We start from the raw sequence: 71941 nt of genomic DNA, 5'->3' as shown, positions 1-71941 counted from the left end.
CCTTAACTATTGGCACATGTTTTCTTCGGAGCTTTTTTCACCTGTCGGTCTTCAATCGACAAAGGCCTCTCCACAAACTTCAAGCTCTCATCTATATGCACATCTGTGTGTGGGATCACTAATGATTCATCAGCGAAGCACTTCTTTAGATTGCAGATGTGGAACACATTATGAATTCCATTGAGCTCTTCCGGCAAGTTCAACTTATAGGCAACTGACCCGACATGTTCGATAACCTCAAAAGGTCCTATGTATCGCGGGCTCAGTTTACCCTTCTTACCGAAGCGCATCACCCCCTTCCAGGGTGATACCTTTAGTAACACTTTTTCACCTACCTCAAAGTGAAAATCCTTACGCTTTGGATCAGCGTAACTTTTCTTCCTATCACGGGCAGCTTTGAGACGTTCCCGGATCTGGACAATCTTGTCCGTTGTCTCGAAAACTATCTCTGGTCCTGATAATTGGACCTCTCCCACTTCCGCCCAACAAACAGGCGATCTACATTTCCTACCGTATAATGCCTCGAAAGGCGCAGCCTTTATGCTGGTATGGTAGCTATTGTTGTAGGAGAATTCGATTAGGGGTAGGTTCTTATCCCAACTACCACCTAAATCGATAGCACATGCTCGCAGCATGTCCTCTAACATTTGAATAGTACGCTCACTCTGACCGTCTGTCTGAGGATGGTAAGCCATACTGAAATTCAAACGCGTGCCCAAAGATTGTTGGAAACTCTTCCAGAAATGTGACGTGTACCTAGTATCCCTATCAGAGATGATAGATACTGGTATGCCATGTAAGGCCACAATCTTATCAACATACAGCTGGGCTAAAGTGTCGGAGCTATAAGTCTCCTTGATGGGTAAGAAATGAGCTGACTTAGTCAGTCGATCGACTATAACCCATATTGTGTCGTTTCCTTTGCTCGTTTTTGGTAACTTGGTGATAAAATCCATAGTTACACACTCCCATTTCCATTCAGGAAGTTTAGGCTGTTGTAGCAAGCCAGATGGCTTTTGATGCTCAGCATTGACTTGCGCACAAGTTAAGCATTTGGCTACATAAGCGGCTACAGACTTTTTTAAGCCTATCCACCAATAATTTGCCTTTAGATCCTGATACATTTTATCTGCTCCAGGATGGACAGAATATTTGGAACTATGGGCTTCCTGGAGGATAACATCTCGTAGTCCTCCATAAATAGGAACCCATATCCGCCCATTCAATCTCAAAAGTCCATCTTTGTGAAGAGTTAACTGCTCCTCAGTTACTCCTAATTTTTCCTTAGGATAATTAGCTTCTAACACAGCCTCTCGTTGTGCAGCTAATATCCTTTCAATCAAGTTATTCTTGACTTCAATGCTCTTGGCATTGATGCGGATGGGTTTCATCCTTTCCTTCCGGCTCAGGGCATTAGCGACTACATTCGCCTTGCCGGGATGGTACTTGATCTCACAATCATAATCGTTCAAGGTCTCCATCCAACGGCGTTGCCTCATGTTTAGCTCCTTCTGATTGAACAAATGTTGAAGGCTTTTGTGATCTGAATAGATCACAAACTTGATTCCGTAAAGATAATGCCTCCACAGTTTTAGTACGAATACAACGGCACCCAGCTCCAAGTCATGGGTGGTGTAATTCTTTTCGTGCACCTTTAACTGTCTTGAAGCATAGGCAATCACTTTGCCTTTCTGCATGAGCACACACCCCATGCCAGTGTGTGACGCGTCGCAGTAAACTACGAACTCTTCAGTACCTTCCGGTAGCGTCAACACAGGAGCGTTACTCAGCCTTTGTTTCAAAATATCAAAGGATTCTTGCTTCTTAGGGCCCCAAATAAACTTTTCCTTCTTCTTGGTTAGAGAAGTTAAGGGCGCAGCAATCCTTGAGAAATTCTCAATGAATCTTCTGTAGTATCCTGCCAACCCCAGGAAACTACGGATCTCTGTGGGCGTCTTTGGCTCTTGCCAATTCATGACCGCCTCTACCTTAGCGGGATCCACCTGGATCCCACGCTCGCTTACGACATGTCCAAGAAATTGGACTTCTCGTAGCCAGAATTCACATTTAGAGAATTTGGCATAGAGTTTCTCACGATGCAGCAATTTAAGAATACATCGTAGGTGTTTCTCATGGTCAGCTTTGTTCTTTGAATAGATAAGAATGTCTTCGATGAATACGATGACAAATTTGTCTAAGTACGGCTTGTAGACATGATTCATGAGATCCATGAACGCAGCCGGTGCATTTGTGAGCCCAAAAGGCATCACTAGGAACTCGTAGTGACCGTAGCGAGTCCTAAATGCTGTTTTACGCACGTCTTCATCTCGGACCTTCAGCTGATGGTAGCCCAACCTTAAGTCGATCTTCGAGAAATAGCTAGCCCCTTGCAATTGATCAAACAAATCGTCGATCCTTGGCAATGGGTATCTATTCTTTATCGTGACTTTATTAAGTTCACGATAATCGATGCACAGACGCATCGATCCGTCCTTCTTTTTAACAAACAGGACAGGTGCTCCCCAAGGAGATGAACTAGGTTTGATGAATCCTTTTGCTAACAGTTCATCTAGCTGGGTCCACAGTTCCTTCATTTCAGTCGGTGCTAGCCGGTAGGGTGCTCTAGCAATAGGAGCTGCTCCAGGGATGATATCTATTCTGAATTCCACTTGCCTATCTGGTGGCAACCCAGGTAGATCTTCGGGGAAAACTTCTGGATACTCCGAAATGACAGGAATGTCCTCTATCCTTGGTTTGGGCTCTTCGATAATCACTTGTGCCATGTAGATGACACAGCCTCTTTTTAAGCATCTTGAAGCTTTGAGCATAGTTACGTTCTCGGGCAATCCATACTGTGTATCCCCTCGAATGGTGAGCGATTCACCAGTCGGGGTCTTTAGCACAATTTGTTTTCTATTGCAAACGATCTGGGCCTGGTTGTGGGACAACCAGTCCATACCCAAAATGATGTCAAAACCAGCCAGATTAAAGGGAAGTAGAGATAGAGGAAAAGAATGGTTCTTAATGGATATCATACATCCCTCTAATATAGTGGAGACGGTTTCTACAGTGCCGTCTGCTAGCTCTACTTCGTATCTCACATTTAGGGTTTTGATAGGCATGTTCAGCAATTTGCAAAATTTTTGGTCTACAAAGGATTTATCAGCGCCTGAATCGAAAAGTACTCTTGCAAAGATATTATTCACGAGAAAAGTACCTGTGATTACGTTGTCGTCCTGCAAGGCTTCCTTCACATCCATTTTGAAGACTCTAGCATTGTTCTTTTTGGTTTCCTCAGTCTTCTTGGCGATCTTGGGGCAGTTGCTCTTGATGTGCCCCTTCTCACTACAGTTGTAGCAGGTCGCGTCTTTAATCTTCTTACAGTCTACAGTCTTGTGGTCTTTGGACTTGCACAGTCCATAAGTATGCGTCTTTGACTGGGACTGTGAGTTCGGCCCAAACCTGCATTTTCCAAAGTGGAATTTTTGGCAGTTTTTGCACTTGGGCTTCTCTCTGGTTTGTTGCCCATCTTTTCTCGACTCTGTTCCTCTCTTGCCATCACCGTTCCCACGGTGCTTCTTTCCCGACCTTCGCGAGGTATCATCCTCACGCTTCCTCTTTTCGGCCTCTTTGTTCCTCTGCGATCTCAGCCGGACCACGTCCATCGTGAGGGACAAAGAGAGGTCAGTCACAGACCTGAAGGTCGTTGGCCGAGAGGCCTTCACGCTAGCCTTTATCGCGGGTTCTAACCCCCCGATAAAACGAGCAATCCTCCTTGGTTCCGGGGTGACTAGATATGGAACCAATCGAGACATCGTGTTGAAGCTCGTTAAGTAGGCCTGGCAGTCCATATTTGTCATCACCAATGACACAAAATCGGACTCTATTTTCTCCACCTCATGCTGAGGGCAGTAATTTTCTTTGACGAGAGAAACGAATTCCTCCCACGTCATGCTGTAAAGCACAGCTTTTCCCGAGGCCTGAACCAGCGCCCTCCACCAAGCTAGGGCCTCGCCCTTAAACGACTGCGACACAAACTTCACTACATCCCTTTCCGCGCAGCCACTGATGTCCACCACTGTGTCCATCTCATCCAACCATGTCATACATTTGACGGCACCCTTCTCCCCCGTAAAGTCTCGGGGTTTACAAGACACAAAGTACTTGTATGTGCAGCCCCTGGCACGGGAAGCATCAGTATACTCCCTTTCACGACGAACACTATTTACGTTTGACGAGTGATTGTCGTCGTCCTTCTTGGGCTTGGACGAGTGGTTATCGTCGTCCTTCTTGGGTTTGGATGGTGGTTTGCTGAGGGATTTTGAGTGTGTCTTCGGCTTTGATGGTGGTTTGGAAACAGTTCTGCTTCGAGATTCTGTATATTGTCGATCTAGAGCTGCTTGCACAGCATTGTCGACAAGAGCCTTGAGTTGTGCGCCCGTTAGATTTATTTGGGCATTATCATAATCATCTTCATTTGTATGACTATTTCCTCCATTAGGATTCGCCATAGTAGCTTGTATCTGCTGCAGAAGATAATGAAAATTCTATTTAGGAGTTTATTATTGAATTGTCTTTAATGGCAATTCATTAACCATGGTAACGAAGACCATATCCGGTTAATCTGTTACTCACTTTTTATTTAGGATTTGAACATACTTATCCTAATCACAATTAATATTGCTTGTGGCATAAAAGCCTAGTCACGAGGACGTTATTATAATATTAGCCGAGATTTCGGAGAATCAAGGTATGAAGGTTTGAACCGTAGTCCTTTTACTCCTTCTGACAGGGAGTCCTAAACCACCACTGTCTTTTTCCTTATTATGACAATATGTATGGCCCGTAGGCATTACATCACTAACGGATGTTTGATAGTTCGGCCCGTAGGCGCTACATCGCTAATGGATGTTTAAACGAGTGATCATCTTCATTGATGATTTAACCCATGATTTACTATATCATTAATTTGGGCTTTGGAATCCTTTTAGAGGACTCTTGCATAAGAATGGCGTGTGTAATTTTAACGAATCACATCTGCCATGATTGTTAACATGCTTACAGAGGTTAACAGGGGATCTGAATCTTTTAATTAGGTCTTACCATCTTGGCCGGATCTTAAAAGACACCTGGCTAGGTTTCACTCTGAAGATTCTTTATTTAGGCAGATCAAATTAAAAGGAGTGATTTTGATTTATTTCATATATAGTAATAACAAAATGAAATTCATAATATAACATTCCATAATTTTAATACGATTACACACCGCCCTAAACGGGACTTTTAAATAGTACATACCTACATAGAGGTTTAAAATAAACGACAAGTCCACGCAGGGACTAATACAAGATAAGTGTCCACGCAGGGACTAAAGATAAGTCCACGTAGGGACTGAAATACGATAAACGTCCACGTAGGGACTTATTTAAAATAAACATTACATTAGAACATACATAAGGACTAATGGTCACGTTTCTTCTTCTTGCCCTTCAGTAGGTTTGCTAAGCCCTTGAGGAATCCTCGGTGGCTCTTACGTTCTTCCTCGAAGTCTCTTTCCACACGGCTTAAACAGTGGAGTATTTCTTCTTGTTCAGGAGGAGAGAAACGTGGTTGTGGCGCCTGTTGCGGAACTGGAGGTCTGGGAGGTGCTGGATACCCATGAGCTGAGTAGTCCGGTGCTCCCATGTTTCCAAGAGCTTCGTCGGGATAGCGAGCATTATATCTAGCCGCTACCACATATGGGTCGCGCTCATAGTTGTAGTTGTAATGTGCTTGTGATGACGGTTCGAACGGGTTGTAAGCCGACGGACCCATGTATGCAGGTATTGGGTGGTCATACCCAAATGGTGGCGAAGTTGGTGCAGCTGGTGCGGAGTTCGCCTCCTGTACAGGACTTGAAGGTCCTTCTTCTTGTAGTGGCGGGTAGTGGCTACTACTAGAGTGTCGAGGGGTGCTGAAGTGGAAATCCCCTCCTCCTCTTGTGGACATACGGGCATTTGTCCTCCTACGCCTTGGCGGATCAGGCATTACTGGCTGTACCGGTGGCGGAGGTGGTGGCGTAACTGCCACGAAACGTGGATCCTCGGAGGGATCTTGCGGATGTTGCGGCTGTTGTGATGTCTGTGGCGTGTGGTACCACTCGTATTGATTAAACAACGCCATGAAACTATCTGGTCCCTGATAGGGTGTACCATGAAAGGATGACCCATCAGATATTTCTATTGGATGCGTGGGCGTACCATGAGCAGGTTCTGTCAGATCAGTATCCTCGTCCATGTGATCTTCGGAGAAGTGATCTTGTGGTCCTAACGGAACGAAGCCTGAAGGTTCCTGGATGTAGTCAGTTGGATTAAACTGACCTCTGAAGTATGGAGTAGGGTCGTCAAAATTTCGGTGCGATACCGAACGCTGTAGAGGTATGTAGGAGGGTTGCGAGTTGTTGGGATCATTTTCGGAATTTGGCCCGAATGAGTGCCGGTATGATGGCGTCGAGCTATGCGAGGTGGAATGCCTCGCAGGTTCATAAAGGTCTCTTCGCCTTTGCGGTTCTTCACTCCTTGTGGTCGAAGGAGCTCGCGTATTTGAAGGTCCAGCTTCGTGATCGTGGTGAGTAACGATCTCTCCTCTGCCTCTTCTTCCCCTTCCTTTTCCTCGGAAAATCACTGGCGGCATATTTCCTGCTTTTTAAAACTTTAAATACCATAAAAGAAAAGACAAACTTGGAATAACAATTCGAATTTGTCCTATGTTCTTGTCTAGACTCAAGTTTGTGCAATTGTGTCACTGATATTAAACACATTAGGATAGTGTTTAGTTCACTCAATGTTGGCTCTGATACCAACCTGTCACACCCCGATTTCCACGTGTATCACCGGTGGGCCCGGTGGGGGATTACCGTGACGTAGTTAGCAACGATATAGTCAAACCACAATATATAAATGCACAGCGGAAGCATAAAGATAAATATTATCCAACCATTTATTGTAATATCGATTGTATCACATATAGTTGAATAGTATCCACAGGAGGGATCAAAATAAATAAAAATGTTGTTCAACGGATAAGACATCAAGCTTGCGAGACTTCTTAAGATGCTAAGGAGCTATTGCCAGCCGATTACGTGTAGTACCTGCACTTAATCTTTTTGGGAAAATACGTCAGTTTACACTGGTAAATACATTCAACCGACACTTTTGAAAAATGTTTATTAAAATTGATTTGAATGCACGAGGCACAAATTCTTTTATAACTTGGGAGAATTATTTAAAATTATAATCTTGTGAACGATTTACATGTTCCTTCTTTGCGTTCAGTAGCCCGGATCTATCTCGGGTTAAAGATCAATAGACACACCACATTGCGTAAAACCGAGGTGGGTAAACCATCGGCTACGTCTTTCAATAGTATAGACATAATACCGGGTGTACGCCTACACCCGGGTGTCGAGGTCGTGGCCATTTCGTAAAATGATGCCTAGGATATCCGGGACATGGTCATTAACCCCCCAAAGGCTTTTAAGTAACAAGACTGTTTAAATGAGCCGATCAAATTATTCAATTAACCACCTAAGCGATGGAAGATTTGATGCTCAATCAAGCGGTATTTTATATACCGTAACCCAAGCCCGTATAAGGGAAAATAAGTTAAAAGTATTTACCTTTGCAAGTATTGTCCTTAATCGGTTAAATCACAAATATCTTTTATTGGGGCTCCTATTCTGGAACGAAGGTTTTAAAATAACCTATTAGAATCCTAACGGGTCTTTATATTAGCCGTAGCCTAGACCGGTTAGTTTCGAGGGATAGATACGGTTTAATCGCGTGAAAGGCGAAAACCGAGAATGGAATGTGATTCTGACCCAACAAGTTCGGAGACTTGTTTTATACGGGTTTAATATTCACACTCTGAATCTTGGGGTCAAAATGATATGGTTTGACCCGTATCGGCTAATTTATGTAAACTAGTTACATAAGCCGAACCGTGCGCGCAATAGGCGCAACGGGTAACCGTAGGACTCCTACACTGTTTTCCTAAGTCAATATACTTTAAAGAGGTTGTGGTATCAGTAGGATACCTTCCATAATGCCCGTAACGAGTTTTAGTTCATTATACGCCCCGTAGGGGTTTTCCGGTCATTTTAAAGACTTTTAAAGGGATTTCTGAGTTCTACAGGAAACCTGAGTTTCCCGATCAGTTTAATAATTCTAAAATATCTTATTTATTATTTAAAATCAGTAGCAACTGGAATCGGGTCAAAAGACCTTGTAGAACTCAAGTTTTGGCCGAAAAGGGCATATTCGGTATTTACCGAACCGTAGCCATAACCGCAGGTTATGAGCAGGTTAAAATTAATTAAAAATCTTTAAAAATCCCAAAATATTATTTTACTACAGTGGGTAAAAGTTTTGGTGACGAAATCTTGGTTTAGGTAGGCGTTATGCTAATTGCGCCGTTTATTACAAAAGTTTCTTATAAATGCGCTATTTAGCATAACTCCCATTCTAGACCTCGGATTGGCGTGAAACTTTAGGGACATGCTTAGAATTTAGTAAGCAAGGTTATGGTCCCTTCACGTGTCCGAAATACTCGTTTTATTTTAAAAAGGGGCGTTACGGTCAACTTTTAAGTAATTAACGGAAATGCGTAAAAGACTCGGACAAACAACGAACCGGTCACAGAGGGTGATACCATCACGTGACCTGGTCCTAAGAGAGTCCTAAGGCATATCTATATTGTACTAAAACGGGTCAGAACTGAAGTCAAAGCAAAAGTCAAACTTTTGCGACATTCGGCTCCGAACCGGGTCAATATATCAAATGGCCGAATCAAACGAGTTTAGACAAGTTTATATACTTAATATCATGTTTTATGAGTGTTCAAACAGTTTTCATATCATCTATTTTACAAATTATGCAAAAATCGCAAAAATGACTTTCTGTTGACTTTTTAAATATACGTTTGACTCGACATTTGAACTAGTTAGAGTGGTGATCAGGGGGAACCCTTTTAGGGGTTTATTATCCACATAAATACCAACGCATAACTACTTTTGATTCGAGAATTCACTGGACCATTCGTGATTTATCGCAAAGTCAATCGTTAGTTACGACGGATTGACTTTTTGGCTAAACTAAGCAAAAACAAAGCCATAGAAGGTTTGGCATACTTACAGAGACTTGATGTAAGACTTAGAACTAGGGAAGAACACTTGGGAGCTTCAGAAATGATCAGAGAATGTGTTTTGAGGTGTGTTTTAATTGTGAATCATGTATGCCTATTTATAGTGCAAGAATTGGCTTTAAAATCCTTACAACTTAGTCTACAAGTGAGTATGGATGATGGGCAGGTGGCCTAAGGTGCTATGGGTCGAGTAGGGGACGCCCATACCTCTGGGAAACCCATTCATAAATGTTTTACCGCTTTAAACAGCCAACAGCCAACTTTCTGTCGCTGGGCATCGCTTACGGACCGTATAGCTTGGGCCTTGCGGTCCGTAAGCCTGTGGCGGAGACAAGCTTAATCATTCACCCCTTTACGGTCCGTAAGGCAGGACCCTTGCGGTCCGTAAGGGTTATTTTTAAATCTTTTTCAATCTTTTGTAATGATTAACAAAATCCTGGTATTTAGTAACGAAATCTTTGGTAATTAATAACCTGTCCTTTTGGGTTTGAAGGGGTAACTTTGCGATTTGGCCCTTGATTATTTACAAATAAGGGCCTCGTGTTATTTACCCGCATTGTTAAGTCCCTGGTTATCTTGTTAATTATTCGGAAAGCCTTAACTTTCATTGTTGACGCTTTTAACCCTTCCCGTACGAATTTGATCATAACTTTCTCGTTTTAAAACGGAACTTCGCGGAATTTATACAGTATATTCTAGTGAGCGTATTTTACTGTTACAAAGCCTCGGGTACGTCAAAGGGTCACTCAGAGGTATAATAAAAAAACATGTTGACACAGTTAACCCCCGCAACTTGTAATCTCTCACTTTCTTCCGCGTTTCGCTTCCGTACGATCCATGATTTATTCGTTTGAAGGTACGAGCATCGTTTAGTGTTACTATACAGTATACTTACCCTTGTTTGACATTTATAACCCTCGAATTTACATACTTTCAATGTTTGTCAACATTAGTCCTTTATTAAATATTAAATGCCACGTGTAAGCTCAAGACACGTGTCAATACATTATTGGACACAAAAATTTCGAGGTGTTACAGACTGTATCTCTGCTGACTCAGACTACTCAGCCGAGGGCAACATCACCTTCCAAAGAGGGGCCTTCCACATTATGCATTATTAACTTAATTAATTATCTTTCAATAATCCGACCCTTTAGGATTGTATCCTTGCTGACTCAAACTACTGGGTTGAGGGTAAGGTCTCCTTCAAAAGAGGGGGCTACTACAATAACTAAGATAATCTCTTAAAAAGTGCAAAAGTGCGGAAATAATCAAAGGTTACACTACACACGAGTCGGATCCAAGTGATTCATCTTGTCTATCTGTTTTTACTTTTATTTTATTTTTCAGCATTTTAGTTAGTTTTATTTTTCTAGTTTAAAAATCTTTTTTCTAACTTTTGATTTGATTAGACGTTGAGGATAAACCGGTACTAAAAGCTCTTGTGTCCTTGGACGACCTCGGTATCTTACCAACACTATACTACGCTCACGATGGGTGCACTTGCCTATATGGTAGTTTAGTGTTAGTAAATATAGTGTTTTATAAATTTAAAACTTGACTAAAAAGTGTAAAAGGTCTTAAAATATACATCAAATATATAGCACACTTCACGCACATCACTCATAAGCTTACTTTATGACTTCAAAACTTCTATAAGAACGATACATATCAACATATCTATATTTACGGCACATTATGTGTAAATTTTATGAGCTGACATCGATGTTTATATCACCTATTTAACTTGTTTAACTTACTTAGCGACATCCATCGCCTTAACTCGCCAAAGTTCATTACTTTGGGTTGTTTTGATCCGTTTGATTTCAATAGCGAAATCCATCTCTTTATCATAACCAAACATATATTATTCGAGTCATTTTGACCCGTTTAAACCTTTAAGTGGAATCCACCACTTTTACTTTTGTACCTTATCGAAATTTTCTAATTTTTCTTGTTCGGTTACTACATACGAAATCCTCCGTTTATTAATAACCAAACATCATAACTATGTAATTATTAATCAAACAACTAAACATCAAATAATAACAAGATTTTACAAAGCGTATAGCCGCGTACCTTTAAAGCTTTCCCTTCAACCGATTATCCGCTCCTCCTTGATTACTAGACGATCCACCCAAATTGCCTATAAAATCCAATTCGGACATATCGCTTAGAATTCATATTTCTATATTCGATATCCAACGACTATAGAAATCAATTGAGTGATTCTTTCATATAATTCAATATTTCAAGATTCACTTAGACATTTTACCAAACACCTTAAAGGCGAATTCATTACAATAACATTATCATGTTCATTATTAATGACTTTAACCGTGTTTAAGCATAGTATTTCAATTCATATGTAAAATACCATAATCATACTTAAACTTATATCTCAACTATCAAGTGTTCTTCATCCTTTTCATAAAACCCATATAATCACCCATATGATAACCATTGAAATCAATAGATTATAACATGAATCTATAAATTTCTTGTCTAAGATTTGTTCTTAGACCTATAATCTTTTTAATTTAATCATAACATCAATCAATTCTCCAATAATTTCAATTATGAGAATTCCAGAATAATCAAAACATCACCACACATCAATTTACACATACCTTGTAATCTACTAAGTATGAGAATCACGAATTCAGCCTTGAATCGAGTTCAATTCTGTTTTGTTTCTTTGATTTTTATGAGATTGAAGTGAATTTAGGTTTTTGAATGTGAGCTCTGTTTCTTTGTCTGTGTTTGATCGACCAGGGGGGACACACACACAAGGTGTGTTTTATACTTATCCAAAGTTTAACAAAACTACTTTCAAGAAGGTCAATGTTAGTCCCTCCAGTTTATAAGTTATGTAAAATGGTTAAAATCCTTTGATTCCTATCTTTTTATGACAAGATTTTAACTAGGTTAATTATTCATAGTTTTAAATCTCACTATTGTATTTTTTCAATATGTATATATATAATTATACATGTATACACGCATATATAATTTATTATTTTTAGGGGTGTTAAAAGTCTACCCCACTTAAAGAGGATTTCGTCCTCGAAATCATAATACGTACCAAATAAGGAAGGGTATAAGCATCTCATCTCTTCTTCGGACTCCCAAGTGGTGTCCGATCCCTTCCGATGTTCCCATTTGACTTTAACTTGATTGATTTCTTTATTTCTTAAGCTTTTAACCTTTCGATCAAGAATTTCGATAGGCTTTACGACATAGTTCAGTTTGTCGTCAACTACAATGTCGTCGTAACTTATGTAAGCTGTTTCATCAGCTAAACACTTTCGCAGGTGTGAAACATGGAAAGTGTTGTGTATACTGCTTAATTCTTCTGTCTGTTCAAGTCGGTACGCTACCTTAGAAATAAGACATTTCTTTGTGTTTTCAGGCCAATGCGTTTTAGAACTAAGACATTTATTTATGTTTTTGGTGCATTGCGTTTTAGAAAAAAAAATCATTTTTTTACGTTTTTTGTCCATTGCGTTTTACGCAATTGGGTTTTCGAATTTTTTTTTGAAAATATAGTAATAGTATACTCGTTTTAAAGATAAAAACGCTCGTTTTTTAATGCAATTTTTGTAAAAAAATAATATCGTATGAAAAAGTTATCAACGTTTAAAAAACTGGGGAAATTAGAGGAGAGAGAAACTATTGTGCTGAATTGACTAGAATGCCCTTACACAAACCCATGCGCCTCTTTTTTTCTCTTCAATTTCACTTATTTAATCTTAGCTGTTGATTAAATCAATTGATGGTTAAGATTACTTCATAGCCTTCATAGCCAAAAAAACTTCATATTATATCCTAATCCTTTGTTAATATAATAGAATCAACACTCGCTAGTGATTGTAAAAAAAACAATCACAAATTTTTATTTATTTTCATGTGATAAATAAATGATTTTGTATTGGACTAATTATGTTGTTGGTTAATTAAACTACATTTGTTCATGAACGTAAATCATGATATTGAATCAGTTAAAAAGAATTAAAGAATACACATTGAGTAGTATAGATGTTGAATGCCTAACTTCAAGAAATTAAAGACAATATTTTTCTCGTAATGATGGTTGTAATTTGCGAATAGGTTATGAAGTGATTAATGGCAATTCGATCATTTTATATGGCCGAATTGCCCTTTTAGTTAACAAAATTACATATAAAATGACCGAATTGCCCTTTTTGTTAACAGAAAAAAAAAGGATGAAGTTAACCAAATGTACTGAAATGGCAACAGTGAAAAATTTTGGAACCTATAGACGAAAAATAAAACCTTTGAACTAAACTGATAAAATGGACAGAACACAAAAACTAAAATGACATTTAACTCTTTATATATTTAGACACAAGGAGAGGAGAGTATAGTGCTTTCTTCGGGCATGTACTATGCCAGTTTTTTGCCGGAAGTTGAATGAAATTTGTTTTTGTTGGTTTTTCAAAATAAGCAAAGTCCACATTTAAAAGGGGAACAAAAAAGCAGATTGTCAGCATTGGCGTGCATAATCACTACAACCCCTCATCAAATGATTCACCCAACCAAAAAGATTTCAACTTGAAAGCACCCCTTCATCTTTCAAATCTTTTCACAATTGAGTAAATTACAAAATCGTCCTTTATGTATCCTACTTATTGCAAATTGTGTCCTTTGTCTTTAATAAATACAAAACCGTACTCGATGTTTGCAAAACCTTGCAAATTATGTCCTTTAGCCCTAACCCAGTTAGTTTTTATGGTTAAATATGACCAAATGGACCCCACATGAGATTGTTTTGGTCATTTTACTCTAAATACTATAGTAAATAATCAAAAAAGTTATATATAGATATATTTAAAAATACTTATACATACACTCACATAAATACCTCTCTCTCTCTCACAACACACACCAGCTCTCTCTCTCTCTCTCTCTCTCTCTCTCTCTCTCTCTCTCTCTCTCTCTCTCTCTCATCTCTCTCTCTCTCTCTCTCTCTCTAATTGCCGGACCACCACCACCAGACTGACCACCACCACCACCATACACCTCACCATACCGACCACCACCGCCATACACCTCACCTGACCACTGCCACCACCTGCACACACCCCACCACCACTATCGCCTAAGAAAACCGCTACAAAAGTTCCACTTCACAGATGTGAAAACGCTAACTACCACCATCATCAGGTCCCATCTCTTGATCTCTTTCTCTCTCTCAGATATGTAATCACAGACCCAAATCCACCACTACCTTCATGCGGTTGTTGAAATCCACCAACAACCAACAGATCCAACAACCAGCAATATTTTCCATCTCCATAGCAAATCACAAACAAATCACCCTCGACCACAACGATTCCGATATATCTCATCGCCGATTTAAGTTTCAGACCTGGAATTCAACCCATGTTTCTCACTCTACTCACTCACACATAATTGTGTGTCTGACAAAAAAAACAAATGTGAAGATGATAAACGAAGATCGAACCTGAATTTCTGGTCCGTGTCTGAATCCATCAAATTGTTCTTTTGATTCTTAAGATTTTAAGGTAGAAATTGGAGAATTGATTCTGTGTAGTTAGATTATTAGTTTATGTGCTTGTTTTGGATTATGAATTTTGGACCAGAAGACAAAACAGAATAATGGAGGTCGTGATGGTGTTGATTAGAGAGAGAGAAGAAGAAGAGGTGTTATTAATAATGTGGTGTTTGTATATATTGATAAGTATATATACATACTAGTTATTTACCCGCGCGATGCGGCGAGAGTGGCGATTTACAATAGGGTACTCGTTTACCGCTAGTTTTATAGTACTTAAGTTAGTTTCTTATTCGTGATAAGTTGGCACTGATTTTTCTGTTAGTTTATCGATTCTTTGGTGGTATACTCGGGTAAATTTTTTTAGCTGTAGCTTCGGCGTTATCTATCTACAAGAAGAGTACAAAACAAGGAAGTAGATGTAATTAAAAACAAGAAGAGTACAAAACAGGCAAGTAAACACTAAAAACAAAATACGGGGACTCTCTTGTATCCCTTCCTGTTTTACCAATACATCCGTTCGCTCAAAACTTTCTTGTATCTTCTCCTCTAATGTACCAGATTTCGACACATAAAAAAAACAATGTTAGAAGCTTATAGGTGTTTTAAGAAAGTAATTAAAAAGTAATTTCTGGAAGCAATTAAGACACAAAATCTACTAACTTACCTTCGTTTTGATACGGATGCGGTTAATTAATCACGCAACACTTCCTGGTAGACAACATTTGATGTGTAAACTCCACGTTGTTTGAAATCTTTGGCGAGATGTACCAACACCTTCGTATTTTGTCTTGAAATCCCTCTTGATAACGCCACATAAAGTTGTCTGTGTGAAAATACAGAATCCGGTAGATAAATACCAACATGCGGAATTGTTTGACCTTGAGCTTTATTAATCGTCAAGGAAAAGCTAAGTCGAATTGGAAATTGTTTTCTTTTCAGCTTGCATGGGAACATGTCATCTTCAGAAAGGGTTAAAGGGATTCTTGGCAAAAAAACTCGTTTTCCGGCATGTTGACCGACTGCAATTTCCGCATCAATAACATTCCGACATCAATTTACATATCAACCGCGTGCCATTACACAGGCCATGTGATGGATCGATATTCCGTAACAATATTATTGGGCATCCAGTTTCTAAACGAAGCTTATGAGGCGGCAAACCACTAACATTTAGCGAGTTTAAGAACTCGACCGGATAGAAGTTACGCTGATCGTCTTCAACTTCGTCAAAATTGTAATAAACTTTTTCCTCCCCTTGAAAAATTTCAATCATTTGATTATTAATCTCATCAACACTCTCATTTTTAGTGGACAATATTGCTCTAGAGATTATATAATCTGAAGAATATACAATATCTTCAATTGATGGAAAGATGGCATTGATCAATTCTTTTATAGAGTTTTCTCTATTGTTGCACTGAATTGTCATGTCATAGGGTATGCGGATATAGTTTCCTTCGATTGGTTCTTCAGTTCCATCACCGACTCTTAAAAGAAATTCAGAAAACCATGGATCTTTCAGCGCTCTCATATTTATGGTCAACCGCATCTTCTTAGTCAAAGACCAAAGAGGTGACATTCGTAGGCTGGAGTCTACAATCTTTAATAACCGGCAATACCTGTCTGAAGTCACCTCCCATAACCGTTATCTTCCAACCAAATGGGAGACTAACACCTATAATGTCTTGGAATGTACGATCGTCTGCCTCTATCGCCTGCCGTTTAGCCATCGACGCTTCATCCCATATGATTATTTTGGCATACCAAATCAGTTTAGCGACCCTACTCTGTTTTTTGATATTGCACATTGAATTATTTTCAAGATTAATAGGAATCTTGAATCTCGAGTGAGCCGTTCTACCTCCTGGCATATTATTAGCCGCAACACCTGTTGAAGCTGTTGCGAGAGCAATAAGACCACGTGACCGAACTTCAGCAAGCAAGGCATTGTACAAAAATGTTTTTCCAGTTCCACCCAGACCATCAATAAAGAAGACGCCTAGAAGATCATTATTAAGATGCATCATGATCTCATCAAACACGTTTTTTTGGTCCCGATTAAGTAAATCTTTGGCACTCAAGTGTTCAGGTTCCAAAACAATCCCATACTCCTCTTGAACTGCTCTGAATTAATATCAAAAACAAATCACCACATTTGTACCTCCAACCCAACATTCGCAAAGAGTGAAATACAGAGTACCGCCACAAAATGTGCCTGGTGACCAATAGAAATTGGGTCTAAGGTACTCTTGTCTTGTTAAGAAAGGAATATTTCTCCAAAAGTTTAATTCCCTATAGTAAACATAGCTTTCATATACACCACACCTACGCTTGATATGCAAGACCTTGTAATCATCGGCATCATCAGCATACAAACCAACGGCATCAAGATTATTTATATAGATTCCAAGAGAATCAGGTGTTGACAAACGCTTGAAAGCAGTAGTTGTTGGATTCCAAAGAAGCAACTCGTTTGTATGATTCAAGCAAACACACAACAATCCATTCAAATGTGAAAGTATTGACACATCATTATTTTGGTGGTTGAATGGTAATGTAACTATTGACCTTGGCCCATAATCATAGGATTGAAAGATGATCGGATGAACAGAGCATGTTAGGTCGTCCATTAAGAGAACTCTCTGGTTAGATGAAACTAATGAGCGAGAACAATATACCCTTATGAAATCTCGAGTTGACAGCAACACATACCATTCCTTACAAACACTCTTAGAACGTCCTACGACCTTCGCTGGCACCCTCGTTAATATCTCAAATATTGTTTCAATAGGAAGGTCAGCCATGGTGATACCTTCGTTTAAGATAAATAATAACTTTTTAGTTGTCCAACCTATCTAGATTATAGTTTGGTGAAAAATAGGTGTAACCATTACTTTTAAATCAAGTAATATAACATACTTGTTACAACATAATATAATATTAAACAAACTAAAGTATACTTCTACAAGCAGGAAAGAAACATAAAGGCAGTTAACCAAAAGAAAATCACAAAACACCATCATGGATTTTAATATTTAACAACAAAAGATATAAAAACACCCAATGTTTCTAACATGAACACGGACTTAGGTATAGATCCATAATTTAAATATCTCGTGCCTCGAGTATATCTGGGTCGTACGTAATCCTACTCAGTTCTGTAGACTTCAAAATATTAACTGAAAAAACAAATAAAGTACAACTTTTATTAAATTACATGACCCATTAAATGTAACTAATGTTTTAGAAAGTTGATGTTTAAAGCATAATGTACTACCCGGTAGGTGAACCAACTTGACACGTGATACGTATATGATAGACTTTCGTTGCACCTCTCGAGTGGTACATATAACATCGGAAGGCTTCAGGGCGGACAAAAACATTTGTATTGTATGACCACTGTACACAACAATTTTGGGTTAAAGTTCTTTTAAAATTAGTTTTTTGTTACATACGATGTAAATATTATGTCTCTAATATGTTAATAAATAATAACTTACGTCTTATCTCGAAGAGAAAGTTCGAAACAACAACGATCCCGTTTACTTTCTATTATCCTCCCAACCACATCTGCAATGAAATCAACCAAATTGTATACACCATATCTAATATCTAAATATATAAACTTTTATATTTTTAATCAAAAAATAAGGATTTTATATGTACCAACAATAAATTTTTTAGGTCTTCTGTCATGCTTCAATGTTATAATGGAAGGCACCAACGGATATATATACAAGCACCTCTTGGAATCGTAAGCTCCAGTGATAAAAGCTTCGTATATTCATTGATGACGATTTTTTTCTCCGAACAGACTAAGAGGTAATTATGGTACTTTGGGTACTCATGACAGTTGAGATTCTCAATTTGGAAATGATTCAACGAAAAAAAGCCACCCATCAATGTAGCGTCATTATATAGGTGTATCAAATGTTGTGGAACGATCGCAACAATTTTTTGTCTTTAAAAAAAGAACAAATTTAGTGGTGAAAAAACATTCACTCGTATAACATATAGCAAATTAAAATAATGTTCTTACGTTTTGATCAAGAAAAATAACCACTAATCTCTTTCCCTCGACGTCATGCCAAATAAGCTCGACCATAACAAAGGTTAGATTATACCATTCTCTATCATTTCTCAATGATGAAAATTCGTCGACACCAGACATATCCTATTAATGTTCAATGTTAGTCAAAGAAAAAATAAAAATTACATATATTTAAATTTATATCTGTTTGATTTTTAAGGTCAAGTAGATAAGAGAGGGAGCCAACTAAAATTAAAGTAATACATGATAAAATTTAAATAACCTTAAAATTAAAAAGTTATATCAATACATAATTAAAACGAAACATCTACATATATAAAATTCAAACTAATACAAAACAAAAATACATTGAAATTAAAATAACTAACACATAATAGAACATTTAGTAAATCACATTAAATATTACTCAAAAACAAAATACCGAATCATAGGAGAATCAATCATTATCATCGTCTTTTCGGTGGATGCATTCATCAATAACGTTTTTAAGGTTCCCAATTCATTTCTTCATCCAAGGGTGGTTCGTATTCCACTCCAGGATCGGTTTCGTACCCTTCAGCCCAATTCGGTACTCCTTGTGTTTGATGGGGGTTTTCCACATGAGGGGGGGTTGAAGATGGTGGATGGTTTGGCACTGTAGGAGTGTTTGCCAATGGACGATAATGCCCCTCCCCAATACGTAGTGCCCCAAATTGTAGTTAAGCAAAGGTATAATCATACGCCCAAATCAACTCTTCATCCATCCAAGTATTTGGATCATTATCTTGAGGGATTGTGACGGGAGGTGGGTTTGTAACGGAAGGTGGGGTTGTCACTGGAGAAGGGTTTGATCGTCCATGACTTGAAGGCCCTTGTGGTTCAACTGGAATTGGATAACCACCACCCATACCTCTCAATTGATATGTGTTTGGAATGAATTGTAAACTGAAAAATACAATTTTGATTGGATATAAAGATCAATTTCTAAGCAAATAAAAATTGGATATAAAGTTCAGTAGGCAAACCAGTAACCCCTAAATCAGGGCGATCTGATGCTTAACTGCTAGAAAACACCACCATCGTCTCACTCGCTACCACACACCATTTACCAAGGTAGACTTCATTAACAGCTGAAAGATGAGTGGGTAACTTTGATTATTATATTTCATTAAAAGAACATATAACTCTAATACTAAAAAGATGCCGAATAAACTGCAGAATTATGAAAAAATGCAAACTAAAACTGCAGAATTATGACAAAATTACACAACACATTTTTTCATCTTTCAAGGACTTGGTGATTGTCTTGCAGAAAAACAAAAGGAAAAGAACAAAAACTATGTTTTTAGCGATTTAAGAATTCATCTCTGTTAGAATATATTTATTTTTTAAAAGTTATCAGCCACTCATGACTATCAATTGAATTACTCAAATAACTTTTTATAATTAAACTTATAAGAAAAACTAAATACACAATATTTCTTAAAATAATTTTTTGAACATCCCGATATAAGTTTTATTAAAAATAGATTTGGTATGGTTTCATCAACTGTGGGCTTGGGTACCTTTACGGGCTGGAAACGAACTCTATAACTGCAAGGGTTCTTCGCCAGGTAATGATGGTTGTTAATGACGTGAAATTCATTTTGACATTTTCTAATCAACAATGCTTTGTTTCAGTCGAAAAATGCTTTGTTTCTCATCTATTGCATTTCAAGACTATTAAGATCAACACTAAACCCTTTAATCATTTTGTTTTCATTGCACTAATTACCACAACTTACTATTTATTTCTACTATTAGAGCATGTGAATTATGAGATAAATAATACATTAGGGCATATCATGCATACCATACACTAAGTGGTGGTTACTAGAGAGCTATCTGCACTCTCTGCCTTTATTACGGTATATCCCATACTATTGTGCACACCAAGTTTTTTCTACTACTAAAAGTGAGAGTGGATATTAATGTCAAATTCATAAGATAAATAGAGATAGTTTCTTTTGCCATCATATTGATAAAATTGTAGAAATATTGGCTAATTATATCATATTACAAAATTCTATAAATACTGCCCAAGTCTTTTTAGGACTTTTATATATGCAATTCATGGCTTTCATATTTTTGCTATTGTTTTTCATTGCTGCATTTGACATCATTTTTAAGGTACTGCCGTTATTATCTATTATACTTATAATTATTTGATTTTTATTTATTTAAATTTTGTCTATTAGTCGTTATTCTATCAGTAGTTTGAATATTAGGATAGTTATTGACGTTTTATCATCGTCATTATCCTTTTTATCGTAATTTATCTATATAAAAAGTTCGGTTTTTATGGTCACTCTTGTTGCAGTCAAAGTTATTCCAAAGTCAAGTCAAAGGTTTGTTCATTTGAATTTGTATATTTTTAAAAAACCGAGACTTACTGGAATTGCTTTCCGCAGAACAGCTGGACACACATTTCTGAATCTTCATCAGTGGCTAAAAATGGTGAAAGAGTGCAGGCTGCATAGATGGTCCTCTCTCACTCTCTCTCTCTCTCTCTATGATTTCCTAAAATGGTGAAAGAGTGCATCAGGGTCATCATTTCACCTTTATATAGCTTGCTCATCATTTCATTTCAACAGTATAGCCTGCTCTTCCCTTTTCTTTTAAAAACCGGTCAAACAAATAACCCTCAAACAAACCATTTTATCCCTTCAGGTGTCATGCATTTACACATTAAACCCTCACTCTCTCTCACTTCCCTTATAAGAAGCACCTCCCCACATTAACTCACTTTTAAACCTTATAATCTCTCTAAAAATTCAATATTCTACTCTTCCTCCACCTCCATAATTTGAGTCGAAACACCCATTACACACACACACAAGTTCAAGCTACAAACTTGAACGCTTCAAGCTACAAACTTGAACGGTTCAAGCTGAAGCAAGTTAAGGTAATTTGAACTTGTTTGAAACTGAAGCAAGTTAAGCTACAAGATCAAGTTCCAAGTTCAGGCTCCTTATTTTCTCTCAAATCCTTCTCCTTGCTTGCTAAGGTGAAGCCTCCTCCTAAAACTCCATTTTCTTTAAGTTTAGCGTAAAAAAATTTAATATATTCTCATAACTAATTAACTGTATTAGAAACGGTTATGTTGGACAGTTATAAGTTTTCTTGTTTTACCTTTTTAATCAGTCTTGCAAGTTCAAATTTGTATTAATTGTACATGTCATAAATTGTGTTGTGTAATTGTGGACGGTAATATTGGAATGAAGCTACTATATAGCCTGCTGTTTAAGTCTAAAACCTACTATACAACCTGCTGTTATAGTCTAAAAGCTACTATATAACTTGTTGTTTAAGTCTAAAAGCTACTATATAACCTGTTGTTCAAGTCTAAAAGCTGGAGCTTTTGCCCAAATAGGTGTTGGTGGAAAACTTATTTACCAAAACTAGATGGCAATCGTCTTTTGCAAAAATCATAAATCTATATATGTTGGTCAACAAAAGTCAAACCGGTCTTTATTGGCTCATCGCCAAAGTATTCAGCTGGCCTCATAAAATAGGATGCTAAAATATGCATCATTATTAGGGGTTTAAAAATGAGCAGAAGTCAGATGACTTCACATGGAGATGTTTTAAAAATTGGATTTAAAGATTCAAGTATAAAGTTAAAAAACGAAAGTACCATATTTTGACATTTTCTAATAAAATAAAGGCGCCCCTTAGCATTTGTCGAAAAAGAAACATTCCAAAAGTATATTATTACTTTTGCTAATATCTATCAACGTTTTTCATATTTATCCAGTTTCTTATAAAACTATATTAGTCTTTTGGGAAGTATAAAACATATGTTAATTTGATTTAATTTTTTTGACTTTTCTATCTTCTATTTTTAACAGATATCTTGTATTTAAACAACCAAGACCAACCCTCATTCATAAAATAACACTTACAAAATAGGAGACTACCACCCCACCCATAACACAACCAAACTTGGGGGAATCAAAAGAACACTACCCCACCCATTGAAACACCCAAAAAGGAAATACAAGATCAATTCAAATAACTCATGTCAAACCAGAGAAATAAAATGCAAGACCAATTAAAAAAAAATCCCACTCCTAATTTCCTTACATAAAAATATAATTACATAATGATTTATAAGAATAAGAATAATGTATGTACTTATTTAATGGTACAGCGTCAACTATTTTTATGTTTTTTAACTGTTTATTATTTTTATGCTAAATACATTAACAAAGTGTGTTAAACTAAATATATGAAGGTTTATTGAATATATTTGCTTTCCACTTATAATAGATATATTATATTTGTGTTGTTTGAACTTACAATGATGTGTTTTTTCTTTTATTATTATGTAAATTACTAAAAATTAAAAAAATAGTTGAAAGATAAGTGTAAAAAAAGTTTATAATAAAATATTTTGAAGGAAACTAAGACAATACCTATGAAAGAATAAAATGTTAATAAAATAATTAGGAAAAAACATTGAAAAAAACTTCATATAAAATCTACGATCGATTTTTTTAACATTACTACAATTTTTCTTTAACACTTTTTAAGTAAACATATTTATAAATAGCAGTGCTTTTATCCAATACAATTAAAAGTGAGAAAACCTAACTTTTAAAAGAAAAACACCCAGTAAATACTTTTTACATCACCTATTTTGGTAAATAAGTTTTTCAGCTACACCTATATGGAAAAAACTCCTAAAAGCATAACCTGCAGTTATACTATTATTAGTATTAAACAGATAAATAGACTAACCTGTTGTTCTGTTAGACTAAAAACAGCAGGTTAGTCTATTTATCTGTTTAATACTAATAATAGTATAACTGCAGGTTATGCTTTTAGGAGTTTTTTCCATATAGGTGTAGCTGAAAAACTTATTTACCAAAATAGGTGTGTAAAAAGTATTTACTGGGTGTTTTTTTTTTTTAAAGTTAGGTTTTCTCACTTTTAATTCTATTGGATAAAAGCACTGCTATTTATAAATATGTTTACTTAATAAGAGTTAAAGAAAAATTGTAGTAATGTTAAAATAATCGATCGTAGATTTTATATGAAGTTTTTTCCAAAGTTTTTTCCTAATTATTTTATCAACATTTTATTCTTTCATAGGTATTGTTTTAGTTTCCTTCAAAATATTTTATTATAAACATTTTTTACACTTATCTTTCAACTATTTTTTTAATTTTTAGTAATTTACATAATAATAAAAGAAAAAAACACATCATTTTAAGTTCAAACAACACAAATATAATATCCATTTTAAGTGGAAAGCTAATATATTCAATAAACCTTCATATATTTAATTTAACACACTTTGTTAATGTATTTAGCAAAAACAATAAACAGTTAAAAAACATTAAAATAGTTTACGATGTACCATTAAATAAGTACATGCATTATTCTTATTCTTATAAATCATTATGTAATTATATTTTTATGTAAGGAAATTAGGAGTGAGATTTTTTTTAATTGGTCTTGCATTTTATTTCTGTGGTTTGACATGAGTTATTTGAATTGGTCTTGTATTTCCTTTTTGGGTGTTTCATTGGGTGGGTAGTCTTCTTTTAATTCCCCCAAGATGGTTGTGTTATGGGTGGGGTTGTAGTCTCCTATTTTGTAAGTGTTATTTTATGAATGAGGGTTGGTCTTCGTTGTTTAAATACAAGATCCGTTAAAAACAGAAGATAGAAAAGTCAAAAAAAATTAAATCAAATTAACTTATGTTTTATACATCCCAAAAGAATAATATAATTTTATAAGAAACTGGATAAATATGAAAAATGTTGATAGATATTAGCAAAAGTAATAATATACTTTTGGAATGTTTTTTTTTTTCGGCAAATGCTAAGGGGCGCCTTTATTTTATTAGAAAAGGTCAAAATATGGTACTTTCATTTTTTAACCTTATACTTGAATCTTTAAATCCAATTTTTAAAACATCTCCATGTGAAGTCACGGTTTCATTTAGCTTATGCAACAAGCCCTTTTAACCCCCCCCCCCCCAATAGCTTCGGAGAACGAGTAGGTTTCGTGAGGGTTATATAGGGAACACACCCACAACGTTCATTTATCTAAGAAAAAGAAATACTAACGAAATAAACATAAAGAAAACCAAGATATACAACAACAAAATACATACCTCGCCGTCACCGTTGATATCTCTCGTTCGGGTCAACTGGCGGGTTCGGGTGGTATTAGTAACCTGTGAGAGCCTCGAACATCTCCCAATAGTGGTCGAGGGGACCCGACTCTCCTTGTGTTGGCGGCTGGTATGGTAGCGGGATGAAACTAGACCGTACTGCCTCAGGCCAATGAGGTAACGAATCAGATGGGCCTCGTGGAACACGGAGGTTGGAGTAGTCGGTCCACCCCGCGTGTTCTACATAGGGGAGGCCTGCTTCATAATCTCTCTGGTGTCGCTCCTGATCATGGAGGACCTTGGCGTTATTAATAGCCATTTAATTAGAGACGTATAAAGCACTCCATCGGCGTCGTTCCAAAGCATTTTGCTCGTTTCGACGTCTCTCCTCATTTTCCTCCCATTCCCGTCTTCGGCGTCGTTCCAAAGCCTTGTACGATGGCCCACGTCGCTAATTCACAAAATTTGCCACATCGGCAGAAATTTCCCGATGTTGCCGACTGTACCTCTGCCTTGGTCCCCGTGGACCGGCAGGCTCAGTCTCATCTTCCTCATCAACCATCTCCTCATCATGACCACCCTCTTCGGCCTCGCGCGGATCAGTGTACCTATAACTGTTTCATCTGACTTCTGGTCATTTTTAAACCCCTATTAATGATGCATATTTTAGCATCCTAATCCTATTTTATGAGGGCAACTGAATACTTTGGCGATGCGCCAATAAAGACCGGTTTGACTTTTGTTGACCAACATATATAGATTTATGATTCTTGCAAAAGACGATTATCATCTAGTTTTGGTAAATAAGTTTTCTACCAACACCTATTTGGGCAAAAACTCTAGTTTTTAGACTTGAACAACAGGTTATATAGTAGCTTTTAGACTTAAACAAAAGGTTATATAGTAGCTTTTAGACTATAACAGCAGGTTGTATAGTAGGTTTTAGACTTAAACAGCAGGTTAATAAGAGTATAACAGCATGCTATATAGTAGCTTCATTCCAATATTACCGTCCACAAATACACAACACAATTTATGACATGTACAATTAATTCAAATTTGAACTTGCAAGACTGATTAAAAAGGTAAAACAAGAAAACTTATAACTGTCCAACATAACCGTTTCTAATACAGTTAATTAGTTATGAGAATATACTAATTTTTTTACGCTAAACTTAAAGAAAAGGGAGTTTTAGGAGGATGCTTCACCTTAGCAAGCAATGAGAAGGATTTGAGAGAAAACAAGGAGCCTGAACTTGAACCTTGATCTTGTAGCTTAACTTGCTTTAGTTTCAAACAGGTTCAAATTACCTTAACTTGCTTCAGCTTGAACCATTCAAGTTTGTAGCTTGAACCGTTCAAGTTTGTAGCTTGAGCTTGTGTGTGTGTGTAGTGGGTGTTTCGACTCAAATTATGGAGGTGGAGAAATAGTAGAATGTTGATTTTTTAGAGAGATTATAAGGTTTAAAAGTGAGTTAATGTGGAGATGTGCTTTTTATAAGGGAAGTGAGAGAGAGTAAGGGTTTAATGTGTAAATGCATGACACCTGAAGGGTTAAAATGGTTTGTTTGAGGGTTATTTGTTTGACCGATTTTTAAAAGAAAATGGAAGAGCAGGCTATACTGTTGAAATGAAATGATGAGCAGGCTATATAAAGGTGAAATGATGACCCTGTTGCACTCTTTCACCATTTTAGGAAATCAGAGAGAGATGACCATCTATGCAGCCTGCACTCTTTCACCATTTTTAGCCACTAAAGAAGATTCAGAAATATGTGTCCACTTGTTCTGCAGAAAGCAATTCCAGTAAGTCTCGGTTTTTTAAAAATATACAAATTCAAATGAACAAACCTTTGACTTAACTTTGGAATAACTTTGACTGCAACAAGAGTGACCATAAAAACCAAACTTTTTATATAGATAAATTACGGTAAAAACGATAATGACAATGATAAAACGTCAATAACTATCCTAATATTCAAACTACTGACAGAATAACAACTAATAGACAAAATTTAAATAAATAAAAATCAAATAATCATAACTATAAAAGATAATAACAGCAGTACCTTCAAAATGATGCCAAATGAAGCCATGAAAAACAATAGCAAAAATATGAAACCCATGAATTGCATATAAAAGTCCTAATAAGACTTGGGCAGTATTTATAGAGTTTTGTAATATGATATGATCGTTTGTACAAAAGGATGGGGAGATAGATAGTGATGTTGCCCATCGTATACAAACTGGCTGGTGTAGGTGGAAAGCAGCCGCTGGGGTATTGTGTGACAGGAGGTTCCCAACTAAATTAAAGGGAAAACTTTATAAGGTTGCAGCTAGACCTGCTATGTTATATAGAACAGATTGTTGGGCTATCAAAAAGACGCAGACACGCAAGATGGAGGTGGTAGAAATGAGGATGTTACGGTGGATGTGGGGGCACACAAGGCTAGAGCGTATGACAAATGAGTTTTTTAAGGAAAGGCTAGGGGTGGCTAGTATATCGAGTAAGATTAAGGAGGGGAGATTGAGATGGTTTGGGCTTGTGAAGAGGAGGCCATTGACGGCAGCGGTTAGAGTAGTAGACACCCTTTGTGTGGAGGGTAGGAGGAGTAGAGGAAGGCCCAAACTGACTTGGGAGGAGCGGATTAGGCAAGATTTGCTAGAGTTGCACCTTTCTGATAACATGGTCCAGGATAGGAGTTCGTGGAGACGTAGGATTAAGGTTAAAGATTTTTAGGAGAGAGTAATGAGGTGTCTGAGATTTTTGGGTTAGGGGTTAATATTTTCTACTTTTCGGGTGGACCTTACATGTGTTTATCATCTTGTGTGTGTGTGTGTGTGTGTGTATATATAAAAAGTTATTTGAGTAATTCAATTGATAGTCATGAGTGGCTGATAACTTTTAAAAAATAAATATATTCTAACAGAGATGAATTCTTAAATCGCTAAAAACATAATTTTTGTTCTTTTCCTTTTGTTTTTCCACAAGACAATCACCAAGTCCTTGAAAGATGAAAAAATGTGTTGTGTAATTTTATCATAATTCTGCAGTTTTAGTTTGCAATTTTTCATAATTCTGCAGTTTATTTGGCATCTTTTTAGTATTAGAGTTATATGTTCTTTTAATGAAATATAATAATCAAAGTTACACACTCATCTTTCAGCTGTTAATGAAGTCTACCTTGGTAAATGGTGTGTGGTAGCCAGTGAGACGATGGTGGTGTTTTCTAGCAGTTAAGCAGTAGATCGCCCTGATTTAGGGGTTACTGGTTTGCCTACTGAACTTTATATCCAATTTTTATTTGCTTAGAAATTGATCTTTATATCCAATCAAAATTGTATTTTTCAGTTTACAATTCATTCCAAACACATATCAATTGAGAGGTATGGGTGGTGGTTATCCAATTCCAGTTGAACCACAAGGGCCTTCAAGTCATGGACGATCAAACCCTTCTCCAGTGACAACCCCCACTTTCCGTAACAAACCCACCTCCCGTCACAAACCCACCTCCCGTCACAATCCCTCAAGATAATGATCCAAATACTTGGATGGATGAAGAGTTGATTTGGGCGTATGATTATACCTTTGCTCAACTACAATTTGGGGCACTACGTATTGGGGAGGGGCATTATCGTCCATTGGTAAACACTCCTACAGTGCCAAACCATCCACCATCTTCAAACCCCCCCTCATGTGGAAAACCCCCATCAAACACAAGGAGTACCGAATTGGGCTGAAGGGTACGAAACCAATCCTGGAGTGGAATACGAACCACCCTTGGATGAAGAAATGAATTGGGAACCTTAAAAACGTTATTGATGAATGCATCCACCGAAAAGACGATGATAATGATTGATTCTCCTATGATTCGGTATTTTGTTTTTGAGAAATATTTAATGTGATTTACTAAATGTTCTATTATGTGTTAGTTATTTTAATTTCAATGTATTTTTGTTTTGTATTAGTTTGAATTTTATATATGTAGATGTTTCGTTTTAATTATGTATTAATATAACTTTTTAATTTTAAGGTTATTTAAATTTTATCATGTATTACTTTAATTTTTGTTGGCTCCCTCTCTTATCTACTTGACCTTAAAAATCAAATAGATATAAATTTAAATATATGTGATTTTTATTTTTTCTTTGACTAACATTGAACATTAATAGGATATGTCTGGTGTCGACGAATTTTCATCATTGAGAAATGATAGAGAATGGTATAATCTAACCTTTGTTATGGTCGAGCTTATTTGGCATGACGTCGAGGGAAAGAGATTAGTGGTTATTTTTCTTGATCAAAACGTAAGAACATTATTTTAATTTGCTATATGTTATACGAGTGAATGTTTTTTCACCACTAAATTTGTTCTTTTTTTAAAGACAAAAAATTATTGCGATCGTTCCACAACATTTGATACACCTATATAATGACGCTACATTGATGGGTGGCTTTTTTTCGTTGAATCATTTCCAAATTGAGAATCTCAACTATCATGAGTACCCAAAGTACCATAATTACCTCTTAGTCTGTGCGGAGAAAAAAATCGTCATCAATGAATATACGAAGCTTTTATCACTGGAGCTTACGATTCCAAGAGGTGCTTGTATATATCCGTTGGTGCCTTCCATTACAACATTGAAGCATGACAGAAGACCTAAAAAATTTATTGTTGGTACATATAAAATCACATTCTTTATTTTTTGATTAAAAATATAAAAGTTTATATATTTAGATATTAGATATGGTGTATACAATTTGGTTGATTTCATTGCAGATGTGGTTGGGAGGATAATAGAAGGTAAACGGGATCGTTGTTGTTTCGAACTTTCTCTTCGAGATAAGACGTAAGTTATTATTTATTAACATATTAGAGACATAATATTTATATCGTATGTAACAAAAAACTAATTTTAAAAGAACTTTAACCCAAAATTGTTGTGTACAGTGGTCATACAATACAAATGTTTTTGTCCGCCCTGAAGCCTTCCGATGTTATATGTACCACTCGAGCGGTGCAACGAAAGTCTATCATATACGTATCACGTGTCAAGTTGGTTCACCTACCGGATAGTACGTTATGCTTTAAACATCAACTTTCTAAAAAATTAGTTACATTTAATGGGTCATGTAATTTAATAAAAGTTGTACTTTATTTGTTTTTTCAGTTAATATTTTGAAGTCTACAGAACTGAGTAGGATTACGTACGACCCAGATATGCTCGAGGCACGAGATATTTAAATTATGGATATATACCTAAGTCTGTGTTCATGTTAGAAACATTGGGTGTTTTTATATCTTTAGTTGTTGAATATTAAAATCCATGATGGTGTTTTGTGATTTTCTTTTGGTTAACTGCCTTTATGTTTCTTTCCTACTTGTAGAAGTATACTTTAGTTTGTTTAATATTATATTATGTTGTAACAAGTATGTTATATTACTTGATTTAAAAGTAATGGTTACACCTATTTTTCACCAAACTATAATCTAGATATGTTGGACAACTAAAAAGTTATTATTTATCTTAAACGAAGGTATCACCAAACTATAATCTAGATATCTTGGACAACTAAAAAGTTATTATTTATCTTAAACGAAGGTATCACCATGGCTGACCTTCCTATTGAAACAATATTTGAGATATTAACGAGGGTGCCAGGAAGGTCGTAGGACGTTCTAATAGTAGAAATAAATAGTAAGTTGTGGTAATTGGTGCAATGAAAACAAAATGATTAAAGGGTTTACCGTTGATCTTAATAGACTTGAAATGCTCCCTTGTATTTATCATACAGCTGTTGAGAATAGTCATGGAGAGGCTTTTGAGTGCACCTGTTATAGATAGTGTTGTACAAGAGAATAAAGCAAGTTAGAACTTTTGATAATTAACGATGAGTCTCCTAAATAGAAACAATAAACAAATATGAAGATACGTGTATAGCATCATGTATTCTTCAGATGTAAATTGTTCTGGATGTCCTTCCAGAAACTTTTCAGTTTCAGTATCCCAGTCTGCATATAACTCCATCCTTCAGCAAGCGCAGGCGCAGCAAGCGCAGGCGCAGCAAGCGCAGGCGCAGCAAGCGCAGGCGCAGCAAGCGCAGGCGCAGCAAGCGCAGGCGCAGCAAGCGCAGTTTGGTGAAGGTTTTTTTTAATCAGTTTCTTTTGTTCAGTGAAGACGACAAGTTGACTGTCGCACGTTCCTGTAAAATTCAAAGGTTTTTGAGTCAGCCGTTCCATGTTGCTGAAGTTTTCATTGGTGCCCCCGATAAATATGTGGAACTCAAAGAGAGCATTGGCAGTTTCCAAGTCAGTTTTTTCAGGTCCAGAACAATTTACATGCAGACTGGGATACTGAAACTGAAAAGTTTCTGGAAGGACATCCAGAACAATTTACATCTGAAGAATACATGATGCTATACACGTATCTTCATATTTGTTTATTTTTTCTATTTAGGAGACTCACCGTTAATCATCAAAAGTTCTAACTTGCTTTATTCTCTTGTACAACACTATCTATAACAGGTGCACTCAAAAGCCTCTCCATGACTATTCTCAACAGTTGTATGATAAATACAGGGGAGCATTTCAAGACTATTAAGATCAACGGTAAACCCTTTAATCATTTTGTTTTCATTGCACCAATTACCGCAACTTACTATTTATTTCTACTATTAGAGCATGTGAATTATGAGATAAATAATACATTAGCACATATCATGCATACCATACACTAAGTGGTGGTTACTAGAGAGCTATCTGCACTCTCTGCCTTTATTACGGTATATCCCATACTATTGTGCACACCAAGTTTTTTCTACTACTGAAAGTGAGGGTGGATATTAATGTCAAATTCATAAGATAAATAGGGATAGTTTCCTTTGCCATCATATTGATAAACTGGTAGAAATATTGGCTAATTATTTCATATTACAAAATTCTATAAATACTGCCCAAGTCTTATTAGGACTTTTATATGCAATTCATGGCTTTCATATTTTTGCTATTGTTTTTCATGGCTGCATTTGACATCATTTTTAAGGTACTGCCGTTATTATCTATTATAGTTATGATTATTTGATTTTTATTTATTTAAATTTTGTCTACTAGTCGTTATTCTGTCAGTAGTTTGAATATTAGGATAGTTATTGACGTTTTATCAACGTCATTATCTTTTTTACCATAATTTATGTATATAAAAAGTTCGGTTTTTATGGTCACTCTTGTTGCAGTCAAAGTTATTCCAAAGTCAAGTCAAAGGTTTGTTCATTTGAATTTGTATATTTTAAAAAAAACCGAGACTTATTGGAATTGCTTTCCGCAGAACAACTGGACACACATTTCTGAATCTTCTTCGGTGGCTAAAAATGGTGAAAGAGTGCAGGATGCTTAGATGGCCCTCTCTGGCTCTCTCTCTAATTTCCTAAAATGGTGAAAGAGTGCAACAGGGTCATCATTTCACCTTTATATAGCCTGCACATCATTTCATTTCAACAGTATAGCATGCTTTTCCCTTTTCTTTTAAAAACCGGTCAAACAAATAACCCTCAAACAAACCATTTTAACCCTTCAGGTGTCATGCATTTACACATTAAACCCTTACTCTCTCTCACTTCCCTTGTAAGACGCACCTCCCCACATTAACTCATTTTTAAACCTTATAATCTCTCTAAAAATTCAACATTCTACTCTTACTCCACCTCCATAATTTGAGTCGAAACACCCACTACACACACATTCACAAGTTCAAGCTACAAACTTGAACAGTTCAAGCTACAAACTTGAACGGTTCAAGCTACAAACTTGAACGGTTCAAGCTGAAGCAAGTTAAGGTAATTTGAACCTGTTTGAAACTGAAGCAAGTTAAGCTACAAGATCAAGTTCCAAATTCAGGCTCCTTATTTTCTCTCAAATCCTTCTCCTTGCTTGCTAAGGTGAAGCATCCTCCTAAAACTCCCTTTTTCTTTAAGTTTAGCGTAAAAAAATTTAATATATTCTCATAACTAATTAACTGTATTAGAAACGGTTATGTTGGATAGTTATAAGTTTTCTTGTTTTACCTTTTTAATCAGTCTTGCAAGTTCAAATGTGTATTAATTGTACATGTCATAAATTGTGTTGTGTATTTGTGGACGGTAATATTGGAATGAAGCTACTATATAGCCTGCTATTATACTGTTATTAACCTGCTGTTTAAGTCTAAAACCTACTATACAACCTGCTGTTATAGTCTAAAAGCTACTATATAACCTGCTGTTTAAGTCTAAAAGCTACTATATAACCTGTTGTTCAAGTCTAAAAGCCGGAGTTTTTGCCCAAATAGGTGTTGGTGGAAAACTTATTTACCAAAACTAGATGGCAATCGTCTTTTGCAAGAATCATAAATCTATATATGTTGGTCAACAAAAGTTGAACCGGTCTTTATTGGCGCATCGCAAAAGTATTCAATTGCCCTCATAAAATAGGATGCTAAAACATTATTAGGGGTTTAAAAATGAGCAGAAGTCGGATGACTTCACATGGAGATGTTTTAAAAATTGGATTTAAAGATTCAAGTATAAGGTTAAAAAATGAAAGTACCATATTTTGACATTTTCTAATAAAATAAAGGCGCCCCTTAGCATTTATCGAAAAAGAAACTTCCAAAAGTATATTATTACTTTTGCTAATATCTATCAACGTTTTTCATATTTATCCAGTTTCTTATAAAACTATATTAGTCTTTTGGGTAGTATAAAACATAAGTTAATTTGATTTAATTTTTTTGACTTTTCTGTCTTCTATTTTTAACAGATCTTGTATTTAAACAACCAAGACCAACCCTCATTCATAAAATAACACTTACAAAATAGGAGACTGCCACCCCACCCATAACACAACCAGACTTGAGGGAATCAAAAGAAGACTACTCCACCCAATGAAACACCCAAAAAGGAAATACAAGACCAATTCAAATAACTCATGTGAAACCACAGAAATAAAATGCAAGACCAATTAAAAAAAATCTCACTCCTAATTTCCTTACATAAAAATATAATTACATAATGATTTATAAGAATAAGAATAATGTATGTACTTATTTAATGGTACATCGTAAACTATTTTTATGTTTTTTAACTGTTTATTGTTTTTATGCTAAATACATTAACAAAGTGTGTTAAACTAAATATATGAAGGTTTATTGAATATATTAGAATTCCACTTAAAATGGATATTATATTTGTGTTGTTTGAACTTAAAATGATGTGTTTTTTTCTTTTATTATTATGTAAATTACTAAAAATTAAAAAAAAAATAGTTGAAAGATAAGTGTAAAAAAAGTTTATAATAAAATATTTTGAAGGAAACTAAAACAATACCTATGAAAGAATAAAATGTTAATAAAATAATTAGGAAAAAACTTTGAAAAAACTTCATATAAAATCTATGATCGATTTTTTTAACATTACTACAATTTTTCTTTAACACTTATTAAGTAAACATATTTATAAATAGCAGTGCTTTTATCCAATAGAATTAAAAGTGAGAAAACCTAACTTTAAAAAAAACACCAGTAAATACTTTTTACATCACCTATTTTGGTAAATAAGTTTTTCAGCTACACCTATATGGAAAAAACTCCTAAAAGCATAACCTGTAGTTATACTATTATTAGTATTAAACAGATAAATAAACTAACCTACGGTTATGCTTTTAGGAGTTTTTTCCATATATGTGTAGCTGAAAAACATATTTACCAAAGTAGGTGATGTAAAAAGTATTTACTGGGTGATTTTTTTTAAAGTTAGGTTTTCTCACTTTTAATTCTATTGGATAAAAGCACTGCTATTTATAAATATGTTTACTTAAAAAGTGTTAAAGGAAAATAGTAGTAATGTTAAAAAAATCGATCATAGATTTTAGATTTTATATGAAGTTTTTTTCAAAGTTTTTTCCTAATTATTTTATTAACATTTTATTCTTACCTTCAAAATATTTTATTATAAACTTTTTTTACACTTATCTTTCAACTATTTTTTTAATTTTTAGTAATTTACATAATAATAATAAAAGAAAAAAAAACATCATTTTAAGTTCAAACAACACAAATATAATATCCATTTTAAGTGGAAAGCTAATATATTCAATATACCTTCATATATTTAATTTAACACACTTTGTTAATGTATTTAGCATAAAAACAATAAACATTTAAAAATCATAAAAATAGTTTACGCTATACCATTAAATAAGTACATACATTATTCTTATTCTTATAAATCATTATGTAATTATATTTTTATGTAAGGAAATTAGGGGTGAGATTTTTTTTAATTGGTCTTGCATTTTACTTCTGAGGTTTCACATGAGTTATTTGAATTGGTCTTGTATTTCCTTTTTGGGTGTTTCATTGGGTGGGGTAGTCTTCTTTTGATTCCCCAAGTCTAGTTGTATTATGGGTGGGGTTGTAGTCTCCTATTTTGTAAGTGTTATTTTATGAATAAGGGTTGGTCTTGATTGTTTAAATACAAGATCTGTTAAAAATAGAAGATAGAAAAGTCAAAAAAATTAAATCAAATTAACTTATGTTTTATACTTCCCAAAAGACTAATATAGTTTTATAAGAAACCGGATAAATATGAAAAGCGTTGATAGATATTAGCAAAAGTAATAATATACTTTTGGAATGTTTCTTTTTCGACAAATGCTAAGGGGCGCCTTTATTTTATTAGAAAAGGTCAAAATATGGTACTTTCATTTTTTAACCTTATACTTGAATCTTTAAATCCAATTTTTAAAACATCTCCATGTGAAGTCACGATTGCATTTAGCTTATGCAACAAGCCCTTTTAAACCCCTCAATAGCTTGGGAGAACGAGTAGGTCTCATGAGGGTTATATAGAGAACACAGCCACAACGTTCATTTATCTAAGAAAAAGAAATACTAACGAAATAAACATAAAGAAAACCAAGATATACAACAACAAGAAAATACATACCTCGCCGTCGCCGCTGATATCTCTCGTTCGGGTCAACTGGCGGGTTTGGGTGGTATGAGTAACCTGTGAGAGCCTCGAACATCTCCCAGTAGTGGTCGAGGGGACTTGGCTCTCCTTGTGCTGGCGGCTGGTATGGGAGCGGGATGAAACTAGACCCTACTGCCTCAGGCCAATGAGGTAACGAATCAGATGGGCCTCGTGGAACACGGAGGTTGGAGTAGTCGGTCCACCCCGCGTGTTCTACATAGGAGAGGCCTGCTTCATAATCTCTCTGGTGTCGTTTCGATCATTGAGGACCTTGGCGTTATTAATAGCCATTTAATTAGAGAGATATAAAGCACTCCATCGGCGTCGTTCCACTGCATTTTGCTCGTTTCGACGTCTCTCCTCATTTTCCTCCCATTCCCGTCTTCGGGCCGTCTTCCTCCTGCATTTGTACCAAATGTTCCATCTGCGATCTTTGTAGAGCTTGGAACATTTGCTGCTCTTCCATATACTTGTCCATCCTTTCCCGATGGGCCGTTTGGAGGGCCCACTGTTCCTGCATCTGGGCCTCATGCATCTCCTCCCATGTCTTCCTTCTCACCTCATACTCCCTTCCTTCTCCTATACTTGCCGACACATTATCATAAACCGCCTGTTGACCGCGGTTAAAATCCTTGTACGATGGCCCCCGTCGCTGATTCACAAAATTTGCCACATCGGCAAAAATTTCCCGATGTTGCCGCCTGTACCTCTGCCTTGGTCCCCGTGGACCGGCAGGCTCAGTCTCATCTTCCTCATCAACCATCTCCTCTTCATGACCACCCTCTTCGGCCTCGCGCGGATCAGTGTACCTATAACTGTTTCATCTGACTTCTGCTCATTTTTAAACCCCTATTAATGATGCATATTTTAGCATCCTATTTTATGAGGGCAACTGAATACTTTGGCGATGCGCCAATAAAGACCGGTTTGATTTTTGTTGACCAACATATATAGATTTATGATTCTTGCAAAAGACGATTGCCATCTAGTTTTGGTAAATAAGTTTTCTACCAACACCTATTTGGGCAAAAACTCTAGTTTTTAGACTTGAACAACAGGTTATATAGTAGCTTTTAGACTTAAACAGCAGGTTATATAGTAGCTTTTAAACTATAACAACAGGTTGTATAGTAGGTTTTAGACTTAAACAACAGGTTAATAACAGTATAAGATCATGCTATATAGTAGCTTCATTCCAATATTACCGTCCACAAATACACAACACAATTTATGACATGTACAATTAATACAAATTTGAACTTGCAAGACTGATTAAAAAGGTAAAACAATAAAACTTATAATTGTCCAACATAACCGTTTCTAATACTGTTAATTAGTTATCAGAATATACTAAATTTTTTTACGCTAAACTTAAAGAAAATGGAGTTTTAGGAGGATGCTTCACCTTAGCAAGCAATGAGAAGGATTTGAGAGAAAATAAGGAGCCTGAACTTGGAACTTGATCTTGTAGCTTAACTTGCTTTAGTTTCAAACAGGTTCAAATTACCTTAACTTCTTCAGCTTGAACCGTTCAAGTTTGTAGCTTGAACCGTTCAAGTTTGTAGCTTGAACCGTTCAAGTTTGTAGCTTGAACTTGTGTGTGTGTAGTGGGTGTTTCGACTCAAATTATGGAGGTGGAGGAAGAGTAGAATGTTGAATTTTTAGAGGGATTATAAGGTTTAAAAGTGAGTTAATGTGGAGAGGTGCTTTTTATAAGGGAAGTGAGAGAGAGTAAGGGTTTAATGTGTAAATGCATGACACCTGAAGAGGTTAAAATGGTTTGTTTGAGGGTTATTTGTTTGACCAGTTTTTAAAAGAAAAGGGAAGAGCAAGCTATACTATTGAAATCAAATGATGAGCAGGCTATATAAAGGTGAAATGATGACCCTGTTGCACTCTTTCACCATTTTAGGAAATCAGAGAGAGAGAGAGGGGGGACCATCTATGCAGCCTGCACTCTTTCACCATTTTTAGCCACCAAAGAAGATTCAGAAATATGTGTCCAGTTGTTCTGCAGAAAGCAATTCCAGTAAGTCTCGGTTTTTTAAAAATATACAAATTCAAATGAACAAACCTTTGACTTAACTTTGGAATAATTTGACTGCAACAAGAGTGACCATAAAAACTGAACTTTTTATATAGATAAATTATGGGAAAAAAGATAATGATGATGATAAAACGTCAATAACTATCCTAATATTCAAACTACTGACAGAATAAGGACTAATAGACAAAATTTAAATAAATAAAAATCAAATAATCATAACTATAATAGATAATAACGGCAGTACCTTAAAAATGATGTCAAATGCAGTCATGAAAAACAATAGCAAAAATATGAAAGCTATGAATTGCATGTAAAAGTCCTAATAAGATTTGGGCAGTATTTATAGAATTTTGTAATATGATATGATCGTTTGTACAAAAGGATGGGGAGATAGATAGTGACGTTGCCCATCGTATACAAGCTGGCTGGTGTAGGTGTAGAGCAGCCACTGGGGTCTTGTGTTATAAGGTTGCAGTTAGACCTGCTATGTTATATGGAACAGATTGTTGGGCTATCAAAAAGACGCAGACACGCAAGATGGAGGTGGCAGAAATGAGGATGTTACGATGGATGTGGGGGCACACAAGGCTAGAACGTATGAGAAATGAGGTTTTTAGGGAAAGGTTAGGGGTGGCTAGTATATCGAGTAAGATTAAGGAGGGGATATTGAGATGGTTTGGGCATGTGAAGAGGAGGCCATTGACAGCAGCGGTTAGAGTAGTAGACACCCTTTGTATGGAGGGTAGGAGGAGTAGAGGAAGGCCCAAACTGACTTGGGAGGAGCGGATTAGGCAAGAGTTGCTAGAGTTGCACCTTTCTGAGAACATGGTCCAGGATAGGAGTTCGTGGAGACGTAGGATTAAGGTTAAAGATTTTTAGGAGAGAGTAATGAGGTTTCTGAGTCTACTTTTCGGGTGGACCTTACATGTGTTTATCATCTTGTGTGTATGTGTGTGTGTGTATATATATATATATATATATATATAGAGAGAGAGAGAGAGAGTAAGGTTAACATACAAAAAGCCTTATCGTACATCACGTAGGAGACAATGGTAACCGTTTGATCAGGGGTATAATCACGCATGGGACCACATAATCACGCATGGGACTATAATCACGCACGTTCTATGATAATAACGCACGTTCTATTTTTTGTCATGTATGTTAATGTAGGTTAAGCCTTGAAGTACATTATACTTTCTCTCTCTCTTTCTCTCTCTTTCTCTCTCTCTCTCTCTCTATATATATATATATATATATATATATATATATATATTGCTTTAGGGGCTATAGTTGTGTCTATTCTACTATATCTACAATTTGCATTGTTTGCTTGATGTTTGGAAGCAGCCTCTTTATCCATATGGATAGAGGTAAGGTTTATCTACATCCCACCCTCCCCAGACCCCACCAATAGCTTTGTTATCAGTCTTGCAAGTTCAAATTTGTATTAATTGTACACGTCATAAATTGTGTGGGGAGGGTAAGGTTTGTCTACATCCCACCCTCCCCAGGCTATACCTTTCCGAAATCTTGGCCACAAATAGCTTCGTTCTTTTCTTTTGTTATCTGCCTGAGTTCTTTCTCGAGCTCTCTAGCTTCTTCTGGGAGCTGAAGGGCATAGATCGTAAATTAATAGCTGATCATCAAAGTAAAGCAAACAAGATATACACAAAAATATACATACTTGCGCATGACGAAGTCTAACACGAGAACCGGCTTCATCGATTAAATCGATAGCCTTATCAGGCAGAAAACGATCACTATGGGCACAGATTAATCCTCGGATGCGTAACAGAAAACAAACAAAATGAAACTTTAAGGTAGGTATTCTTGAAATCTGACCCATTTTACCTTGACAAGCAATCGGTTATGCCCATCTGGCTCACGGACAATAACACTCATTGACTTACGAATCCGGTCCAACTCAAATATGCCAACGCGCTTCGATCTTTTAGTCCACCAGTCGCAACACCCTGCACTCCATTAAAAAATTAATTAATTAAAGAAACATTTACAAATATCAATACAAGTATTAAGAAAACATATAACAAAGTTTTGAACTTGCCTAACTTAACACTATTGTTATCAATCAAATAGTTTGCCATAATCCGCAACCCGCGAATTTTCTTTCGGGCATTAACATCAGGAACTCCCATTTTTTCTACCAGCACTTTTAAAGCAGCTTCAGTAGGCAAGCCGGTAACCCCTAAATCAGGGCGATCTGCTGCTTAACTGCTAGAAAACACCACCATCGTCTCACTGGCTACCACACACCATTTACCAAGGTAGACTTCATTAACAGCTGAAAGATGAGTTGGTAACTTTGATTATTATATTTCATTAAAAGAACATATAACTCTAATACTAAAAAGATGCAGAATAAACTGCAGAATTATGAAAAATTGCAAACTAGAACTGCAAAATTATGATAAAGTTACACAGCACATTTTTTCATCTTTCAAGGACTTGGTGATTGTCTTGCGGAAAAACAAAAGGAAAAGAACAAAAATTATGTTTTTAGCGATTTAAGAATTCATCTCTGTTGAATATATTTGTTTTTTAAAAGTTATCAGCCACTCATGACTCATCAATTGAATTACTCAAATAACTTTTTATAATTAAACGTATAAGAAAAACTAAATACACAATATTTCTTAAAATAATTTTCTAAACATCCCGATATAAGTTTTATTAAAAATAGATTTGGTATGGTTCCATCAATTGTGGGCTTGGGTACCTTTACGGGCTGGAAACGAACTCTATAACTGCAAGGGTTCTTCGCCAGGTAACGATGGTTGTTAATGACGTGAAATTCATTTTGACATTTTTTGATCAACAATGCTTTGTTTTAGTCGAAAAATGCTTTGTTTCTCATCTATTGGATTTTTGCAAATAGTTTTTAAACTTAATAAGATTAAGCAACTCGAAACTAGGGGTGCAAATGAGCCGAGCTACTCGAGATTGACTCGAAAAAAAGCTTGAACGAGCCGAGCTTAAACGAGCGCAGCCGCAGCGAGCGCAGCCGTCGCGTATTGTTGGACGGATCAACCTCACTGCGGCTGCGCAGCTGCAGCGAGCACAGGTGCAGCAAGCGCAGTTCGGTGAAGGTTTTTTTTAATCAGTTTCTTTTGTTCAATTTGTAGTTTGCTTTTGTTCAATTTGTAGTTTGCTGAAGGTTTAGTGTGATAATGACAATGTCTCAAATGAAGACTTTAGATTTGGATGAAGGATGGAGTTATATGCAGACTGGGATACTAAAACTGAAAAGTTTCTGGAAGGACATCCAGAACAATTTACATCTGAAGAATACATGATGCTATACACGTATCTTCATATTTGATTATTTTTTCTATTTAGGAGACTCACAGTTAATCATCAAAAGTTCTAACTTGCTTTATTCTCTTGTACAACACTATCTATAACAGGTGCACTCAAAAGCCTCTCCATGACTATTCTCAACAGCTGTATGATAAATACAGGGGAGCATTTCAAGACTATTAAGATCAACGGTAAACCCTTTAATCATTTTGTTTTCATTGCACCAATTACCACAACTTACTATTTATTTCTACTATTAGAGCATGTGAATTATGAGATAAATAATACATTAGCACATATCATGCATACCATACACTAAGTGGTGGTTACTAGAGAGCTATCTGCACTTTCTGCCTTTATTACGGTATATCCCATACTATTGTGCACACCAAGTTTTTTCTACTACTAAAAGTGAGGGTGGATAGTAATGTCAAATTCATATGATAAATAGGGATAGTTTCTTTTGCCATCAAATAGATAAACGTAGAAATATTGGCTGATCATATCATATTACAAAATTCTATAAATACTGCCCAAGTCTTATTAGGACTTTTATATGCAATTCATGGCTTTCAGATTTTTGCTATTGTTTTTCATGGCTGCATTTGACATCATTTTTAAGGTACTGCTGTTATTATCTATTATAGTTATGATTATTTGATTTTTATTTATTTAAGTTTTGTCTATTAGTCGTTATTCTGTCAGTAGTTTGAATATTAGGATAATTATTGACGTTTTATCATCATCATTATCTTTTTTACCGTAATTTCTCAATATAAAAAGCTCGGTTTTTATGGTCACTCTTGTTGCAGTCAAAGTTATTCCAAAGTCAAGTCAAAGGTTTGTTCATTTGAATTTGTATATTATTAAAAAACCGAGACTTATTGGAATTGCTTTCCGCAGAACAACTGAACACACATTTCTGAATCTTCTTCGGTGGCTAAAAATGGTGAAAGAGTGCAGGCTGCATAGATGGTCCTCTCTCTCTGATTTCCTAAAATGGTGAAAGAGTGCAATAGGGTCATCATTTCACCTTTATATAGCCTGCTCATAATTTCATTTCTACAGTATAGTCTGCTCTTCCCTTTTCTTTTAAAAACCGGTCAAACAAATAACCCTCAAACAAACCATTTTAACCCTTCAGGTGTCATGCATTTACACATTAAACCCTTACTCTCTCTCACTTTCCTAATAAGAAGCACCTCCACACATTAACTCACTTTTAAACCTTATAATCTCTCTAAAAATTCAACATTCTACTCTTCCTCCACCTCGATAATTTGAGTCGAAACACACACTACACACACACAAGTTCAAGCTACAAACTTGAACGGTTCAAGCTGAAGCAAGTTAAGGTAATTTGAAACTGTTTGAAACTAAAGCAAGTTAAGCTACAAGATCAAGTTCCAAGTCCAAGCTCCTTATTTTCTCTCAAATCATTCTCCTTGCTTGCTAAGGTGAAGCATCCTTCTAAAACTCTCTTTTCTTTAAGTTTAGCGTAAAAAAATTTAGTATATTCTCATAACTAATTAACTGTATTAGAAACGGTTATGTTGGACAGTTATAAGTTTTCTTATTTTACCTTTTTAATCAGTCTTGCAAGTTCAAATTTGTATTAATTGTACATGTCATAAATTGTGTTGTGTATTTGTGGACGGTAATATTGGAATGAAGCTACTATCCAACATAGTAGCTTGAAATGAAGCTACTGTCCAACATAGTAGCTTCATTCCAATATTACCGTCCACAAATACACAACACAATTTATGACATGTACAATTAATACAAATTTGAACGTGCAAGACTGATTAAAAAGGTAAAACAAGAAAAATTATAACCGTCCAACATAACCGTTTCTAATATAGTTAATTAGTTATGAGAATATACTAAATTTTTTTTACGCTAAACTTAAAGAAAAGGGAGTTTTAGGAGGATGCTTCACCTTAGCAAGCAAGGAGAAGGCTTTGAGAGAAAGTAAGGAGCCTGAACTTGGAGTTGGAACTTGATCTTGTAGCTTAACTTGCTTCAGTTTCAAAAAGGTTCAAATTACCTTAACTTGCTTCAGCTTGAACCGTTCAAGTTTGTAGCTTGAACCGTTCAAGTTTGTAGCTTGAACCGTTCAAGTTTGTAGCTTGAACTTGTGTGTGTGTGTGTGTGTAGTGGGAGTTTCGACTCAAATTGTGGAGGTGGAGGAAGAGTAGAATATTGAATTTTTAGAGAGATTATAAGGTTTAAAAGTGAGTTAATGTGGAGAGGTGCTTCTTATAAGGGATGTGAGAGAGAGTAAGGGATTAATGTGTAAATGCATGACACCTGAAGGGTTAAAATGGTATTTTTGAGGGTTATTTGTTTAACCGGTTTTTAAAAGAAAAGAGAAGAGCAGGCTATACTGTTGAAATGAAATGATGAGCAGACTATATAAAGGTGAAATGATGACCCTGTTGCACTCTTTCACAAGAACAAGCACAGTACCTTTTAGAAATCTTGGCCACATTCGTTCTTTTCTTTTGTTATCTGCCTGAGTTCTTTCTCGAGCTCTCTAGCTTCTTCTGGGAGCTGAAGGGCATAGATCGTAAATTAATAGTTGATCATCAAAGTAAAGCAAACAAAATATACACAAAAATATACATACTTGTGCATGACGAAGTCTAACACGAGAACCGGGTTCATCGATTAAATCAATAGCATTATCAGGCAGAAAATGATCACTGTGGGCATAGATTAATCATCGGATGCGTAGCAGAAAACAAAAAAAAAAATTGAAACTTTAAGGTAGATATTCTTGATATCTGACCCATTTTACCTTGACAAGCAATCGGTTATGCCCATCTGGCTCACGGACAAGAACACTCATGGACTTACGAATCCGGTCCAACTCTAATGTGCCACCGCGGTTCGATCTTTTAGTCCACGAGTCGCAACACCCTGCACTCCGTTTAAAAAATTAATTAAAGAAACATTTACAAATATCAATACGAGTATTAAGAAAACATATAACAAAGTTTTGAACTTGCCTAACTTAACACTATTGTTATCAATCAAATAGTTTGCCATAATCTGCAACCCGCGAATTTTCTTTCGGGCATTAACATCAGGAACTCCCTTTTTTTCTACCAGCACTTTTAAAGCAGCTTCAGTAGGCAAACCGGTAACTGCAGAATTATGATAAAATTACACAACACATTTTTTCATCTTTCAAGGACTTGGTGATTGTCTTGCGGAAAAACAAAAGGAAAAGAACAAAAATTATGTTTTAGCGATTTAAGAATTCATCTCTGTTGAATATATTTGTTTTTTAAAAGTTATCAGCCACTCATGACTCATCAATTGAATTACTCAAATAACTTTTTATAATTAAACTTATAAGAAAAACTAAATACACAATATTTCTTAAAATAATTTTCTGAACATCCCGATATAAGTTTTATTAAAAATAGATTTGGTATGGTTTCATCAACTGTGGGCTCGGGTACCTTTACAGGCTGGAAATGAACTCTATAACTGCAAGGGTTCTTCGCCACAAATACACAACACAATTTATGACATGTACAATTAATACAAATTTGAAATTGCAAGACTGATTAAAAAGGTAAAACAAGAAAACTTATAACTGTCCAACATAACCATTTCTAATACAGTTAATTAGTTATGAGAATATACTAAATTTTTTTACGCTAAACTTAAAGAAAAGGGAGTTTTAGGAGGATGCTTCATCTTAGCAAGCAAGGAGAATGATTTGAGAGAAAATAAGGAGCCTGAACTTGGACTTGGAACTTGATCTTGTAGCTTAACTTGCTTCAGTTTCAAACAGGTTCAAATTACCTTAACTTGCTTCAGCTTGAACCGTTCAAGTTTGTAGCTTGAACTTGTGTGTGTGTAGTGTGTGTTTCGACTCAAATTATCGAGGTGGAGGAAGAGTAGAATGTTGAATTTTTAGAGAGATTATAAGGTTTAAAAGTGAGTTAATGTGGGGAGGTGCTTCTTATAAGGGAAGTAAGAGAGAGTAAGGGTTTAATGTGTAAATGCATGACACCTGAAGGGTTAAATTGGTTTGTTTGAAGGTTATTTGTTTGACCGGTTTTTAAAAGAAAAGGGAAGACCATGCTATACTGTTGAAATGAAATGATGAGCAGGCTATATAAAGGTGAAATGATGACCCTGTTGCACTCTTTCACAAGAACAAGCACAGTACCTTTTCGAAATCTTGGCCACAAACAGCTTCGTTCTTTTCTTTTGTTATCTGCCTGAGTTCTTGCTCGAGCTCTCTAGCTTCTTCTGGGAGCTAAAGGGCATAGATCGTAAATTAATAGCTGATCATCAAAGTAAAGTAAACAAAATATACACAAAAATATACATACTTGGGCATGACGAAGTCTAACACGAGAACCGGCTTCATCGATTAAATCAATAGCCTTATCAGGCAGAAAACGATCACTGTGGGCATAGATTAATCATCGGATGCGTAACAGAAAACAAAAAAAAATTGAAACTTTAAGGTAGGTATTCTTGATATTTGATGAGACAGTGTGCTGAATGTCCGCTTCAGTTACTACGGTGGGGCCCTCTTCTCCCGCCTCGGTCTTGGCTTTGCTCATCTCTTTGTTTTTGTCCACGAGAGTGGATGATTGAGTTTTAACCCTAAAAAGCATGTCAATACGATATCTTTCCTTGACACCATGCTTACATATAAAGAGATTAAAAGATAAACCTGTGAGTTCATGGAAACAATAGATTATTGCTTGAAATAACCTTAAATTCCAACTGGCCGAATGTAGTTTAATCAATCTCATTCTATTGAATGAAATTAGGAATCCAATAAGTAGAGATAACATGCTTCTGCTATATAGTAAATCCCAACAAAATCTTGATATTTTATCCCGACCCCTCTCACCTTTTTACTTATTAGTTCTTTAGAACATCTTCATGTTTCAACTACTCAATTCTACACAAAAACACTCAACAACTGCTGATGAAACAGATTTGTTAACTAAATATCCAGTTCAGTTAACCCTAAAAAGCATGTCAATACGAACTACAGTCTAATAAATGCCAGCAGATCTATGATCTGATTCAACTAACATATGTTAATTCTTGAAAAATGTCAAAAAAAAATTACTATATGAACGGGTCAACTCAACACAACCCGTTCCAAACATGCCATTATGACCTTTGTCCGACCCATTTTACCTTGACAAGCAATTGGTTATGCCCATCTGGCTCACGGACAATAACACTCATGGACTTACGAATCCGGTCCAACTCTAATGTGCCAACGCGCTTCGATCTTTTAGTCCACCAGTCGCAACACCCTGCACTCCATTAAAAAATTAATTAAAGAAACATTTACAAATATCAATACAAGTATTAAGAAAACATATAACAAAGTTTTGAACTTGCCTAACTTAACACTATTGTTATCAATCAAATAGTTTGCCGTAATCTGCAACCCGCGAATTTTCTTTCGGGCATTAACATCAGGAACTCCCATTTTTTCTACCAGCACTTTTAAAGCAGCTTCAGTAGGCAAACCGCAGCTGAAGAGAAAACATAAGAAACAACAACAGCAGCAGCATAAAGATCGTGAAGATCAACCTGAAGAGAAGTTGTAAGGTTTGGATATCTCCGGTATGGCTCCGACAGCAACGAGCAACAGCAAGTCAGCAACAAGTATGTCTAATTGATTTTAGGCAATTTTAACCAATGCATTCTGGATCTATTACCTACCAAAACAAAATGTGCATAACAAGGTTTCAATCTCATAACTATTTCACAAAATATAAGCTACCAAAGCATCATCTTAAAAAAAAAAAATATTAACAAACTGAAATAGGGTAATCACAAGAATATTTCCAAGAAAACTTACCTCAGGTGTCGAAAGAAGTGCAGCAGCATGAGGTTCAAGTCTCGGATGCAAAAGCACAAAATAAATCTTCCAGAAAGAACTTTCACTCATATAACCCGGGCAAAGTTCAATCCTAAGAGCAGCCAATCTTGGTGCCAAACTTTCGACAGTCAGAGCATGCTCTTGTTGTGCATCAGTTAGTTCAAAATCTGAAAAATAAAAATAGAATAAAACATACATCAAGTAACAGATCATATTTACACAACCTCAGTAATCAAGACTAGCAAGTAATAGCGTCTGTACATAACGGATACATGTGAATGATGTTCCACGTTTCAGATATTGAATGAATGAAAGTAATAGCAAGTAATAACAGTTATAAAGATTAGACCTTGAGAGGAGGTGGTGGACTGGAATGGTAGATGGGGGCAGATGATGTAAGGGTTGGATATAAAAGAAGCTGGCATGGTAGATGGGGGTAATTGAAGTCGGTAGTTGGAGGATTAATGGTACTTGAAGATGTGCATTGAAGGCGGCAGATGAAGGTGTATTCGCTACTAACCTTAATTGATGAACAGAGATTCTGCTGGTAACCTTAATTGATGAACAGAATGAGAGAAAGTTGGAAAGATATGTACAGGGTGACATTAATTGTTGAGAGAGAGATACGTACAGGAAACTTACGTATGAATGAAGATCAAAGCTGGTAACCTTAATTGTTGGGTAGTTGGAGGATGAATGAATGTTGGCGGCAGATGAGGATGAGGGTTGTTGTGGAGGGGTTAATGGGGATTCTTTAAAGAGACTGTGTAAGCACTGAGATTGGATGGTTTCTGCTTTTGAGTGGATAGAGAATATGGAAAACACCTTGTATGTGTGTTGTTGTTTGGGTGGTGTTGTGGGGATATCATACTGTTTGTTTTGTTTGGTACCATTTTGATGTGGGTTTATGGTTTCTTGAATTCAAGTGGGATTTATTTCTTTTTTTTTTTTTATTTGATTCTTGTTAGTGAGTACACACCGGCAAAACTTGAGATTTCCAATCAAACGTATATACCTAAAAAATTTATAAAACCAGAGGTCGAAAACGTATATACTTAAAAAAATTCTATAAAAACTACATACAGGGCACTACCGAGCGAAAAGTTCAGAGGGTCGGTCGCCCTCATTCCCCACAAAGTTGTGCCCGTGATTACATACATGCTGATTACATTATGGAAATAAGAACCCATTGTTGATTACATCCTTTGATCCAATCAAAATCAATTACCGTACGGACAGGAATATAAGATGAATATTGACCGAGATGGGAATTTGGTACCAATATTGAAATTGTACCAAATCAATATTCTACCGAGCTTGGCTACGATATTCGGTACTCGCTTTTATAAAAGTTCGGTATGGTTAGTGGCGGATCCAGAATATTTTCTATCGGGTTCCTTTTGTTAGTTTTTCACTAATTCTCATTATTTTTTTTTAAATCATATAAAATTTCCACTAATTTTTTTTCATTTTTTTTCCAAACCGAGGGGGTTCCCGGGAACCCCCAAAACACCCCTGGATCCGCCACTAGGTATGGTTCGATACCAATACCATATAGAGAGAGCATTTTGTAACGAGTACCAGTACCAGTACCAGTCGTACTGATAGATACCATATAGTATTTGATACCCACTTTTTCAGAAACTCAGTATCACTATTTTCAATACCAATACTAATAGAGTATCGATCTCTAGAATGAATGATTGATGAAATAGGATTCACCAAACCAAATGAATTTTTATCCCATACATCACACTAAGTATATAATATACTTATTATGCACATATTAATTTCTAAACGAAATGAACAATGATCCATGTGGTGTCACTCTTCTATTGGGCCAAGTTTATACACATATTAATTTCTAAACGAAATGAACAGTGATCCCATGTGGTGTCACTCTTCTATTGGGCCAAGTTTTTAAAAGCCACGCCTATGGCTTTTGTTAACAGGCCTGCCACGTATCAAAAACTCATAAAAAAACCATCGCCCTCTCCATTGTTGTAAAACACATGGCACATGAAAACACAGAGGAAGACAGAGAGGGAGAAGGAGCATCGTCAATAGCCAAGCCCTCCCAGCGTCCATCATACTTCGGCGATAACACCTGTTATGTCTAGCTAGGGTTTTGAGACACAGCGGCGACTTTGGAGGCCGGCCGCTGATGATGACGATGACGGTGGATTCGTAGCAACAGTCAAGGTTTACCACTAATTCGAGGTAATTATATGACGAGTAGCTGATATTGAGAGCGATTAAGGAGAAATGTTGTTGGTTTGAGATTGGAGAACATATGCTTTAACTAAATGATGTGTTAATTGTGATTGTGATTTTGCTGATGTTTGATTGAATTTATTACAGGTTGAAATGTGGAATCTCTATCAACGTTTATCACAATCTTTGAAAGTAATCACATGGTTTCTTTGTTATTTAGTTGCTTATTCTAGACCATGTTGTAAATCACAATGATACTAAAGAAATACCATTGTAGTTCTGAACCATTTTAATTCCCATATCAGTCAAGCTGTTTATTATTTTCTAATCCCTTTTAGTATTACTTTTTATTCAACACCTTTTGAATGTTTAACTGATTTTGTCACTAATGAAAACTTTAGGGGCTAAAGAGCCAGGCCATTTTATTAAGGAGCACAATGATATAGACCTGTGCATATGAGCAACTTATGTTTTCATGCTATGTTTTATGGAGACACTCAGGCCTGCTTTGCGACAGGTATAGATGACCCAAGCCTCTTTGAGCTGCATACTACAAAACTCCATAGATGAGGAAAGTGACGAACTCTCAGACCATCGAACGATTGAACAACGGTTGATACTTGATCTTTACTCATAAGTTATATCTAACAAAAACAGTTTTTTTACCAGGTAAAGAGAATGACCTAAGAATCAACACAAGTTTGTTAGACCTTATACGTGTACACAATAAATAGTATTTTGTTTGTAGTGGTTAGATTGCAGCCTTTATCTTGTAGCAACATAGATTGCAAGTTATAGAGGTTGCAATTTGTCGATCGTGGCTTACATTTTGTAACAGGTCGTAACAAGTCAGATTGGATGTCCAATTTTATTAGGAACCAGTCATATTGTAGCTTCCGTTTACTTGGTAACGAGCAGGGGTGAAGTATAGAAGGGGCGCCCCACGAACTTTTCGCTCAGTAGTGCTATATATGTAGTTTTCGTATAGAAATTTTTTGGTATATACGTTTTCGACCCCCCGGTTCTATAGGAATTTTTGGGTATATACATTTTCGACCCCCCCCGTCATTCGGGTCAAGCTTCGCCCACTGGTAAAGAGTCTACATGAAGTGAAGTAACATGCCACTATACATATAAAAAAACTATCGCAACACTTTACTTGGTAACGGGTTTAGGCGTTTTCCCTGTGTTTCTTTTTAGATCGACGGTCAGTAATGGTGTTATGTGCTTTATACGACACGTATCCAACTTTATCACCAATGTATATCCATGTCAGGATGCCCAGGTCAGAGGGAAGAAGGAAATAGAGGGGGGGGGCAAGAAGCTCTAAGAGAAGGAGAGATGGGGCAAGATCAAAGGTGATTCCGTTCCCAATTAAAGTGGATTTTTATGGTGTTTCTATTAGGATGCCTTCCTCAGAACTGATCATTTTATTGCTGCTACATGTTAGAAAACATAAATATAGTTTGTCTTCTAAGTAGTGTATAATATTTCTGATTTCTTTTGAATCCCTGTTCTGATTTTGGTTGGCACGTGTTGTAGATAAAGGTGATGTTTTAGTTTGGGTGGAGAAGAATCATGAAGACTTGGTCATGGACACAAAGGAAGCCTCTTCACTTTTTTGGGTTTTAGCAGGTTTCTTTTAATTTTCTAAAATAATTTACAATGCGCTAGAGTAATACATAAGCTGTGAAAATTGCTATTTCTGTTTACGTGTGGTTCTAATGGCTATATATATATATATATATATATATATATATATATATATATATATATATATATATATATATATATATATATATATATATATTTAATTATCAGGTGTTTTATTAAATTCGGTTTTATTTATATATTATACAAAGGCAAAACAATAGGTCTGAAAAATGGTCCTAGCTAAGCTTGACTATGATCGGTTGTTAACTAATGGAATACAAAGACATGTATGCTTAGGGTTCCGACAACAGCAGCAACGGAGGTGGTTTCCCCTAAATAGAATCACCAACAAGGTCGACGGTAAGTATTTTAACTACAGATATGTGTATCGTGAGACTAGGTTAATAAGATGAAGCTAGATCTGTAACATCCAGTGGCAACGGTTGTCTAGGTTTCGGCCATCAGTGATGGGTGACAGTTCAGGTGTTCAGTTGTCGGTTTTGTGCTATTTGTAAATTTCGTTGATTTGTTCTGTTTTTTGTGTGTTTTTAATAGGTTCCATTTAGTAATCTATGTAGTAGATTTCATGCTCTGAGGTTTTTACGTGAATTTGAAGTTGGATTTTGACAGTTTGTTGAGGGTTTAAACGATTTAATTGCTAAATTCGGATACTATATGGTCTATTACTACAGTTTTGTTATGGCATACTGTCAAGTTTTCACATTTAGTCTATTTTAGCTTTTGATCTAACCATATATACATATATCATGGTTGTAAAAGTCCCGCCTAGGCTCCGGGTACTCCCTGAGTACTCGCTACAAGGGAGGCTGCCGAGGCACGAGTACTCTTCTCCCAGGACAATTACTCCCCGAGTAATCTCCGACTAAGCCGAGTACTCCCCGAGTACTCCCGAATCCGACTAGGGAGCGCCTAGCGACTTTTGCAACCATGATATATATATATATATATATATATATATATATATATATATATAGGTAGAGGATCCTGTAAAAAGTGCTCAAAGTGTGAGAAGTGTGAGAAGTGTATTATAACACTATATATAATACTATATAACACCCTATAAACACAGTATAACAATATGTAACACCATATAATACCATATAACACTTTGTAACACTATATATCATTACATAACAAATATAACACTATAGGTTGTCTGATAGCATGCCTATGATAGATGTATAGTGTTATATTTGTTATATAATGATATATAGTGTTACATAGTGTTATATGGTATTATATGGTGTTACATATTGTTATACGGTGTTTATAGGGTGTTATACAGTATTATATATAGTGTTATAATACACTTCTCACACTTCTCACACTTTAGGTCCTTTTTACACTATCCTTACCCTATATATATATATATCCGATCTAACCATATATGCTGCTATGGTAGGTAGATAAGAAGATAAATGGTCAAAATTGGGATAAAAAGGAAATTCTAAAACAGATATTTAAAAAAAATGTATTTTATGGACATGTGTTAAGAGCTTGTCAAATATATACTCAAAATGTTTATTCATGTGTTATTCCTAGGATTATTATGTTTGTTATTGTTTTTAAAAAACATGTGTTAATTTATAGTTTGATAAACATAGGATTAGTGGGGAAAAGAATGATGGAATCAAGAGAACAGGAGGAGACTAAAGGCGAAGCGTACGGGTGCTAGAAGATATTAAAGGCGAAGCGTACGTCTGGGCGAAGAGTAGAAGTCAAGTTTTGGGTCTGAATCAAGAGAATCGGAGCAATTTCACTGGTCTGGGCTCTGGCTAATGCGCCTGGGTTTCTTTTTTTTTTCTACAGTTTGCTCTATCTTGCTCATTTTAGAACTTATTTCCTATTTTGATTTGGAACTTCATAAGATAGAGAATTTAAGAATCAAGTTGTTTTTGAAACCCATTATGCTTTACTTTTATCCCGATTTCATGTTGTTTGTATTCAATGTACAGGAAGTAATCACGCATAAACATAGGTGTTATCAAACCGTGAACAATTTGGTTTTGCACGCAGCAACGCGCTCGGATTATAAAACTAGTATAATTTATTAACATTGCTGCTGCAAGGTTGATTTTAAATATCCGAAAATATACCAATAGATAGGTTAAAGATAAATTAAAAAAAACGTTTTTTTTTGTCGTAGTCAATGATCACACTCAGTAATTACACTAATGGATTACTTAAAAAAGAAAAATACTTAGGTTTTTACAGTACAAAATTTATACAAATCACCATATGAAATAAAAAAGGATGTCACCATTGCCAGTGGCGGAGCCAGAAAATTTTTCTTATGGTGTCATTTTTTATGGATACCCAGGTTTATAGTAACCCGAAGTCGAACTTTTTTGGATCGGTTCGAATCTAGTTGGGTCAAACATAGTAAAGGCAAATATCATAGTAAAAGTACAATGTCATTGAATTAAAACACATAATAAAATTCCAAAGTCATCTATTATGTATATTAAAACAATACATTTTGGTGCCATTTGGCATAATTTTAATCCACTAATTGCCACGTGGCATCTGATGGTCTCCTCTTTTTTTCATTTGAGCGGCAATCCTATTCAATCAATCCTTAAAACCCTATTTTCACACATAGCCGTTTCTCTTCTTTTCCTTCAATCCTCCTATTTTCCTTCAATCACGCGGCTTCTCAAACACACTCTCATACTATGTCCTCTCTCTTCAAACAATTCTTAGATCCCTAATTTCAATTTCATACATCTCTGCATGTCCATCACTGTATCTCTCATAAACCCTAAATCAAGGTATGTTTTCTTCTTAATCTTTGATGCTGTAAACGAATATGTTTTCTTCTTATTCTTTGATGCTGGTGGTCTAGGGTTTCTCTATGACCCTGACGGCTGCGGTTGTAGGTTCCGCCGGTGATGTCCTGACGATTTTAATGGTTCATCATGTAGTAAGTGGTTCGATTTTGATGGAAATCAATGATTGGGAATCCAATTACGAGGCCTGCGCAATCACACAATGCTGATGGTGCAATGGAATACGGGCTTGAAAGTGCAGATCTTCTTAAAATCAGGAAAGATGCTGGAGTGAAGGACCCTTTCTGGATTCCACGACCTGGTTGGAAGCCCGGGGATTCTCCTGTCCAGGATCCCATTCTGGCAAAAGAAATCAGGAATCTCCAAGAAGTAATTTCAAATATCAAAAGGTGATAAAACTTAACTATATTCAAAAGATTCTTATATAATGTTCATTTTCAAAACAGTTTGAAGGTCTAATCGATGGTTTAATTCTTTGGTCCCTTCACAAGGATTATGAGGAGGGATTAGGAAAACTAAAAAGGTAATTAATTTGTTTATTAATTATATAAATAAAATGATAATGTATTCATTTAGGTAGTTTGGTTATGTGTGTAAACAGGGAGGTCCAGGAGTTGAGTTCAAAGAAAGATGAAAGTCAAGCTATTGTGGTTTCTGAACAAGTTGACCCGGTTCGTAAACAACCAACTGATATCTTTTTAATTATATGTTTGATTCAAAGTCAGAAACATTAGCAATTTGATAAGAATATTAGGATGATTATCCTCACTGATAAGAATATTATTAATACTTTATGTTGTGTAGGTTGCAAAGAGATTAGAGGCTACTTCAAGGTATTTCAAGAGATTGGGTAGCTTAGGATTTTGGGGACAACTTCTTTGTATAATTGTAGCTGCAGTCATCCTTTCCTTTCTGTTGCCATCACTGGGGGGGGGGGAATCACATCACCGGCTACCTTCTATGCTACGACTGGTGGTATTGTAGCTTCTTTCCTCTCGGTGTTCTGGTCGTTTGGTTATATTCGTCTTTCTGACAGGCTTAATAAAACCGCCAATGACCCTTCAAAGGTAACCTTCTTTTTTTAATTTAAGGTATCTTTTAACATTTAATATACAAATCAACCTGTATGGGTGCACATCTAGCAGTTAAGATGGCTACTTAGAAGGCTAAAGTAATGATTGCATGCAAAAGTAAGTAATGTATATCCTAGAAGGCTAGAAAACCTCATAGAGATCGAACAAGCAAAGCAAGAAACTCTTGATTTTGTAATATTGAAATGCTGATATGTTTGTGTAAGCATACAATTGTGTATGCATGTTATCTAATCAGATAAAGAGGGCATCCAAATTCAGTCAATTTTTGACTGAATTATTTTTGAGAATTTTTAATTTTTTTTGAAGATTTTGTTACGTTAAGAGGAGAAACAACTATAGTTAAGGATGAGGATAGCATTAAGAGAAATGTGTAACTTTGTGATATTGGCTAATTGGTGTGAAATGTGTTCAGCTAGATGGATCCATGACTATGGCTGCTAGAGAAGCTTCGATTACCATATTTGCCCCAAAATTGATTTTAGACATTTGTATTTGTTTAAGTACTTTTTCAGAGTTTTTTTAATCTCAAAACACTACACAACATTCATAAATAAACTGTAGCACAGTGGTATGCAATCCTGAAGTAAAGGTTTTTGGATCAAATCCAAATGTGTAAACTTATTGATCTTTTTGTGTGCTATGTTATGTTTCTTAAACATGATTTTCGATGTTTTTTTTTTCGTTTTGTTTTTCATCTTTTTTTATTAGTTCAAGGTATGATTCATTAGTGAATTATCAAAATTAACGGTCTGGTTGTTTAATGATGTAGATTGAAGCCAACTATGAGTTACTTCAGTTTTAGGATTAAAACAGAAAATAAATTGGAAGAACTGAAAATGTGCTTAGGAGTGGTCGGAGACGAAGAGATGATGATAGTGATGGTTTCCGGTGACCGAACGGCCGGAATGAAAGCGGTGGTGATGGTCGATAGTGGTGGTTGCGGTTCAAGTTGGTGACGGTGATGGTCGATAATGGTTTTTTTTTTAATTAATATCTTGTGGATTGTTTACAAAAACTGGAAGGAGGTTTGTTAAGGTTTTTATTGATGTGGGATGTCTAAAAAAGCCACAAAATTGGGTTACCTTGGGTTTAAATATTTCCTTGGGTTTAAATAAAAGGGTTTTAATAAACATAATCCTTGTGGCTATGGTTAACAATCGAAATTTTATAACCTTTTTTGGTGGCCGGTTGTTCAAGGTAAAAAAGATAACATTATGTGAGTATTCATAAATAAACACTTTTGAGATATTTTTGGTCGTTCTTTCTTTATGATGAAATATTATGTGTTTTTATTAAAGTAATTGGTGGTTGTTTGCGCGTCCGGAACCTTCAAGGAGTTGAAATCAATTTGGTTAAGGACTGAGAAATCTTTTGGTTGTGATAGGTATATGATTACACCATAATGGTCGTAAGTTATTTTGGGATTTAAGATGGAAGAGACTTCTTGATTCGGATGATGAAAAGGCTGAAGCATATCAACTTATGGGTTTATTGAAGCAACAAGCCATCAATGACAAAAGATAACTGGAAATGGAAGTTGGGTGGGGCGTCGTTGAGTTCTCTGTTAATCAGGTGAGAAAAGACATAGCAACAGACATTCTGCCAGCATATCAATCAAGACCAGCTTTTCAAATGAAGCTCTTTAGCCATTCCGAAGGTTAATTGTTTTGTTTGGAGGGTTGTGAGCAGCAAGATTTCTATGGCGGAAGCCTTAGCTAGGAGGAGCATTTCGATTGGGGTAGGGAGGTGCCCGATGGATTCATGTGGAGTCAACAAACCATATGTTAGTCACCTCTATAATTGATACAATTATTGTTTTCTGAATTTGAGTTTGTTTTTGATCATTTTTCTTATAATTTATATGGGTAAATGAAACTAATTGATCTGGCTTTGGTTGCAGAACTATTATATACAAGGGTCAGTTGAAATTGAACCAGTTGGAGTACTTTCATGCAACGAAAGGTTTACAAGCTACACTTTATAATAATAATAATAATAATAATAATAATAATAATAATAACAATAATAATAACAATAATAATAATAACAATAATAATAACAATAATATCTTTACATTAAAATCTACCTTTTTTCTTTTTCTTATTCTGCAGAACCACAACCTTACTGTTCAAAACTGTTGAAGTTCTATTATTTCTTGCAGCGGCCTGCTCCAGGGATTAGTGGTGGCTTTTATGTTGTTTAATGTCACATGTGATTTTTTGTTGATTGCTGGTACCACTTAGAAATCACTATAATGAATTTAATTTTACAATATAATTATATTTACTAACTTAACATAAATTTAATTTTACAATGTAGTTATGTTTACTAACTTAACTTTAAAATTGTTCCTGCATAAAGGGCATCACAGTTGACCCTTAGCTTGTGATGGAGGTTCAATCCTTTTTCTTTCTCTTTATTAATATTTTCATATGTAACTACTTTTTTTATAAAAGAAGATGAGGTTTCTTTCTTTGAACCCTATTGTAATTAATGTAATATTAACCTTTGTTTAATAGGCTTATGGATGTTTCTTCCAGTCAGCATTAACTTGGAAACATTGGTTGTATGGAACAGTCAAATTGAGTGTGTTCAATTTACGGCATTAGGAGCATTCGACGATTATTTACGAGAGTTCTGAGCCGTATACGCCGTTGGTTCGGCTTGGTGGAATAAGCAGAATCCGAGGTATATGACGACGATTATAATGGATAGTGCGAAGGTGGTTGTGTTGGATATTCACCAAAGTACTTGAAACGAACTCTTCACCTCAACAGTTAAAACAATAGCTCCTTTCTTTTTCGTTTGATACATTACGTACCCGCGGGTAGAGAATGATTTCCTTACTTGAACATTTAATTACTTTCAAATGATTATTTCAACAAGTTTAAGTTATATATTTGTGTTAAGCCACCCGCGAAACTCGCGGGATCTTAGGCTAGTTTGAAATATATAATAAAATGCATTTAATAGTTGCTCTGTACGCATTCTCATGTTTTGAAAACGATTCATAATGTTTTCAATGGCAACTTAAAAAAACCTCTTTTTCATTATAACAAACAAATGTATGCATCATTCAAATGATTCATAATGATTTAAAGTATACTAATTAAATTCAAGTAACTGGGCTTAATTTTTGAAATATAAATTTGTTTATTATGTAATTGTTTTAGAAGAAAACAAAACAATGGTGTCGCTCGTAAAAAACAATGGTGTCGCTCGAATTTTTCCTATTATACGTTGTATTTGCTACACAAAATTCAATGGTGTCGGATGACACCGTTGTTCAAAGTGTGGCTCCGCCACTGACCATTGCCATGACAAGATAGTTAGAGTATAAGGAGTGGTTAATCACTTGAGAGTTGTAAATTTAAAAATCAACTAATCAGAGCGTGCTACGTCAATCAGTGAAAAGTGTTTAAACTATGCTGAAAAGTGTTGGCAATGGTTAGACACTTGCTGAAGTGGTAAACTTTTTTTTATATATTTTTTGTTTTTTTAATTTAAGATAAAATGGAAAAAACATCAAACTTTTATAAATAAAAAAAACATTACATTAAAATCTAAGTTTAAAAAAACTAAAAATTACAAGGCCATCCATATTTTTTTTGCGATCTCACGTTTTCTAGCGAGTGTGATTTCCAACATCGAATGGTGAACATTGTCGGTAGGCCGATTAAACGTCTCCAAGTCCTTGCCATACATTGTTTGTCGCAACGCCTCTCGTTGCTCATCCGCCAAGGTCAAGTATTTTTTTTCTCGTATACGTTTAATATCCATTAACTCTTTTTTCATGGCGTTGTATTCTTCAAATCTACCGGTTATATCTCTTGGATCTTCGTTTCTTGAAGACGGCCCTTGTCCTTTTTCTCCTTTCTCTTTTGTCGTCTTGGCGAGGAATCCTCGTTTATGTCGGGAATACCGAATCTGCTCGAGACTTCGACATTCGGTGTATCCGCTCTATAATTTCCCGAATCCGAAGACTTTCTTTTTTGACTCGAGCCGGAGCTTTCTTCACCCAACAAGGGTACCGACGACCACTTTTGATTTGTTCTAACAACCTCCCAAGCCGTAATATGAGTAAAGTCATATCCTTCTTTGCTTTTGTAATCCTTTAGCGCTTGCTTCATTACAAAAGCATCGTCACTCCCGCTAGGACGTAAACGATCCTAAAATAATAAATTATCAACAACTTAATCGAAATACTTCATTAAAAAATAAACCGTATATAAAAAATAAAGTATACCGCTTGATGATATAAACCGTTGAATGTGTTCAATTTTGTTTGCATCGCGAGCCATTTTGATCGAACTTGGTGGTGGGTTGGGTTACTTCCTCCGACTGTTTGATTGAAGTGGTTTAGAACTTGCTTCCAAAAACCATCCGCCTTTTGTTGATTGCCTTTCTTTCTATTCAAAGTGAAATGAACATAAGCCTTTGCCAACGCCTCTTCTTGTTTAGGTGTCCAATTTTCCCGTTTCAGTTTTCCTCTTCTTTCCAGTGCGGCTTCATTTTGGTTCACGGGATTTTCTTGAACCGCAACATCTTCATCCTCATCATAATGTTGCTCTTGGGTATCCGGCACGAACTCTTCATCGGAGTCATCTTGTATGTCTCTCGGTGATTGTGAGCTTGGGGTTTGAAAAGCAAACGGGTCAAAAGCATTTTGGGCGTCTAGGGAGTAATCATAATAACCGGGTGATGTGCGTGAAGTGTAATATATTTTAGGTGTATATTTTAAGCCCTTTTACACTTTTTTAGCCAAGTTTTAAATTTATAAAACACGATATTTACTAACACTAAACACACATATGGGCAAGTGCACCCATCATGGACGTAGTATAGTGTTGGTAAGATACCGAGGTCGTCCAAGGACACAAGAGCTTTTAGTACCGGTTTATCCTCAATGTCTAATCAAATCAAAAAGGTTAGAAAAAGGTTTTAAAACTATAAAAATAAAACTAACTAAAAATGCTGAAAAATAAAATAAAAATAAAACAGATAGACAAGATGAATCACTTCGCCCCGACTCGTGTATAGTGTAACCTTTGATTATTTCCGCACTTTTGTACTTTTTAAGAGATTATCTTAGTTATTGTAGTAGGCCCCCTCTTTTGAAGGTGACGTTACCCTCAACCCAGTAGTTTGAGTCAGCAAGGATACAATCCTAAAGGGTCGGATTATTGAAAAATAATTAATTAAGTTATTAATGCATAATGTGGTAGGCCCCTCTTTTGAAGGTGACGTTACCCTCGGCTAAGTAGTCTAAGTCAGCAGAGATACAGTCCTAAGTAGCCGGGTTAAAGTATTAATAGTAGTTTAACTTATGAGGGGATCAAAGAGTTGGGACCCCCGCCATCCAATAACGGTGGGTATTGAAGAAGGTCCTACTAAATTTGACCCAGGTCCTTTGCAGGATCTATACAATGAACAATGGCAAGACTCTTACCAAACCGTTCCCTTAACCCCTGACCAGGTAGCCAACATACCTCCATATAGACCGTGGAGATATGAATGGTGAAAATCTTTTATTTTATATAGACAGTAAAATAATGCCAAGACACCATGAACAAACGATAAGGAAGAATCACCTTCAACATAAGAAACTAGTTATTAATGTCATTCATACATAACCAAGTAAAAAGTGTGAAAAGATTAAAAATAAAAAGTATTACACTAGACACTTGTCTTCACCAAGTGATGTAAGAGACTTAGGCAAACATGGCCTTTGATTGTCAAGAACTCTTACGATCAATATTGGATCCCCAGACGACTCACACACTCTACGATGGACAATGGATGATGGTGGTGGATGATGGTGTTGTGATGGTGGTGGGTGGTGGGTGAAGTGTGAGAGAGGTGGTGTGCCAAGTGATGAGTTGCAAGTGATCCAAGCACTCCTATTTATAGGCTGAACAGAAGCTCGGGCACGGCCCCGTGTCCGTCCTCCTCTCTTTCTTCATTAATTGCAGTTTGTCTGCATTAGTTAACCACGCCCCGTGTCCACTGAGCACGACCCCGTGTGCAGAAGCATATCTGTACTATCAAGATCTGCCTAGATTCCGTGAATCTTATAGTTGATCACGGCCCCGTGTCCGCTGAGCACGGCCCCGTGGTGGGCGATGGAAGCTTCTACAACTTTGTCTTTTCTACTGACACTTGGGCATGCCTTCTGTTCTCTTGTTTTGCTTGGGAAGATGTTGTCGGGGGATCGGGAAAGCCACGTTTGTTCCTTTTCTTGTATTTGTGTTAGATTTAGTTGTCATTTTGCTTCTTTTGTTCATTTGAGCTCATTTAATCCTGAAAATACAAAAGGAAGACAAAAACGCACTTTTTTCCAACATTAGTACTATAAAAGGGTTAGTTTTATGCCACAATTGATGAAATTTATATGTTGCATTTTGTGCACATCAAATATCCCCACGCTTGAATCTTTGCTTGTCCTCAAGCAAAACTCTTTATAATGTGGCCTTACACTCCCAAATGGAATGGGTAGAAGAGAAGGTTTTTTTGGCTTGTTATAGAGTGTCGGGATTTCCAAGATTCTTTATTAAGTTTTATTTTTATTTATTTACAATCCTATTCGTCATGATTTATTAAAAACGTTTCATAAGATAAATTACTTATTAGGGCATTACATGCCTTTTTAAAATTTCATTTTATATACAAGTTCACATACCTCACGGGGGATCACTCAACACTCGGCCGAAAGTGTATTTTTAGTGAATCACTCGAGAGCGGCATGGATCTTATTCCTACCATAAGCTTGCCAAGCAATCAATCCTCCTCCTTTTTAACTATATTCCTTTGTAAATATCAAGAGGACTTTTGGGGTGAAGGGTTAGGCTTGGGCTAAAGGTGGGTGGTTGGGTTAGTGGTTAGTAAAAGGGCGAAAAGCGTAAAAAGCGTCGGTTTTCACAAGACTTAATATTTTTCAAAACTTTTTATTTTGATGAAGCATTTCCTTCAAACAAAGTTATTTTTTGATAAACTTGTTTGTTTATTTCTTTGACTTCATCATTCATATATTTTTTTTTCAAGTCATACTAGAAACCGAACTTTGTTACTAAAATAAAGGGTTTAAAATGAAAAAGGGTTTAGGTGGGTAAAGGGTGTTTGGTTTGGGTTATGAAATGAAAAGGTTTAGGCTCAAAGGGGTTTACTAGGGGGATTTTGGGTAGGTGGTAAAAAAAAAAAGAAAAATAATGGTGTAGAAATAAAAAGAGTTAGTCCTAATGCCTCCTTCATTTACTTACGCGGGTTTAAGTTGGTAAGGACCGGGAATGCATCGTCGTGGCACCTTCTAGAGTTGTAAGAACCAAGCGGCTATTCACACAAGAAACGAAAAATGAGCATTTAGTTTAAAGATATGTATTTGTATGCTCAATAAAGGCTCAAAACTCACTTTTGTGGGAATGGGTTTTTATGTGATCAAGTATATATAATCAAATTTTAACTAAGTTTGTCATGCCGTTTCATAATTTTCTTATGTTGGTTCTTTTTATCACGACGCTATCGGTTGTAAGTTTGTAAAAATATAACCTTTTTAGAATTTTGAAATTCCCAACTTAAACTTAGACAAGTAAAAAAAATGAAAACTTTTTTAAAAAATTTGGGGTGATTAGCGGTTCCAATAGAGTTTTGTGTAAGGCTTGTTAATTAGGACTTGCAAGATTCAAGGTTTTAGCATCCCCCCACACTTAAATTACACATTGTCCTCAATGTGTCCCAAAAATAAGTTTTTAGGTTGATTGAATGTGTAAAGAGGTGTGAAAAAGCAAAATTTTATGTTACTGGGCGCCTGGACACGGCCCCATGTTCAGGTGCCAGTAACAAAAGTTTATAAAAAGAAACAGAAGCCTGGACACGGGGGCGTGTTCAGTGAGCACGCCCCGTGTCCAGTTACCTGAACTGGGCATTTTCTGCAGATTGTGCAACATGGGACCGTGTTGGGCGGGCACGGCCCGCGCTTAACTTGCTGTAATGAAGAAAAATTTTCCGGATGGCCCTGTTTTCGTGCATGGGTCGCTGGTGCAAGTTTCCCTTGTTATCCTTCAACATCCCGAGTGTGTTTTATCCATTACAACATCATCCAAACACCAATTTAACTAAAACCATCATTTCATTTAAATCGTAGAGAGAAGTACATAATCCTAAAAAGTTAATAATTTATATAAGTAGGTTAAACGAAGCACAAGAAGCTTAAACCAAGAAGTTCTAGCCTAAAAGTTATTCTAATTAGCAAAATTTCCGAAAAGATAATTCTCTCGGTTGGATGCGGCTTTGAAGAACTTCTTTTTCCGGGCATGGGTTCCTCATACGTCGGCGAGCCATTCTTCTATCTCCCTTGGGAGGAGAAAGGCGGGCTCATTGGCATCGGTTTGAGGGGGTGCAACTTCCACCGGGACTTCTTGTAAATTTTCAAGTGGAGGTTCCGCTAGAATGTCATCCCATCCGGTAGGGTTGTTGACTCCAAGTGCTAGGTTCCAATCCTCTTGAGGGAGTATTGGCTCCATGGGAGGTGTTATAAGAATGTTTAACCTCTGGTGCAAGAGGTTAATTTCTTGAAAACTGTTTTCCAGCCCAACCGTAAGATAGTTTATACGGTCTATCAGGACCTCCTCTACCGAAGTCATCTCGTCAAGAGCTTCACGTAATGCCATTACGTAACGTACGAGAGTTGCTTCAATTGATGACCTTCTCTCCCTTCGACTGTTTCTGGAGTGCACAGAAGAGGTTCCACTGTTTTGACTAGACATTCTACGAAAACAAACCAAAAATAGTTCATTTTAACGAAACAGTTCATCGGACATGGCCCCGTGCTCAATGAGCACGGCCCCGTGTTCACCTTTCTGCAGATTTTTGGAACAAGGAATCTTGAAGTTTCAAATTATTTTTCCAAGTTAAGAAGCATTTTTTACCAGAAATAACTTAAAACAATGTTGTATAACATATTTTTAACAAGATTCCTTGGGCAAAAATCTAACAAACATCATTATAAAGCTTGGAAATAAGCTTTAATGGAGGTGTTTGAGGTAAGAAAGATGAAGAAGAAGGCAATGGATAAAAGAGGAAAGGACAAGATGGTTTGTTAGAACCTTCTTTTAGAAAATATCTAGGATGGTAGGTGAGAAGATCCCTTCAAAGCTCTGTCCCTGAATGGTCCAAATGTGCAGGGTTCTTGGCTGCATTTATAGAAAACGACAGCATGCTGGACACGGCCCCGTGTGCAGGCAAGATCCTGACACATTTTGTCCGTATTCTGACATAAAGTAAGAAAGGAATCTTTTGGCGGACACGGGGGCGTGTTGGCCTAGGCACGGCCCCGTGTTGAAAGGCTGATTATGAAGTTTGTCTTATTTTTAAGAAACTTATCTGGATCGGGCGGTTCCTTACTGAATGGAACAACCCCAAAGTGCCTAAGATACCTTAATTTCTCTGGATTAAGACGAGAACACAAGAGGTTGTCGGTGAGGGTGATTCCTATACTAAATGTAGGTGGACAAGTCCAACCCTTTCCCGGGCTCTCGTTAAAGAAGGTGTATGCCGAATCGCTCAGGTCTATGTATGCATCGAACGAAGTCGATGGGGAGTCCTTCACGGCACAATCGACACAGGGACGACTATCGCTCAAGTCCTCACTAGAGTTAGAGGTAACGTCGGGAACATCGGAGTTGTTTGAATGCGATCTCAACAATTCTTTTTGGTTATCGTCTTGAGATAAATTATTGAAATCCATCCTAAGTTCTTCTAACCAATTAAGAATTAGATCTTCTAATTGAAATAGTTCATCAAGAAGCATTTCTCTTAGAAGGTCCGGCTGAGCGCATTCGAGGGAGAGATAGGGATTATTTTTACTTTCGCCCATCTTAAGGATACAGGAAAACAATGGGTCTATATAGTGGGGCTTATAATTTAGAAAATAACATTCTAATTCTTTATGAGGGCCACCACATATTTGACACCACGTACCATAAGAGTGCCGAAAGTAAAAAATATCATTATCACTCATGTTTGTGCCAGAAATTACCAACCGTCGGGATCTTACGGTTCTGTTTTCAGTAACTGAATCTTGGGCACAGGGGCGTGTTGAGTGGGCACGGCCCCGTGTTCAGCTTACTGTCTAACTTAAAACAGGATTGCCAGTTCCAATGATTGGGCACGTGGCGTGTTCAGCGGGCACGACCCGTGCTGAGCTCTGCAGAAGCAAAAAAACTACAAAAATCCTAAAAAAAACAGAAAAATTCAGAAAAAAGATTAAGCCGTTGATTCCTAACTTTCTTAAAATCCTTGTGTCCCCGACAACGGCGCCAAAAACTTGATGTGCGTGAAGTGTAATATATTTTAGGTGTATATTTTAAGCCCTTTTACACTTTTTTAGCCAAGTTTTAAATCTATAAAACACGATATTTATTAACACTAAACACACATATGGGCAAGTGCACCCATCGTGGACGCAGTATAGTGTTGGTAAGATACCGAGGTCGTCCAAGGACACGAGTTTTTAGTACCGGTTTATCCTCAACGTCTAATAAAATCAAAAAAAGGTTTGAAAAAGGTTTTAAAACTAGAAAAATAAAACTAACTAAAAATGCTGAAAAATAAAATAAAAATAAAACAGATAGACAAGATGAATCACTTGGCTCCGACTTGTGTATAGTGTAACCTTTGATTATTTCCGCACTTTTGCACTTTTTAAGAGATTATCTTAGTTATTGTAGTAGGCCCCTCTTTTGAAGGTAACGTTACCCTCAACCCAGTAGTTTGAGTCAGCAAGGATACAATACTAAAGGGTTGGATTATTGAAAGATAATTAGTTAAGTTATTAATGCATAATGTGGTAGGCCCCTCTTTTGAAGGTGACGTTACCCTCGGCTAAGTAGTCTGAGTTAGCAGGGATACAGTCCTAAGTAGCCGGGTTAAAGTATTGATAGTAGTTTAACTTATGAGGGGATCAAAGAGTTGGGACCCCCGCCATCCAATACCGGTGGGTATTGAAGGAGGTCCTACTAAATTTGACCCAGGTCCTTTGCAGGATCTATACACTGAACAATGGCAAGACTCTTACCAAACCGTTCCCTTAACCCCCGACCAGGTAGCCAACATACCTCCATATAGACCGTGGAGATATGGATGGTGAAAATCTTTTATTTTATGTAGACAGTAAAATAATGCCAAGACACCACGGACAAACGATAAGGAAGAATCACCTTCAACACAAGAAACTAGTTATTAAAGTTATTAATACATAACCAAGTAAAAAGTGCGAAAAGATTAAAAATAAAAAGTATTACACTAGACACTTGTCTTCACCAAGTGATGTAAGAGACTTAGGCAAACATGGCCTTTGATTGTCAAGAACTCTTACGATCAATATTAGATCCTCAGACGACTCACACACTCTACGATGGACAATGGATGATGGTGGTGGATGATGGTGGTGGGTGGTGGGTGAAGTGTGAGAGAGGTGGTGTGCCAAGTGATGAGTTGCAAGTGATCCAAGCACTCCTATTTATAGGCTGAACAGAAGCTCGGGCACGACCCCGTGTCCATCCTCCTCTCTTTCTTCATTAATTGCAGTTTGTCTGCATTAGTTGACCACGCCCCCGTGTCCGTTGAGCACGACCCCGTGTGCAGAAGCATATCTGTACTATCAAGATCTGCCTGGATTCCGGGAATCTTTATAGTTGACCACGGCCCCGTGTCCGCTGAGCACGGCCCCGTGGTGGGCGATGGAAGCTTCTACAACTTTGTCTTTTCTGCTGACACTTGGGCACGCCCCCGTGCTCACTGAGCACGGGGCGTGTTCAGCCTTCTGTTCTCTTGTTTTGCTTGGGAAGATGCTGTCGGGGGATCGGGCATGCCACGTTTGTTCATTTTCTTGTATTTGTGTTAGATTTAATTGTGTTTTTGCTTCTTTTGTTCATTTGAGCTCATTTAATCCTGAAAATACAAAAGGAAGTCAAAAACACACTTTTTCCAACATTAGTACTAAAAAAAGGGTTAGTTTTATGCCACAATTGATGAAATTTGTATGTTGCATTTTGTGCACATCACCGGGTCGAACCATCGTCAGACCGTGTTGCATCCAATTTTGGAGAGGTTGGCTATCATAACCGAAATTTGGATGCATGGGTTGGTTAAAAAAATGGAGGTTGGGTTTGATTCGCAAACCCAAGTTGGGGATGAAACGGCACACTATAACCACCCGAACCACTGCGTTTATCTTGAGCCCTCGCCTTCGAACCGGACCCTACATTTTTTCTCTTGCCTTCACCTTTGTTTGAGCCTTCCATTTTTTTGAAAAGATTTGAAAGATTGAGTGTGAATTGTAGTGAATATAGAGGTTGAGTTTGTTTGGTGAAAATGGAAATGAATTTAAAAATTGATTTTTTTTATTAATGTCAACAGCTATATAGTCATTTGAAAACATCTTTCCCGAGCGGCAACATGTCCCCGATCGAGATTAACACCGCGCGGCAAAGGGGGTAGGCGACAGTGTTCCCGAGCGGCAAACCCCTTTGCCAATCCCCTTTGCTGCCCACTCCGTATCCGCTTATACTTGGCTCGCAATTTTTTTTTCTTTGAACGGGACAGATAAAGAAATATTAATTTATTTTTTGTTTTTTCACACACAGTTATACAATATGTGGTTGTTAAGTAAAGACCTCGAAATAAACAAGTTTTCTTTTTGAACAGAATAAATAAATAAATAAATAAATAAATAAATAAATAAATAAATAAATAAATAAATATATATTGTTGACCTAATTAAACTAACTTCTATTATAAAAATCATCCAAAAAGTATATAACGGTAGATTTGAAACACATTAAGTATACTAATTTTCATACACAAATAAATCGAGTATTTTATCATCAAGTTTTCGTTAATACTCCCATAGATTATTTAAGGCTACGTATTTGGAGGATAATACCGTTTTTCAGGTGTATAGTTTTTTCTTTAACACAAACCATTTTACACCTAAATAAAATCTAACATTTTGTATTTCAGGTGTATAGTTTTTTCTTTAACACAAACCATTTTACACCTAAATAAAATCTAACATTTTGTATACTTGTAAGTATTTAAACTCTAATTACTTATAACACTAGACCACTAAGTCATGAGTGATCAAAACTTTAGGTGTAGTAAGTAAAGGGGAATTATTATTCTTCTTTTGTTTGGGGTAACTTTGTAAAATAGTAACCAAGTTTAGGTCACTCAAATTTCAAATGTATTCCAATCAGGTCACTCAACATTTATTTTTCATTAAAATTAAGGGTTTTTTCATCCATTTCATAGCTAATCGTGGTGACGCGGATTTTTGTTTCTTTTTTCTCTTTTATTTGATGCTAACGTTGAGGGATGACGTGGATTGTAAATTGTTTTTTTAATTTTTAATGTAATTAAAATGTTTTTATTTTTAATAAATTTAATTTCATATATTAAAATAATCCGACCACGGTATCTTATGCTTATTTTTTTCTTGACACATGGAAAAAAGGACGTGACTCGATTTGAATGTTAAGTTATCTAATTGAGACAAAAATGATATGAGTGACCTAATTAGAACAGTTTTAAAACTTAGTTACTATTTTGTGACATTTCCCCTTTTGTGTTTCAACTAAAACGTTAACACTTGTTTGTCATTTTTTCGATAGTGACTGAGACATTAAACGATGAAAGAGACGAGTGAGGTATATGACGTATGAGAAGTTAAGAAATATAATAGTCTAATGCCTATCACCTGATCGCTATCTCTCGGGGGAGTATACTAATTATTTATTGCAGTAAGTAGCGGTGGTTTGTGTAACATCTCAAAATTATTGATATAATTTATTAGTATTCTATTTAAAAAATAAAGAACATGAGTTATAAAAAATATTGATTTTATTATATATAACCTTGTAATATTAACCAGGTATAAGACTACGATTTAATAAATACTTGAATTAGTGTTGAGTTATGTGTGAAATACAAGAAGAAGAACGACCTTTGAATCGTTTATACGAAAGTCACTTTGGTCAAATGAAGAGATAAGAATAAACTAAGAATGAAAGGAGAAAATGAAATGTCGTTATTGAATCCACACAGGAAATTAAATTCCAAGTGAATTGTAGATAAAGGAAAGGGAAAATTATCAAAATTTATCAAAATGTCACCCTTTTTATGGGTGGACTCATCCGGTATGGGAAACGTCTGGTAGTAAAGTTGAAAAGTCCATGAATGATGTGGTTACATGTGTCCAACAAAAGCTGATGCATCAGTGAACGAGTCCACTAACGCTTCAGAAGAGTCCACCACTGACGCTTCGGAAGAGTCCTTTGTCTTGGCTGACTCCTCTTTTAAAAACAACCTAGGGTCCTCTTCTTTCTCTCTTGATGCTAAATTCCGATAACTCTGTTGTCGTTGCTTCACCGGCACCGCCATTTCTTACTCTGTTACCGTTGCTTCATTCCTTAAACCCAGGCTCTGATTCATCGTATAATTTAACAATTTTCTAATTCTTTCTTCACCATCACAAACAAGTTTGTTTCAAATATTTATAAATTCACACCCCCAAATCTGACAATCTAACTGCAATTCCTCTAAATTTGTTTCAAATATTTATAAAAAGAAAAAACCCAAATGAATTTCAAGCATTTGGAGGATAACATAAGACACAATACTGAACAACTTGAAAGAAATCTATCAAGCATTTGATTTAATGAAAGCTTTCAACTTTGAAATTAGGTGTTAATAGAGACATTCTACGGAACACATTCTTCAACGTAATCTTTTACGGGTTGTGGTTGGGGAGACGATTCTACCGGTGTTGGCAAAGGTTGTGGTTGAGATTGAAATTGCGACATGAACGGGTTTCGCATCATCATTTGTTGTAACGATTGCATTGATTGGAGTTGGCTCATTTGAGAGAAATCGTTGGGGGTTTGTTGAAAACCCGAGAAAGCGTTGAGAGAAAACTGCGAGGATGACTAACTCGGTTCCATCGTAGGATAGTAGCCGGGTACCGAGAAAACGTTTTGGTTTGGGTTAGCGTTCGGGTTAGGGTTCGGGTTGTATGGATCCATGTCAAAAATAGAAGAATTTTATAAAGTTGAGAGAGAGAACTGGTTGAACTGTGTAAAAAATGGGATGAAAGAGGTGTATTTATAGGTAAAATAATTATTATTTTTTTTGTTTTTAAAATCTTGCCGTTGGATTTTGTTTGTTTTTAAGGAAACTGATTTTTTTTTTTAAATTATAGCCGTTAATCATCGGCATGTTTTTTGTCCTCTTGTGCCTGTCCTCAACGTCTACCATTTGCCGTTCAATACGATGTCGGCACCATACGTTAATGTCATTATCGTACAATGTGACCGCAAAGCTTATATAGGCTACACTAAGTTAGATCGGATACGTCGAAACACACGTTTTCGTATGATTTACGCATCATATAACATGTCGTCAACTATATACAACTAAGAAGTCGCCACCGCAACGTGCGATCTATAACAACAAGCTAGCTTATAATAAAAAAAAATGAGTGGTGATGATACACTAAAATCATAAATAGATAATACACAGGATCAAAAGGTATTTTAGTAAGATAGAGAATTATACACACACGTCACATGTTAACCTCATGACACTTGTTGACACATCTTCAAAAATCAAAATCATACGATCCATTTTCTAAGAACTTAAAAAATAAAACTATATGTTTTTTTTTTTAAGTTTTCGAGTTGAGTTGAGCCTGGTAAATTATTAACTTCATGCCTAATCCCTAGTTTCATCACACATAAAACTCTACATTTGCTTTTCATACTTTATATTTACAAATTCCAACCCATTATATAAAAGGTTATTGAATTTTATCACCCTTAATTATTGGCTATTGGCTACTGCCACTCTCAACTATTACTTTGACGCCCATCACCCCCAACTTAACACTTAGTATGTTCTGTCACCACGTCATTAACTAATCACTAACTTTTAATCTTGTTACTATACTTTTGGGGTGTCCTAAGATCCCTAAAACCTTCCTAATATCCCTATGACACCCCCAAAAATATAGTACCAAGATCAAAAGTTAGTGATCAGTTAACGACATGGTGATATAACATACCAAGTGTTAAATTGGGGGTGACGGACGTCAAAATGATAGTTAAGGGTGACCACAACTAATAGACAATAGTTAAGGGGTGATAAAATCCAATACCTCTTATATAAAATCACTGATTTTATATTTGCCTACTAAACAAGTCTTCATATCTTGTCCTTTGAAACCAAGAAGGAGACGCACGTCTCTACGATTATTATTTACAATTATTATTTTTTGTTTTATTTTAGAAAGTTTATATTATTAGTCAAAGTACAAAAACCGTGTAAAACTGTTATGATGTGAGCTGGGAAATAATTGGAAAAAAAAATTATAGGGTAAATTATTTTTTGAGTCCTTGTGTTTTAGTGGTTTTAACTAGTTGAGTTCAAAAGCAAAAAATTTAACGACCTGAGTCCCTATAAGCATTTTCATTAACCATTTGAGTACTTTTGAGTCCAAATTTTAACCTTTTGAGTTCAATTTTTTGGACTTAAATCGTTATAAAATGAACATAATTGGACTCAAAACGTTATAAAATAAATGGCTAGAGACTCAGGGCGTTAAACTTTTTGATTTTGGACTCAAGTGGTTAAAACCACTAAAACACAGGGACTCAAAAAGTAATCTACTCAAAATTATATTATTAATCAACGATGTCATATTTAGCGTACGTTTTAAACATTATGACTACCATTTAACATAATTATATAAACTACTAAGATTTCTCACATGTTACGGTGGACATTTGGTTGATATCGATTTGGTTCGTTACAGTAGCAATACGATATTGGCACTCGATAATCAGTATAGCAATCAAAGGAGATATGACCAAAAGAATATTAACAAGTTTTTACATCAATCAAAAACCATAAAAATGAAAACCAGTACCGCTTCAGATAATACTGA

General features: G+C 36.1%; 3 protein-coding genes and 6 long non-coding RNA genes across 26 annotated transcripts; 2 read left to right on the top strand and 7 right to left on the bottom strand.

Annotated features, from left to right (window-relative positions):
• Nucleotides 1-14363: 14363 nt before the first annotated feature.
• Nucleotides 14364-16271, bottom strand: LOC118490132. The gene is made up of 2 exons (XM_035987384.1): nucleotides 15782-16271; nucleotides 14364-14572 (listed from the first exon to the last, which is right to left on the bottom strand). Exons 1-2 carry the CDS (start codon nucleotides 16269-16271, stop codon nucleotides 14364-14366), a joined length of 699 nt encoding a protein of 232 aa, XP_035843277.1.
• Nucleotides 16272-19095: 2824 nt separating this feature from the next.
• LOC110928474 lies at nucleotides 19096-30943 on the bottom strand. 2 transcript variants are annotated; one of them, XR_002586407.2, is made up of 4 exons: nucleotides 30853-30943; nucleotides 30668-30751; nucleotides 19778-19882; nucleotides 19096-19697 (listed from the first exon to the last, which is right to left on the bottom strand). It is a non-coding gene; the product is annotated as an uncharacterized LOC110928474 (long non-coding RNA). The 2 variants fall into 2 exon arrangements; XR_002586406.2 differs by lacking the exons at nucleotides 19096-19697; nucleotides 19778-19882 and adding an exon at nucleotides 29316-29578.
• LOC110928473 lies at nucleotides 29901-30402 on the top strand. The gene is made up of 2 exons (XR_002586404.2): nucleotides 29901-29994; nucleotides 30090-30402. It is a non-coding gene; the product is annotated as an uncharacterized LOC110928473 (long non-coding RNA).
• Nucleotides 30944-37090: 6147 nt separating the features above from the next.
• On the bottom strand, nucleotides 37091-39944 carry LOC118490103 (ATP-dependent Clp protease ATP-binding subunit ClpA homolog CD4A, chloroplastic-like). Its single transcript, XM_035987318.1, has 3 exons — nucleotides 39660-39944; nucleotides 39494-39583; nucleotides 37091-37936 (listed from the first exon to the last, which is right to left on the bottom strand). Exons 1-3 carry the CDS (start codon nucleotides 39819-39821, stop codon nucleotides 37868-37870), a joined length of 321 nt encoding a protein of 106 aa, XP_035843211.1. The 5' UTR covers nucleotides 39822-39944; the 3' UTR covers nucleotides 37091-37867.
• A 97-nt stretch (nucleotides 39945-40041) lies between these two features.
• Nucleotides 40042-44224, bottom strand: LOC110928471. Of its 2 annotated transcripts, XR_004888143.1 has the most exons (5): nucleotides 44097-44218; nucleotides 43926-44001; nucleotides 43766-43849; nucleotides 42212-42287; nucleotides 40042-40277 (listed from the first exon to the last, which is right to left on the bottom strand). It is a non-coding gene; the product is annotated as an uncharacterized LOC110928471 (long non-coding RNA). The 2 variants fall into 2 exon arrangements; XR_002586399.2 differs by lacking the exon at nucleotides 40042-40277 and having other exon boundaries at nucleotides 41268-42287; nucleotides 44097-44224.
• Nucleotides 44225-44404: 180 nt separating this feature from the next.
• On the bottom strand, nucleotides 44405-46601 carry LOC110928472. 2 transcript variants are annotated; one of them, XR_002586403.2, is made up of 4 exons: nucleotides 46481-46601; nucleotides 45652-46001; nucleotides 45486-45575; nucleotides 44405-44445 (listed from the first exon to the last, which is right to left on the bottom strand). It is a non-coding gene; the product is annotated as an uncharacterized LOC110928472 (long non-coding RNA). The 2 variants fall into 2 exon arrangements; XR_002586402.2 differs by having other exon boundaries at nucleotides 45652-46601.
• Nucleotides 46602-46691: 90 nt separating this feature from the next.
• LOC118490104 lies at nucleotides 46692-48045 on the bottom strand. 6 transcript variants are annotated; one of them, XR_004888145.1, is made up of 4 exons: nucleotides 47809-48045; nucleotides 47527-47729; nucleotides 47157-47344; nucleotides 46692-47013 (listed from the first exon to the last, which is right to left on the bottom strand). It is a non-coding gene; the product is annotated as an uncharacterized LOC118490104 (long non-coding RNA). The 6 variants fall into 6 exon arrangements; XR_004888147.1 differs by having other exon boundaries at nucleotides 47527-47721; XR_004888146.1 differs by having other exon boundaries at nucleotides 47820-48045.
• Nucleotides 48046-53654: 5609 nt separating this feature from the next.
• LOC110928470 lies at nucleotides 53655-57845 on the top strand. 10 transcript variants are annotated; one of them, XR_002586389.2, is made up of 10 exons: nucleotides 53655-53836; nucleotides 53911-54243; nucleotides 54346-54377; nucleotides 54456-54525; nucleotides 54659-54921; nucleotides 55718-56731; nucleotides 56849-56910; nucleotides 57060-57180; nucleotides 57310-57342; nucleotides 57468-57845. It is a non-coding gene; the product is annotated as an uncharacterized LOC110928470 (long non-coding RNA). The 10 variants fall into 10 exon arrangements; XR_004888142.1 differs by having other exon boundaries at nucleotides 55718-55922; nucleotides 56333-56731; nucleotides 57060-57845; XR_002586390.2 differs by lacking the exon at nucleotides 57310-57342.
• A 924-nt stretch (nucleotides 57846-58769) lies between these two features.
• LOC110928412 lies at nucleotides 58770-69381 on the bottom strand. Its single transcript, XM_022171426.1, has 3 exons — nucleotides 69191-69381; nucleotides 59195-59579; nucleotides 58770-59117 (listed from the first exon to the last, which is right to left on the bottom strand). Exons 1-3 carry the CDS (start codon nucleotides 69379-69381, stop codon nucleotides 58770-58772), a joined length of 924 nt encoding a protein of 307 aa, XP_022027118.1.
• Between the last annotated feature and the right edge of the window lie 2560 nt (nucleotides 69382-71941).

Source organism: Helianthus annuus, chromosome 3 (assembly GCF_002127325.2).
Source record: "Helianthus annuus cultivar XRQ/B chromosome 3, HanXRQr2.0-SUNRISE, whole genome shotgun sequence".
NCBI classification, from domain to species: Eukaryota; Viridiplantae; Streptophyta; class Magnoliopsida; order Asterales; family Asteraceae; genus Helianthus; species Helianthus annuus.
The sequence above is the reverse complement of the archived record's forward strand: the minus strand, read 5'-3'. Positions and strand labels throughout refer to the sequence as shown.

Coding starts and splice junctions, on each gene's coding strand:
- LOC118490132 (XM_035987384.1), bottom strand. CDS start 16,271: ATGCGGTTGACCATAAATATGAGAGCGCTGAAAGATCCATGGTTTTCT. Junction 14,573..15,781: donor TAATGGCACGCGGTTGATAT/GTAAATTGATGT, acceptor GTTGAATTCCAG/GTCTGAAACTTAAATCGGCG.
- LOC110928412 (XM_022171426.1), bottom strand. CDS start 69,381: ATGGCGGTGCCGGTGAAGCAACGACAACAGAGTTATCGGAATTTAGCA. Junction 59,580..69,190: donor TCAGCTTTTGTTGGACACAT/GTAACCACATCA, acceptor TCAAACCCCAAG/CTCACAATCACCGAGAGACA. Junction 59,118..59,194: donor ACGGTTTATATCATCAAGCG/GTATACTTTATT, acceptor TTATTATTTTAG/GATCGTTTACGTCCTAGCGG.
- LOC118490103 (XM_035987318.1), bottom strand. CDS start 39,821: ATGGGTCAGATTTCAAGAATACCTACCTTAAAGTTTCATTTTGTTTGT. Junction 39,584..39,659: donor TTAGACTTCGTCATGCGCAA/GTATGTATATTT, acceptor TATGCCCTTCAG/CTCCCAGAAGAAGCTAGAGA. Junction 37,937..39,493: donor GTGGCCAAGATTTCGGAAAG/GTATAGCCTGGG, acceptor TGCTTTCTGCAG/AACAACTGGACACATATTTC.